This window comes from Labeo rohita, unplaced genomic scaffold (genome assembly GCF_022985175.1).
Source record: "Labeo rohita strain BAU-BD-2019 unplaced genomic scaffold, IGBB_LRoh.1.0 scaffold_110, whole genome shotgun sequence".
Lineage (NCBI taxonomy): Eukaryota > Metazoa > Chordata > Actinopteri > Cypriniformes > Cyprinidae > Labeo > Labeo rohita.
In genome coordinates this window covers 221,592-289,290 of record NW_026127230.1, presented here as the reverse complement: position 1 = coordinate 289,290, position 67,699 = coordinate 221,592, and the positions used below count along the sequence as shown (strand labels likewise).

Sequence of the window (67,699 nt, the reverse complement as noted above, 5' to 3'; positions counted from 1 at the left end):
AATCATTCATGATCCAGCTTCACTTACAGCAGAACCCAGCTAACATTGGTCCGACGGCAACGTCGTGTCCCTGGCCAAAAATAGTCGCGGTAGGACGGCATAAATCCGTACAAATATGTAACACAGAATACTTCCTAAAAATGCATTCAGATACGTTTGTACATATCTACAATTCTCTGTGGTTGCATGTATAATTGTTACTTTTAAGTTTTAGCTTCGTGTAGTTCAGTATATACACTGTTGTGAACCAGTTGTGAGAGGACGTCCACAAGGTGACGTCCTTTACACGTGCATTTATAGTCCATCATGACCCTGTATGAAATCAGTATGAAATATGCTAAAGAAATTGTGCTTACACCTTGATTATTACTGTAATAATTTATTTAAGTGGCCCAAGTAGTTTTAAGAGGCTGCGAATAGACTGTCTAGTCAAGCATTACCCATTAAAAATAAAAATTAAAAATTAAATGAGTAAGTAAGTAAATAAATAAAAACAGGAAATCGTAATGAAATACAAGTAATTTGTATTTACATCTTGTTTAATGAATATTCACAAAGTGCTGTGTGGTTAAGTGATTACAAAGCCACTGAATTTTAGTCATAATTCTGCCCGTTTTCCTTAAATTGCAATACGATTTTATTATTTTAAGTTTATGCATATACATATAAAACAAATATCTCCAGTCATCATTTGAAGTCTGAGTTGGGTGTAGATTGCGAAAACTGTGCTGCCAAGATGTTGTAACAAATCTCGCGATAGGATAGATCATCTCGCGATAGGATAGATTATCTCGCGATGGGATAGATTAGCTCGCAATACAATACATTATCTCGCGAGAAAACTTTAACACGTTGTTGTCGTTCCATAACCAGGAGGAGAGCGCGTCGTTGTGTTGCAAAGCTTTACGAATTATTAAAAATCTACTGGTGAGTAAGTACATTTTGTAGTTTTTTATTAATGTGGTCGAATTGTACTTGTTTGACACGAAGGAAAAGGAAGAAATAATGCGCACATTGTCAACTGAAACGTAGTTTGAGTTTGGCTAAAATTAGCTAGTGTGCTAAGTTTTTTTTTAAATAATGCTTGAACAACAAATACATAACTTAAGTGCCAAGGGTATGCACAAAATGTTTGTATAGAATAACACAATCAAATGAAAGGACTTCCTAATCCACAATAACTTAAATGTACCGAATAAATACATCGATTTTATAGCTTTTTTTGTTTGTAATCTCCTTTATGGTCCTCTTAGAAATATCAGAAAAAAAAAAAAAAAAAAGTTTTCTAATTGCTGAATTTTGCAACGATTAGTAAGTAAATAAGTAAATTAATCAAGTGATTGATAATGTAAGCCTCATTTTTCAACAGCTGAGCCACATATTACATGTTCGTATAGTAAAAGAAAGTTACACACCACTTTGTCATTTATAAATCCAGAAATCTATATTTTCAATAAATCTGTTTACAAATTATCAGGGTAAAATTTGTGCAGTATCTTAAATGAAACTTATTTTATTTTGTTTGTAATGAGATATTTGTTAGGTAATACCCAAACTTTACTCCAACTAATATTTCAGATAAACTTAGGAGATAACACATTGTTTACTAATTTCTTTTAATTTTCACAGTGTGGTAATGTGTATATAACTTTAAGGGATTAAGGGATCTTTATAAACATCTTCAAAATTCCATAAAGTGGTCCTTTATTTCTATTGCTTTTATTTTTTCCAACAGTGGATGCACAACATGACACCATCAACGTCAACAACACTCGTGGACCCGTGGAGACATGTTGAGGTGTAAGTGCTAATGTTTAAAAAAATTAAGGATCCGAATGTGTACAACCACAAAGTTGCTTTTTTGCCCTGTTACAGGGCAAGACAAACGCAGTCCTGTCAATTACAGAATAAATGTTAAAAGAACTCCATGTTGCCCTGAAATAACAGCTACAGCATCTAGAAAAATTTGAAGAATATGTTATGAATTTGAATGTCCAAGTGACACTTCTAAGATGTTGTAGTACTAATCAAATGATTACAGGTTAATGACACTTTATTGACACTCCAAGGGTGCAGTTCAGGTCACGATTCCGTTGTCATTGTAAGTAGTACATCAGACCTTAAGTAAACTTTCAGATGATCGTTCCCCTCGTCATTGTAGAGAAAACAAACACTGGGCAGTAGAAACAGTTTTGGTAGGCAGTTTGCTCTGACTCAGATTTGCTCTGTTAAAGTCTCTAACCACAATGTAAGATTAACATTAGAAGACATTTCAAAAGATTAACTTCTGTGAAATTTTTAAATGCATTTTTATGTCTTTTGTGCTTCATTAATTTACATTAGAGTGCGATTTGTCTTGCAGGGTCACATAACGAACAGCCATCTGTCAGGCCATGTGCCACAACTGAACAAGGTATTGCAATTTTTGTCGTGTCTTTCACATAAAGAGGATGTCCTTTTTAAAAAAAAAAAAAAAAAAAAAAAAAAAAAAAAATGTAAATGCATTCAAATTCTTACTTTTCACACTTTTCTTTTTAATGTCTATATAGTATTGTCTCCAGTCCCAAATGCTTCATTGCCATCCCAGTCCCAGAGGACCCCCAGTGTATGTGAGAACTTTGCTGTCGCATCTTATTTTATACACATTATACCTTAATACCAACACAGACTAATGTATAAATACATACATTTCTCTGAATCAGAATTCATACAGTTAAAAATATAGAGGCTACAATGTCTGTCATTGCTCAACAAGAGCTAAAGTACAGCCAGCTAATTTGACAGTAACTAATGCAGTAAAATTGCACAGCAGCCTTATTACTTTACCTTCACTTATAGCCAACCCTGGTCCTCGAGAGCCACTGCACTGCTTGTTTTCCAGCTGTCCCTGCCCTTCCAGCTTCTGATTGACAACACACCTGATCCATTACTAATCAGCAGTGAGTAAGGCATGGATAGTTGGAAAACAAGCAGGTCAGTGGCTCTCGTATTTTAACATTGCCATGATGCACACTACTGTTAATTTGTAATATTGACCATATGTTAAAATGTTCATGAAGTGAAGTAATACTGAATTATTTTTTTAGTATTTTTTTAGTATTTTTTTTTAGTCCTGTCAAATGCTTAAAGGCCAAATGCAGGTGGCCAACTTTCAAAGCTACAGCTTTGTACTATGTAATTTAAGGTAATTTTGGCCTTATGACATTAAAAAAAAAAATTTCATGTTCCTTGTCCGTTATTTATTTAAGGGCCACCTGTCTTTATCAGAAATGTCCTGTTCATGTTCACACAGTTACACATCTACTTTATTTCAAGAGCACCATAGAGATATTGAAGAGGCAGTGGACTAATGCTGTTTTTATGTACACTAGCACACATCTAATGCAGAAAATCTTTTATTGACATAAGATTATTCTAGACTAAAATAACATATACTTATTGTTTACTTGTTACTAATGCTTCTTTCATGAAACTGAAAAAGTCTTGTTCCATTGTATTTTAAATGTATTTGTATAACCTTAAAGGCATTTTCAAAATAAGTGCATGTCATTTAACTCAATTTTGCCATTTTGTTTCTTAAATATCTTAAAATATTCATGCTCTTTTCCCTCAGATGCGCTGAAGAGGTGGAGTCCAACTGCCACAGTCTCCGAAATTGATGCATTAATGGTGGAACACCTAAAGCACGCTCCAGGAAGAGCTGGGGGCGGTGGTTATAAGAAATAAGCTGTTTTGAGAGACATTTACATGCGTGTTTACATTAATCCAGTATTTTTGTTTTGTACTTGTTTGATTTATAGCTGTTTAAAATTAATGCAAAACTGTTTCAATTAAAAAAAATGAGTACTGCCACAATAATAATGCTTCTGGAAGAGCAGGTGCTTGTGGAGCAACAAAATGATAGTAAACATTTTGGAATAATGATAAATAAATAAAAGATTATAAATATACATATGTGTTCACTTTTATCCGTTACCTTGGTTATGTTCTTGTTTGAATAATGGCTACTTAAAATTAATGTAAAGCTTTGAGAAAATTGGTGCATGCTTAGAATTAACTACATTATACTATTTCTATTTTCATGTTTAAATAGTAGCTGTTTAACAAATGGAAGACCTTGACAAAAATGTAATATGCACAAAATATGTTGTAGTAAATTAGAACGGTCTAATTCTTGCTTAAGTCCACAAAATGTTTTATTGTCTGTAATGTACACGTGATTAAAACGTTTTGTAGACGTTCAGGTCTGACTGGACCGACTTTGGACCGTTTTTGAACTTGTAAGTTAAGGTGTCTAAACATCACGACATAACTGATTGCCTTTTCACGATGTTACAGAATGGGTGTGTGATTATTTTATATAGAGGCTTATATACTAAAATTATATTAACACATTAAATTAACACATAGTATAGAGATACAGAAGAAGACCCATTTAGACGTCCAGGGACGCACAGAAAAAGACGTGCAGTACACGTCGAGATAACGTCAAAGACGTCGGTTCAATTTTCATTTTGGAACTATTTTTCAACCATGACGGGACGTGTCGGAGGGACGTCTTTTCAACGGTCCTTACACGTCCAAATGTTTGCTGGGAAGTGAGTATAAGCTTTTTTTTATGAATCTTTGCTATCGCCTTTCCTTATAACGTGGTAGTTAGGAAGTTTAGCGGCTAAACGCGGCTAATGTAAACAAGACCGTCCTTCCACAGAGAGAAGAGAGGGACGGGGTGAGCAGAGCTCATTTGGATTTAAAGGAGCAACCCCTTAGAATGAGATGATTTTTGCAGAGATGATTTTTGCAAAAATGCAATTACAGAGCTCTCTAATTCAATTCGTACTAGTAAGAAATCCAGTTACAGAGCTCTACAATTGTATTCTTACTAGTAAAAACGCATATTCATTAGATGCAAAACAGATTCGCGATTACACCCATTTCCCTTTCTAAATCCTGCCTGCGGTGATGCACTTCAAAATAAAAGCCCCTTAATTAATAGCATTTTCATTGTATTAGAATGACCATAAAACTGATATGACAGCTTCGATATGTTTTGTTTTTGTAAAATAATATTTAATCACTAGATTAATTTACATATGTATAGTCTTGAAATACTTAAAAGCAAAGAAGACACACACATGTTCACTTTAAAAAAGCTAATGTCGGTCAAAATGTTTGGTAATTATGAAGTTTACCAGACAAAATTTCATATCATTTTGGTGTTTATTATGCACTGTAACATGCATGCAAAATTTAGCTATAGGCTAATTAATAGGCTAGTTGACACTATTGATAAAATGTGTTTAAAATTTCTTTATTTTTTCTTTCTTTATTTCTTTATTTTGTTTGTTTTGGTCAAACATTGGGAAAGAAATACATTTGCGATATTATGTTTAATCAATAAGCTTAATTAGGAGATATATTTTGCCGAGTATGCGATTGTCCTGGAATCATGGCTGGTTTTGTCCTGTCTAAAACCGCCAGTAGGTGGCAGCCCAACCCTATCGTAAATGAAAGATTCATTTAAAACACAGATTCATGCAAGTTCTTTTCCAGCATTTGTGTTGGTGAAACACAGCAAAAACGGACAATATTGTGTCCAAAATGTAATTCACCTATGCTACATTAATTTCTTGTTTGTTGAACTGTAAAAATAATAATAATAAAAAATAAATAAATAAATAAATAAATAAATAAATAGCCTACCACATTCACGATCAAGCTCATGAGCTGATATTTTGAAAACGGCACTATTGTTTGCGTGATAATGCTAAATGGGAGCGCACAAGCTGCCAATACTTCAGAGACAGACCGGCTTTTTATTTTAAAAAATGCAAGAATAGCATACAAGCAACACATCACATTGAAGAGCAATAAAATTGACGTTCAAGGTGTTTATTATGATAACAATATTATATTGTGCAAAAATAAAAACAAAAACAACAATAAAAACATTAAAAATGCAATTAAAACAGAGTATTCCCAGCAAACAGGGGACGTCCCCCGGACGTTGCAAACGTCCGTTTGGGTCCGCAGTACGTCCGTTTTGTAACGTTCGCTGGCGGACGTTTGGAGGACGTCCGGATTTGGTCCGCTTTATAACGTTCGCTGTCAAACGTTCTGATGACGTCCGGATTTGGTCCGCTTTGTAACGTTTTCTAACGGACGTTCTGAGGACGTTCACTTACGTCCGGATTTGGTTCTCTTTTTGACGTTCGCTGGCGGACATTCAGAGGACATTCACCCGAACCAGTTTGCGAACATCCCTGTTTCGTCCCTCATCTGCCATTTCCATAAGAACACTTGAAAATCCAGTCGCCCATGCTTGGACTTTACCTGACACCTTGCAACTCAGACTTCATTAAATTAAAGACAAATAAATAAAAATAAAAATAAACCCATACTGGATTTGAAAGAGTATTATTCCTTAAAACAAAATCTCTTTTTTAACTGTAATAATGGAATGAAAATTCCATTTTTATTATAATTATTTTATAGTATAAACTATATATTTTAATTAATTGTATAATAAATTACTTTCATTTATACAAAAGAAAAAGTAACTTCTGTAATTAAAGATGTCATCAAATCACGAGTCTGTTTCAGCATTTCGACATCAAAAACAAGATACACTTCAATAATGTAATTGAACCTAGGCTACAATTAGGCCCTATGTATTCCCCATACATAAATAAAATAAGGTTGAATCCCTGAAGAGTGATGAATGCAGCCAAGGAAAACATGAAGAATAGAAAGAATAGAAGAAAGTGGAAAATAACACAGGTAAGACAAATAAATCAGTTCTTACTTTTTAAATATTGCTGTTGGTAAGCTGACAAGAGAAGTTATTTAGGAAAAATATTATTTTTTTTTTTTAGTTATTGCATTTAAGACTGTTATGCAGCGCAAAAATAAAAGTGTAAAAGCCAATCAAATGAGCTTGTGATCGAATGACGTCACTTAGGGTGCGCGCATGTATCCATGGCAACGCTGAGCTGCTGAGTGACAGATAACGGTCTTACTGGTGATTTCCTCAGACATGGCCTTGAGTTTTCGCTTTTGTCCGGTCGAAAAGGTATTTATACTTTTATACTTGTAGACATTAGGTCCCGTAACCACTGCGTATCTCGTAATACTTACATTTTATGAAAAGTTTACCTTTTAAAACATTTGCTGAGTCTGTCAGTCGTGTAAGGCTGCTGGCCGTTAGCCTAAACACTTTCGAAGCTAACGTTAGCACCCATATAGAAATGTGATACATGGCCATATATGAACATTTATATAAAACGATAGTTAATATGTGTGAACCTATCTGTACATATTTGTAATAACACTGTTTGAATGAGCCATATATGATAAAGAACTTGTACAAACATGTGAATGACCTTTTATTTATTTATTTATTTATTTATTTATTTTACTTTTTACAGAGTTATGAAACTATTTGATCATATAGATAATATAAAATAATATAAAAAGTCGCTGTTTGGATTTTAATGAGCAGATACTTAAGAGTCTATGAATGGATCATTAGCAAAATCGCGGTGTTAAAATCCTGGCCTTAAGGACTTTTAGAATAAAGATTTGAAATTGTGGTGTTAGTCACATCCGGGACATTTGCTCGTGTGCGCGCCTCACGCATTTGGAATATTTTTCACAGAGGCCATTTTCTTCCCTCTCAATGCGGAGCATATGAGGACGGGAAACAACGAAATAAAGTGTTTAATCTTACGCACAAAATGTGTTTTGTAATATAATATCGTTTTATAACGATATTAATGTGCTGTATGCCGCTAAACCTTTCTCAAAGACATTTTTTTCTACTCGCGATGCGGAACAGACGAGAGCTGTGTACTCCTGAACGTCTTCCTAGAGAGATAACGTTAACGTTATTTCCTTTCACTCGCGATGCGGAGCAGACAGGGTATTTATCAAGAAAACACAGAAGTAAGTGTTTTACCTCAATTGCGATATGTGTTTTATAAGATAATATTACTTTATGACGATATTAACGTTACGCAGTGCGTGCCTAAGGGCGGCCGTACACGGTGCGAATTCGGACAGTCGAAAGACAGTATGGCCACGCACACGTCACGAGTGACTTTGTTTACGGACGCAGTGGTACACGGCACGATTTTAAAACCTGCCGATTTCCGAGGCAATCACATTCACGAAGTTCCGCGCCAAAAACATGGATTCCGAGGAAGAGATCCTTTTCTTTGTGGCAGCAATGGCTTGCGAAAAAACAAAAAAGAAAAGAAAACGAAGGTCATGGCAAAGAGTTTGGCTGAAGGGCAGAGAACAACATCTCGGACGACCCTGTCATGATAAATGCTGCTCGATATATCATACAGCCCTCGCTGTTCTTGCCAGTTCAGCGAGTTTGTCCTCTTTCTCGACAGCCCAAATTCTCCCTGGCGCTACCTTGTTCATCTTTCTTCTTCTGTGGATTTCTTTTCTTAGCTTCTGATTGGTCATTTCCAGTTTGCTCAACAAATCGGCTCGTTCAACAGCACACACGTCACGCTTTCAATCCGACAGCTCCCAAAGTTTTTTGACATGTTTAAAAATGATCGTGAGGTCGGGAAGTGCTCGTAAGGCACTCTGCTCGTCTCGCAATTTCTCACACACCATACGAGCCCCGACCATACGAGAAGAGACGATTTCCTCCCATAACCAAAAAAAATCGCATGCGAGCTCGTACGACCTCAAAAATCGCACCGTGTACGCCCGCCTTAAGACGCTTAAACGTTTCTCGCAGATTTGAATTGCTATGCAGTGTTGACGTGGAGGTCGCTTTTAACAGGGAAACGTAAGAAGTAAGTGTTTTGCCTCATTTAAAATATGTATTTTATAACTGTATGCTTCTAAACCAACATATAGTTTCTTACAGATCTCATTTGCTTTACAGTGCTAACGTAGATCATTTTTAACAGGGAAAATAAGTGTTTTATAACGTCATATTGATTTATAGCGAAATTTATGTATTTAAACTGTTTCTCAGAGCAATATTTTCTTTCACTCAGGATGCGGAGCAGACAGAGAAGTTGGTTTTATCAAAGAAAACACAGAAAGTAAGTGTTTTACTTCATTTACTTGTAATATTACTTCATGATGATATTAATATGCTGTGTGCACCTAAACATTTCTCATAGATCTGAATTGCTATGCAGTGCTGAGGTGGAGGTAATTTTTAACAGGGAAACACTAGGAGTAAGTGTTTTATCTTATTTAAAATATATATTTAAGTAGGTGTTTTACTTCATTTACATTATGTATTTTATAAGGTAATATTGCTTTATGATGACATTTATATGATGTGCACCCTAAACAATCCTAAATGTTTCTCACAGATATTAATTTCTATGCAGTGCTGACGTGAAGGTCGCTATAACAGTTTCTACAATATTTAAGGTTTGTTGCTAGTCGCAGGGGAAGCCATTATTTGTTATGAAGCTGAGGGGAAAAGTAAAACAATGTTACACAACCTTCATAACTTAATAAAAAAAGTCATGTTTAAAAAAAAAAAAAAAAAAAAAAAAAAATCATGAAATTGTATTATTTGTGTCCTAAGAAGATGGAAATAGCAATGAATTTATTTTCTGATTTCTTGCCCTTTTTAGGATTAATGTGGTTCTATCTGCATTTTTTTTAAGATGCTGTGATGATGATACATCCCGGAACCACTTCTGGCCAAATTGGTACAGCCTTGAACTGCAAAATGGCAGAGCTCACTATATTGCCACTTGATTGTTTTACTGTAACTTCAGCCAAAAATAAAAATGTTGTATTATTTAACTGCCATCAAGTTGATTCAAACCTGAATGAGCTTCTTTCTTCTGCTGAACACAAAAAGGTATTGTGAAGAATGTTTGTAAACAATTGCTGTCCACTTCCATGGTAGGAAAATACTAAGGAAGTAAGTGGAGCCCCAAAACTGTTTGGTTACAAACATTCTTCAGAATATCGTCCTTCGTCAGCAGAAGAAAGAAGCTCATACAGGGTTTGGACCAACATGATGGTAAGTAAATAATTACATAATTTTCATTTTTGGGGAACTATCCCTTTAAATACATTTTAAATAACTTTAAAAAAGTGTTAATATTTTTGTGTTTTGTAGCTGATCAGTTAATTAAAAGTTTTGTAAACATTACCCTTATTGTGTTTTTGCCATTTATATTTTGCCATTCAATTTTTAGTTCAGATATATGTAACTTATATTTAACATATATTTAATTTACATATACATTGTTGACCATATATGAACATGTACTATAAAGACATATATGTGTGTATTTAGGGAAATATATGTTACATATGTGAAAGCGGCTATTTTGTATATCTGTGTAATCCATACATGGACATATATTATATATGTGTTTTACATATATTGCCATATATCAGATTTTCATAAAGCTGAAACGATTAAACATATACAATGTTGACAGATATTCAACTTGAATATTAAACAAAGCGATATGCTGGCGCTGTTGTGTGAAGTGCATTTTTGATAAACGCACATAGAAAAGGAACAATGGCCTAAAAATCATAAGAGGTTGGCTATCAATCGGGAAATTCTACACGGGTGTCATTCGCACAGATAATGAGTAGTCAGTTGATTCAGTTTGATAGAATATTATGTCATTATACGAAAACGAAGTCAACGTTTAAAACCATTGCTAATTTTTGTTCATTTATATTGTTTTAGGTTTCCAACATAAGGGTGGAATCAGACCTGGATAACGCCCAACATCTGGAACAGACAGACAGACACACACACACACACAAAAGAAAAATATTTTAACAAATAAAAAAGTATTGTTAACGTACTATTGCTTGTGTGTTTATTCCTTGGGTAGATCAATTTTGTCTGTTTCGATTAATGACATGTTTACATATATTAAAATGACCTGTAGCGAACATTCGCTATAGGACCCCACAATGTTTTCTTGAACGTCCCTGTTACGTCCCGCGAACGTCCCTGTTTCGTCCTCCGGACGTTCCGCGAACGTCCCCAGTACGTCCCGCGAACGAACTCGCAACGTCCCCATGACGTCCAAAAAACCCTACACGATGACGTCCAGGGGACGTTCCCAGATGCCATTCAGGGGACGTTGTGGCGACCTTTTTTTGTTAGCTGGGTTTCTCCAGCAGTAACGTGCAGCCGCGGGCAGATTATCAGTTAAAAGAATCTAATTAACCTTAGACGATCCTCTACCATACCAGTATAATGCTATTCAATCACTGCGCTCAAATCTGGAGGAAATGTCACGTTTTAAAGCTGATCTGTCTTTGAAGTATTGTGCACACGCAGCTTGTGTGCTCCCATTTAAATCATGAAATGTGCGTCGGAATATCATGACAACATTTTTCCTTGTTTCGTCATACCCGATTAATGATCGGAAACTGTGTTTAATATGTTTTGATGAAACATCTATGATGAATTGTTCATTAAGAAATCACAACCATCCCGTGCTATGGGCATTACCATTCATACAGGCTACAGCGGAAGTTATTTTACACAACTATTCGACGCTTCCAGGTTCCGAACGCGGACCGTGAAAAGGCCCATTATGATATTAGTCCTAGCCTAAAAATTTTTCTGTACGTGAATTCACCTTTAAAAATAATACAGTAGGGTATATGGATTACCTAGGTTATATTTCAACTGTGTAAAGCATAATCATTTTATAATGATTTTAATCAATATAGGTCAATTTAATCAATAGGCTACATAATAGATCATTAGAGCATCAGGGTTGCGATTAAAAACTGACTGAGTCAACAACTCGGAGGTGTAGTCTCCCACTTTGTTGTTTTTAAGATTTATTTTTTGCCGTTTTTGCTTTTTCGATAGGACAGTATGAGTTTGGGGGAGGGGTGTGGGATTAGAAGGGTCCAGGAGTCCAAACGGAAACTCAGAACACCTGTAATGCAAGGCGTTATATATCAATGGACTGCCCAGGAGCCTATCAGGACAGGCTTTCGCCCATGTTATGAATATGCATGAGGCGCAATTATCATAATAAGGTCGTATTGAATAGAGAGCTCTACAATGCAATTCTTACTAGTAAGAATCGCTATTGTAGAGCTCTACAATTACATTTTTACTAGTAAGAATGCAATTACACAGCTCTACAACTGCATTCTTACTAGTAAGAAATACAGTTAGAGAGCTCTCTGATACAATTCTTACTAGTAACAATTGAATTAGAGAGCTCTGTAACTGAATTAGAGAGCTCTGCAACTGAATTATTACTAGTAACAACTGAATTAGAGAGCTCTGTAATTGAATTAGAGAGCTCTGCAACTGAATTCTTACTAGTACAAATTCAGTTGGAGAGCTCTCTAATTCAAATTTTACTAGTAAGAATTAAAGTTAGAGAGCTCTTTAATGCAATTTGTACTAGTAACAACTGAATTAGAGAGTTCTGCAATTGCATTCTTACTAGTGACAATTGAAATAGAGAGCTCTACAATTGAATTCTTACTAGTAATAATTACAATTAGAGAGCTCTTTAATGCAATTACTACTAGTAAAAACTGAATTAGAGAGCTCTTTAATTCAGTTAGAGAGCTCTCTAATTCAGGTTTTACTAGTAAGAGTTCCATTTAGAGAGCTCTCTAATTCAATTGTTACTAGTAAGAACTGTTTTAGAGAGCTCTTTAATTTAATTACAGAGCTCTGCAATTAAACATATCTTTAATGTGTTTTTTTACTAGTAAAAATTGAATTATAGATCTCTGTAATTGCATTTTTACTAGTAAAAATTGATTTAAAGAGCTTTCTAATTGGAATTGTTACTAGTAAAAATTGATTTAGAGAGCTCTCTAACTGGAATTGTTACTAGTAAGAATTCAATTGTAGAGCTCTCTAATTGTTATTCTTACTAGTAAAAATTCAGTTGTAGAGCTCTGTAATTAAAAATGAATGGAAGTCAATGGAGACATATGACTAGTAAAAATTAATTTGTAGAGCTCTCTAATTGGAATTGTTACTAGTAATAATTGAATTAGAGAGCTCTCTAACTGGCATTGTTACTAGTAATAATTGAATTAGAGAGCTCTCTAATTATAATTGTTACTAGTAAGAACTGAATTAGAGAGCTCTCTAATTGGCATTGTTACTAGTACAAATGTAATTATAGAGCTCTCTAATTCAATTATTACTAGTAAAAATGCAATTATGACGAGTAACACTTAGAATATTTTAAGCTAAAACGGCTTGCCATAGGGTGTTGTTTTACAAAACCATTGAGAATTTTTAATCAAAGTATATTAGAGACTTTTCATTAAGACTCTAAAGAATCATATTGTGGAAAATGGGCATCCGATGACCCCTTTAAAGCATATCAGCTGTGTAAAAGCAGACATGCAGTCACATCCGATGTTGCTGGTGAAAAGCAGAGGAGATGAGAGATGAGAGGGAATAAAGCTCAGTGTGAGAATGAATGGAGTCTCTCATGTGCTGTTGGTGTCCATGTGAGACATTAGTGAGAATCCAGAGGAGAGAGTGAGTGGATCTGCTCTGAACACTGATCTCTCCTCACTTCTCTTCACAGCTCACTGAGAGACTCATGAGAGAGTCAAGCTGCTTCTCCAGCTGTTCAGACCGTCCTTCTGCAGGACTCCAGCACTGCTGTCCTGAGACCTGATGCTCCTAAACACCTTCAGCTGCGGATCCAGTCCCAAGGGAAGCCCATGTTCGTCTCTCACATCACTGCTGGTGATCATTGTGGAATTATCTTCACTCTCACTGCAGGAGAAATTATGCCATTTATAGAGTTGTTTATTATCACAGAAAACAGTAATGAATAAAATAAATAAATAAATAAATAAATAAATAAATAAAACTTTTGAATAAAATGCATATGAATACAAGCTGAATGAGAATGGTTTTGGATACACTGATGTTTTAAAACAACAACAAACACTCATTATTGTCGGTTTGTTTTCTAAAGTTCATATTCATATTATCAGTATTGAAGCTTCTAATGTTTTTGTAGAATATGAACATGCATACAATAATTCATCTGCGGTCTGAGGCTGACAGCTGCCTGTTCTGTGTATGAAGATTATTTACATAGAGAGACACTTTGCATGAGAGTGTTTATAGTGCTGTGAGTTTAACACTTCATGACTGAGAGCAGAACAGAACAGAATCTTCATCATCACACAAGACAAAACAACACCAATGAACAACATCATCATCTTCATCTGGACACTCACACTGTTTGCTCAAGGTTTGTAGTAAAACTTTCAAAACAACAATTACAGTAATTGTTTTAAAATGTGAAATATACATCATTTTAATTCTTGTCTTTTTTCCCTTTCTTTCAGATTGTAGAGGACAGTACACTGTAACTCAGAGTCCATCATTAATAACAGCAGCTCAAGGACAAGAAGTCAGAATAAACTGTAAAACCAGCAGTAGAGTGGAAGATGGTTATTATTTAGCCTGGTACTCACAGAAACCTGGAGAAGCTCCTAAACTCCTCATATATGATGCAACAAGCCGTTACACTGGAACTCCATCTAGATTCAGTGGCAGTGGATCTGACAGTGATTTCACTCTGACCATCAGTGGAGTCCAGACTGAAGATACAGGAGATTATTACTGTCAGAGTGTACACTGTCCTAGTAGCTGTGTGTTCACACAGTGATAAAGAGTTGTACAAAAACCTCTGTCAGTCAGAGTCACAGTGACTGCACTGATACAGATGAGAGATACTGCAGCTGCTAATATGAGGATGAAAAAACACAAATATTATGTAAGGCAAAGTTTAGAGAGACTTTAATACAATTATTTATTTATTTATTTACCTATTTAATGGGTGTATTTTATATAGATCATCACTCATTCACTCTGTGATCATTGTGAAGTCCAGCCAGTATTTACAGTATTTGTCTTGTGTATCTAACTAAATCAAAGAAATCAACAAATGGAAAATGGAAAAGCTATCTAACATCACATACTGAGGCCTGATATATGATTCACATACAAGTTTGCACTTCAAAAAATAACTTTTTTTTCATAACTTTTCTCCAAGCAGTGCCATTTACATTGTCCTACAAAAAGTAATCTTTTTGAAGACACTCTTGCAAGTTAATAAATTTGAAAATGCTGTTTTCATGTTGTAGTGTGGACTGTGAAAACTGGAGTATTCAAAAACAATGAAGCATGTTTAATCATGTGACACATAATGTACACTTAGATATCCATTTATGCTCCTATTGTGCCTGTTGTGTCACTTTGTACACTCATCATATCACAGTACTGCAAAGATGACAGAAAATGAACCGCAAATGCTGTCTTGCATGACAGCCGTCTAAACATGAGGGCAGTTGCAGTTTAGAAAAATCATGGTTACTAAGTGACCTGGATGCATCAGTGAATGGTGAGATTTTAACGAATAAAATTATCACTCATGGTTGGATCACTACATTAGTGTTACTAGACCTCACTGCTGCCTTTGATTGTGTCGTTGTGATGAAGACAAGCCCACCAGCTCGCCTTCTTGGGGAAAATGTCCGTGAAGGATGTAAAAAAAAGATGGCTCACTCGCAAAGCACTTTCGTGGGAGGTGAAATTTATTTACAGTGTCAGAAAGTTCATCCACAGTGAAGAATGTATACAAATGCACACAAAAATGACAAAAAATTCAAAGTAAATAAACCAGAAAATAATCCAACAATGATATATATATATACACAGTAAAAATAGATGAGTTATTTTTTTAACCCAATAGATGGGTTACACATATTGGGTCACTGTGTTGGGTTATTTTCTAAAACGTTGGGTTATTTTTTTAAACATCGTTGGGTTGTTTTTAATAATAACCCAGCGTTGGGTTTAACTGGTTCCCGTGGCGACAGTTCAAATTTTAACGGTCGACAGTGACTGACGACAGAAGAAGCTGCTGCTGCATCAGTATGAGGTGAGTAATAGGGTTTTAATAACTCTTATAACATTACACTTATACGAAGAACGTGAAATGCACTTCAAAATTGAACTTTTGTTGTTGTATGTTTGTTTTTTTAATGAAGTTGTAGTTTCCTTTAGTCAGTGTATTGTAACGTTACTGCGGAGAATGAGCTCCATTGTAAACGAATAACTTCACGTTAACTTAGCTGTCCCAGTTAGGTCGCTAGCAGTAATAAATTAAATAAACATTAGCAGAAAGTTGTAAAACTGTTTAGAGATGTATTACAGTAACCTACAGTTAATAATGTATGGTGGAATGTATATAGGACTACTTATGTTACTGAAATCACCGTCTACCATTACTACAGGTTTAGTATTATTTTACAGCTGATGAAGGGTTCTAGACATACGGTTTCTGACTACAGTTTGTTTGGTCGCATTAATGGTTATCACATTTAACTTTATATGGGAAATGGCTAATGTTAATTGAGATATTGTTTATTTAAACCGCGCCGCACGAACCTTTCAACTTCGGTCCAGTATGTAACGTTAGGCTCAGCGGCCGCTCAGAGAGATGCGCTCAAATTCGGTTAATTCTCTGTTTAGAAAAGTCTAAAAATAATCACATTTCCCAAAAGAAAGACGTGATGGGAGAAACGAAGCTTTTCAAAGTTTCGAATCAATTAAACGAATCGCTTAATTCGCAAAATGATTCACTGCTTCCAATCGTTCGTGACACAACGGCGACGCCTGCTGGTCAAAACAGGGCAAGCGTCAGTTGTTTGGAAAGCGAGCACTAATTGGAATAACACTAAATGTGTTTTTATGGTTTATTTATATTGAATATTGTTATGCATATATTAGAATCGCCTCTAATTACAGCCATTTCTCTTATAAAGCTATGACAGATTTGCATGTTTTTTTAAATGTGTACTAAATGTTTATACTTATTTTTAGACATTGGGTTCTTTAGTGAAGGAAAAACTACAACAGTGGAATCTCATACATTAAACATCCACATGCCAATTAACTGAAATATTTCAAGGTAAGTAAACTATTTATATTAGTGATCCATATACATTACCAGTCAAAAGTTTTTGGACAGCAAGATTTTTAATGTTTTTAAAGAATTCCCTTCTGTCTAAGCCTACATTTATTTCATTCAAAATACAGCATTTAAAATAACCGCTTTCTATTTGAATATATTTAAAATGTAATTGTCCAGTCTTTTCAAAGCTTTTAAAATAGAAAGCAGTTATTTAAAATAGTAAAAATATTTCACAATATTACTGCTTTTACTGTATTTTGGATCAAATAAATACAGGCTTAGTGAGTAGAAAAGAATTCTTTAAAAAACTTTAAAAATCTTACTGTTCAAAAACTTCTGATTAGTAGTGTAGGTTTTCCAGCAATTATGAAAAAATGTTTACTAGTTTATCTGTAAAATGTTTCTTCTTCTGCTTCATCTTATCACAGAGGAAGGAGTCAATGAAGGAAGTTTTATGCGACACCAGCATTGCTGCACTAACTCCAAGAGAAGAAGTTTTTAGCATTTTCAACGGTGAAGCAGTGGAACAGAAGACCTTACTACAAGCAGTGGATCTGTGTTTCAGACATTTCTACATTTATGACATCAACTACCCAAAGCTCCTCTGCACCCATTTGCAGCACACAGTCTTTAATATTCCAGGAGTTCTTTCAACACATTACCTCTTCCTTAGAAACTTTGTATTTATTGATCCGTAAAAACTTTTTATGTTTCTGATTATCAGCAAGTCCAGCAGCCAGCAGATTTACTTTGTTTTATTATTATTATTATTATTATTATTACTTGTGTTTATGATTTTTTATTTTTGTTTTATTGATAAAAGTTTGTATGTTATGTTTGTTTTATTTGTGCACATTTGTGTATGTGTTGATATAAATAAATATGAATTGATACACATTTATGACCCTGGACAACAAAACCGGTCATAAGTATCATGGGTACATTTGTAGAAATAGCCAAAATTGCATTGTATGGGTCAAAATTATCAAATTTTCTTTCATGCCAAAAATCATTAGAATATTAAGTAAAGATCATGTTCCATTGAGATATTTTGTAAATCTCCTACCATAAGTATATTGAAACTGAATTTCAATATGTATTGCTAATAACTTCATTTGGACAACTTTAAAGGCAATTTTCTCAATATTTAGATTTTTTTGCACCCTCAGATTCCAGATTTTCAAATAGTTGTTCTATCCTATCAAACCACATATTTACATTTACATTTACATTTACATTTATTCATTTAGCAGACGCTTTTATCCAAAGCGACTTACAGGTGGGGAATACATCAAGCGATTTGTCCTAAAGAAGCAAAACGACCTACGAAGTGCTCAAAATACCATATAACAGGCATTGTTCAATTAAGTACAAGCTAGAAAGGGAAAAGAGTAGAAAAGGAATTTTTTTTTTTTTTTTTTTTAAGTCAAGTAGTGTCGAAAGAGATGGGTTTTCAGCAGTTGCTTGAAAGTTGTTAGGGAGTTGGCATTCCGGATAGCGGTGGGAAGATCATTCCACCAGCCAGGAACGGTGTAAGAGAATGTTCTGGAAAGTGATTTTGTGCCTCTTTGTGATGGTACAATGAGGCGTCGCTCACTGGCGGATCTCAGAGTTCTGGAGGGAGTGTAGATTGGTAGCAGTGAGTGGAGGTAGGCGGGCGCCGAGCCTGTGGTTGTTCTATAAGCAAGCATCAGTGTCTTGAACTTGATGCGAGCTGCAATTGGGAGCCAGTGCAGGGTGATGAAGAGAGGTGTGACATGGGCCCTTTTGGGCTCGTTGAAGACCAGTCGTGCTGCTGCATTCTGAATCATTTGTAAAGGTTTGATTGTGCATGAGGGAAGACCGGCTAGAAGAGCACTGCAGTAGTCCAGCCTGGAGATGACCAGGGCCTGGACAAGAAGTTGTGTGGCCTGCTCTGTTAGAAAGGGCCTGATCTTTCTGATGTTGTGTAGGGCAAACCTGCAAGATCGAGCAGTTTTAGCAATGTGGTCTTTGAAAGTCAGCTGGTCATCAAAGATAACACCAAGATTTCTGGCAGAACTTGATGGGGTAATTGTTAAAGTACCTAAGTTGATGGTAAAATCATGTTGTAGAGTTGGAGTGGCAGGGAAAATAAGGAGCTCAGTCTTTGCCAAGTTGAGCTGTAGATGATGTTCTTTCATCCACTCCGAGATGTCCGCCAAGCAGCCTGAGATCCGTGCAGCTACTTTTGGATCATCTGGTTGAAATGAAAGATAGAGCTGCGTGTCATCAGCATAGCAGTGGTAAGAGAAGCCATGTGCCTGTATGATGGGCCCCAGTGATGTAGTGTAAATGGAGAAGAGGAGGGGTCCAAGAACTGATCCCTGAGGAACCCCAGTGGCCAGATGATGTGCTTTGGATACCTCCCCTCCCCAGGCCACCCTGAAAGACCTACCTGTGAGATAGGATTCAAACCAGCGAAGTGGAATCCCTGTGATACCCAGTGATGAGAGGGTGGACAGGAGGATCTGATGATTCACTGTGTCAAAAGCAGCAGAAAGATCCAGCAAAATGAGTACCGATGATCTCGAATCAGCTTTTGCAATCCGCAAGGCTTCAGTGACTGACAGTAGTGCAGTTTCAGTTGAGTGGCCGCTCCTGAACCCTGACTGGTTAGCATCCAATGAACTGTTCTGTGCGAGAAACAGCGATACCTGGTTAAAAACGACTCGTTCAAGTGTTTTTGCTATGAATGGAAGGAGAGAGATTGGTCTATAGTTATCTATAAGTGAAGTGTTTAATGTAGGTTTTTTGAGCAGTGGGGTTACCTGAGCCTGCTTGAATGCAGTGGGGAAAGTGCCTGTGAGGAGAGATGTGTTGATGATGTGTGTAAGTGCTGGTAAGAGTGTAGGAGAGATTGCTTGGAGAAGGTGAGAGGGGACAGGATCTAGTGGGCATGTTGTAGGATGGCTGGAGAGGAGAAGTTTGGATACTTCTGCCTCAGAGAGGGGACAGAAGGAGAAGAGTGGGGTGTTAGCTGTGGATGTTGACGGTATTAGTTCCTGTACGTGTGGAGCCAAGAACTGGCTGCTGATAGTTGTAGTTTTGTTAGTAAAGAATGTGGCGAAATCGTCGGCTGTTATGGAAGTGGTGGGAGGTGGTGGGGGAGGGCAGAGGAGCAATTTGAATGTTTTGAAGAGGTTACGTGTGTCTGGAGCATTGTTGATCTTGATGTGGAAGTATGAGGATTTGGCAGCATGGACTTGAGCAGAGAAGGATGAAAGCAAAGACTGATACATACTCAAGTCAGAAGGATCTTTAGATTTGCGCCATTTTCTCTCTGCTGCCCTAAGTTTGGAGCGATGTTCGCGGAGAACATCGGATAGCCAGGGGTTAGGAGGGGTTAGGAGGGGTGGCCCGTGCTGGCCTGGAAGAGAGAGGACATATAGCGTCTAGGCAAGAGGTTAAAGTAGAGCATAAGGTGTTAGTGGCTGTATTAACGTCTAGAGATGAGAAAAGGGTTGTAGAGGGAAGAGAGGAGGACACTACAGAGGAAAGATGGGAGGATGAAAGGGAGCGTAGGTTTCGTCTGAAAGTAACAGGTAGAGGGGTTGGAGGTGTACTGGCAGTAATATGTAAGTTACAAGTAATGAAGAAATGGTCAGAGATGTGTAGGGGTTTACCCAAAGTGTTGTCTGCAACGCAATTGCGTGTGTAAATTAGGTCTAGGTGGTTGCCCGATTTGTGAGTGCTTGTAGTAATAAGACGTTTGAAATCAAATGAAGCTAGGAGTGAGTGAAAGTCAGCAGCATAAGGCTTGTCCAGATGAATGTTAAAATCACCAAAGACTAGAAGTGGAGTGCCATCCTCTTGGAATGAGGATAGCAGCCCATCTAGCTTATCTAGGAATGTGCCCAGTTGACCAGGAGGGCGGTAAATGACCACAATGTGGAATTTAATTGGAGCTGTTACTGTGATCGCATGAGATTCGAAAGAGTTAAAGTTGCATAGCAGAGAGTGGTTAAAGAATTTCCATTTATTAGAAATAAGTATTCCAGTACCCCCACCCCTTCCAGTGTGACGAGGGGTGTGAGAGAATGAGAAATTATTGGACAGAGCAGCGGGGGTTGCTGAGTCTTCTGGACGAATCCAGGTCTCAGTCAAACCTAGGATACTAAGTGTCGAATGTGTGGAAAAAGCGGTAATGAAATCTGCTTTGTTAACAGCTGACTGGCATAATAATAGAAAGCTTATTTATTGAGCTTTCAGATGATGTTTATATTTAAATACAAAAAACTTGACCCTTATGACGGGTTTTGTGGACCAGAATCACATTTGTTGGTTTTGAATTCAGTGTACATCTTGAAAATATGTCAGTTGTGTGTGCATATTTGTGTTTTGAATGTATTATATTTTCACATTCTTGTACACTTATTTTGTAAACATTTGCAGTGTGACTGTTTTACATTTAAAAATATATTTGTAAAAAAAAAAAATATTTGCATATTTAAATTAAATATTTATTTGAAAACAAAGTAGTGTTATAGTGTTTTTTTTATAATAAATAAATAAATAAATAAATAAAAACTGATATAAATGAATCTAAATAATTAACTCAACTGTTGGGTTACTTTTAACCCAACTGGATTTTAACCCAATTCATTGGGTTAAAATAACCCATAGATGGGAAGGTGCTATACCAACCCATAGTTGGGTTACTAGTTGGGTTATTTTTAACCCAACATTTTTTAGTGAGTATATATATATATATATATATATATATGCAACAAACAGGTATCCACAGTATACAAAGGGGGTTTGGGTTTGCTCGAGGCACCGCAGTAGCACTCTTGGTAAACAACCCAGCCGGCATTTCAACGTTGATTCACCGTTGAAACAACGTTGGGTACCATGGTTGAATCAACGGTGGATTATGTTTTGATTTCGTTGATATTGTGACGTCATTTCACCTTGAAATTACGAAGTTGTTTCACCGTCTTACCGTCAACGTGGGTAAATTAAGGTCGTTCTGTAGATGTTTGATTAACGTTGAATTAGGTGTTGATTTTGCAAATTCAATCAAAGCTGAAAACGCGATATTGTTTCACTGTCTTACCTTTCAACAACAGTGAATACACAACTGTGCGTTCAATTAGAACCAGTTTGCATTTAGATCAACACTGGATACACATAAAAGTTAAAAATCAAATGACTAGCAGCAATGGATTTACTATAATACAATAAACTAACACATGATCAATATTGTAGAACAAGTTTTGTTTAAAATGTATATAACAGTTTTGTATAAAACTGTATAAATAAACTGTATGAATTAAATACTGTATAAAATAATCTCAAACTTCAGCTTGCAGTGTTTATGCTCGGATGTATTTTTAAAACCTGTAGAAGAAGAACCCAAGTATAATACAAATACATTAATGCTGCTCATATTATTGTAGCCCAGCTTGTGATCTAAACATTTGGAGGACTCAAAGGCATATGCGCGCCTTCTTTTTATTGATTTTAGCTCAGCTTTTAATACTGTGCAACCATATTTATTATTGGAGAAATTGAAATACATGAATGTGAATCCTTATATTATAAAGTGGATTTTTTTCTTTCTTAAGAGGTAGAACTCAATAGGTTAAAGTTAATAAGATGATCTCTGACTCTCATTATATTAGTACAGGAATACTCCCCAGTTCTCTTCACATTGTACACAGATGGCTGTGTGAGCAAAAGTAATAGCAATTACATTGTGAAATTAAGCGATGACACTGCCATACTTAGTCTATTGTATAAAGATCAAGACATCTCGTCCTACCACTCTGGAATTAATCAGTTTCTAGAGTGGTGTGATGCCCACCATCTAATTGTGAACGTGAAGAAAACTGAGGAGATGATATGCGATCCGAAGTCAATTGGTGATCATAGCCTTGCATATATTCACAATGTTCCAATCACACAAGTGTCTTCATATAAATACCTTGGTGTTTATCTTGATTGTTCTTTTACATGGCATGTTCATGTTGACAGTTTGTGTACTAGGTTACAACAAAGACTGCATTTTCTGAGAAGGCTTAGATTTTATGGGGTCAGTAGTGAAATTATGATTCTGTTTTAGAAAGTGTGATTAGATATGGAATACACTGAATCCACAAGTTATTGAATAATATTAGGTAGTGTTATACGTTTTTTTGTTTTGTTTTGTTTTGTTTTGTTTTTTGTTGTATATTATTATTTTGCGCTATTTTGTAACTATGTGTTGTTATGCGATGTGGTATCTGTCTTTTGGAGCCTAAGACAAATTTCCCTAAAAAGGGACAATAAAGTATACCTTGAACCTTGAATAATAATAATAAATGTTTCTTGAACAACTATTTAGCATATTACAATGATTTCTGAAGGATCATGCGACACTGCATGACTGGAATAATGTTGCTGAAATTTTTGCTTTGATCACAGAAATAAATTACAGTTTAAAATATATTCAAATATAAAGAAGTTATTTTAAATAGTACAGATATTTCACAATATTACTGCTTTTGCTGTATTTTGGATCAAATAAATGTAGGCTTGGTGAGCAGAAAAAAAAAAAAATCTCAAAAACTTACTGTTTAAAAACTTTTGACTGGTAGTGTATGTTTTTCAGATACTGAAAAAAAAAACACAAATGTCAGAATATGTCAAAACTTCTCGAAATCCCCTTAGACCCCAGAGGATTAAAGACTCTTGTAAGTTGTGCAATAAGATGCATTTAATATTTTAAGTAGAAATGTTTCTTCAAATTCTGATAAAACATTAGAACCAACAGCCTTGTGCATATAGGGGAGCGAAACTCGACCCGGCGTTGAACAATCACAGTTGAGGATAACAGAGAATCCACAGGGAGCGAAACTCAACCCAGCGTTGAACAATCACAGTTGAGGATAACAGAGAATCCACGGGGAGCGAAACTCAACCTGGCGTTGAACAATCACAGTTGAGGATAACAGAGAATCCACGGGGAGTGAAACTCGACCCGGCGTTGAACAATCACAGTTGAGGATGAAACGACACCAAATGCAGGGCAGCAAACCATCAAGCCGGCGAAACGGAATGCCAGCGGGTACAATGGGCAAAGAGCAAAATAATAACAGCCAAAACAGCAGCGATAAATAGCAGAGAATTAACAGGACAAGACAAGACTTGGCAAGAGGTCAAAACGGACTGACCCAGGACAGACGGGGACGAGAGTTTAAATAGAGAGGAAGAAATTAGCAGAGAATGGAAACAGGTGTAAATGTGAAAATGGGAAATGAGAAACAGCTGGAGGGAGACTCAGGTGGAGGCGGAACAGAGGGGAGGGATGGTGGGCCAGGCCCGTGGAGTGAAGGAGGGCCTGGAGACTGTGGCCGTATAAGCGACCAGGGTGGGGCTAGAGGACAAGGCTGGTAGAATGGGTTAAGCCAGGGAGGATCGGAAGGCCCAAGAACCCTGGCTAATGACCAGAGAGGGATGGGAGGGACAGACCATGGGGGTTCCGGCTGCTCGGGAGTCCTGGCAGAAGGCCAGGGTGGGACTGGAGGGACAGACCAGGGAGGCTCCAGCAGTACGAGAGTCCTGGCTAAAGGCCAGGATGCAGCCGGCCAGGCAGGCCGTAAGGGCAAAGCCTGCATCCAGAATGGAACCGGCAGGGCAAGGATACAGGGCAGAGCTGACATTAAGGCCAGAGGGCAAAGCAGGAAGCTTGGGTGGAGCCGGCAGGGTGAGGAGCTTGGGCGGAGCCGGCAGGGCAAGGAGCCTGGAAGGCGCCGGCAGGGCAAGGAGCCTGGGAGTCGCCGGCAGGGCAAGGAGCCTGGGAGGCGTCGGCAGGGCAAGGAGCCTGGAAGGCGCCGGCAGGGCAAGGAGCTTGGGCGGCGCCGGCAGGGCAAGGAGCTTGGGCAGGGCTAGAATGGCCCCTCGGTCGGCAGTGAGCTCTGGGACAACCTCAGAGTCTTGCAGGCTGGAGGAAGTCTTCTTTCTCCTCCTCCTCTTCCGTTTCTGAGAGTGGGGCGCTGCAGCATTGTCGGCCGCCTCTAGGGGTGCTGCAGCCTCTACGGCCACCACTGGGGAAGCTGCAGTCTCTACGGCCACAACCGGGGGTGCTGGAGCCTCTTCGGCCAGCACTTCTGGAGGCATTGCGGCCACATCAGCCGCCACTGCAGCCTCTTTAACTGGGGAACGTGCCAGGAAATCCACAAATTCCCCAAACATCAGGTGGTCCAGCTCCCTCATCCTCCACCAGTAGAGGGGCTCATCAAGGACACTATTGAAAAGGTCCTTGAGGGCTTCATCATTATACCCCAACCCCTCTGCTGCACCACTGAACTCTAGGGCAAACCTCCTCAGGTCAGTCCCCCGCTGACGGAGGAAGCTTAGAGGCCTGAATTGAAGGATACGTTGGTAGAAGGGACAGGAGAGAGTGGTGGCTGGTGGAGGGCACAAGCCCTTCTTCCGCTGAGTCTGTCCTGGGTCAGTCCGTTCTGTCATGACTGACACGGGAGACTCAAATGCGGGGCAAAAATAAGTTTATTGAGAACAAGAAAATCACACAATGTACAAGAAAAAAGTCCTCCCAGCGCTCCTCCCTGGAGACAATCTGGGGAAAGCAGAAAGGGGAAAAAAAGGCAAAACAAAAAACACGGGGAGAGAAACTCAACCCGTCCAGCAAAACTAACAGCGGATGAAGGAGCCCGGGGAGCGAATCTCGACCCGGCGTTGAGTAGTCACAGCAAGAAACAGAGAATCTTCGGGGAGCGATCTCGACCCGGCACGAGGAAAACCCGCAGAGGATGACAATGCACGGGGAGCGAAACTCGACCCGGCGTTGAACAATCACAGCTGAGGATCACGGAGAATCCACGGGGAGCGAAACTCGACCCGACGTTGAACAATCACAGCTGAGGATCACGGAGAATCCACGGGGAGCGAAACTCGACCCGGCGTTGAATAATCACAGTTAAGGACAACAGAGAATCAACGGGGAGCGAAACTCGACCCGGCATTGAACAATCACAGTTGAGGATAACAGAGAATCCACGGGGAGCTAAACTCGACCCGGCGTTGAACAATCACAGTTGAGGATAACAGAGAATCCACGGGGAGTGAAACTCGACCTGGCGTTGAACAATCACAGTTGAGGATAACAGAGAATCCACGGGGAGTGAAACTCAACCCGGCATTGAACAATCACAGTTGAGGATAACAGAGAATCCACGGGGAGTGAAACTCAACCCGGCATTGAACAATCACAGTTGAGGATAACAGAGAATCCACGGGGAGTGAAACTCGACCCGGTGTTGAACAATCACAGTTGAGGATGAAACGACACCAAATGCAGAGCAGCAAACCATCAAGCCGGCGAAACGGAAAGCCAGCGGGTACAATGGGGAAAGAGCAAAATAATAACAGCCAAAACAGCAGCGATAAATAGCAGAGAATTAACAGGACAAGACAAGACTTGGCAAGAGATCAAAACGGACTGACCCAGGACAGACGGGGACGAGAGTTTAAATAGAGAGGAAGAAATTAGCAGAGAATGAAAACAGGTGTGAATGTGAAAATGGAAACAGAAACAGCTGGAGGGAGACCCAGGTGGAATCACTGAAACAATAATGAGGTAACAAATGGGTGGGGTCAAACAATAAGCAGGAGAAACACATGGCACCAAACAAACACAACACAAGCCATGTGCTTCCACAAACAGTGTCCTCTGGTGGCCATCCTGGGCACACCAGCTGATGACTGTGACAAAACAGGTCTTATATCATCATAGCAGATCATATAACATTAAACATTTCATTATTATTGTATTACTATTATGATTATGATTATTATTATTATTATTATTTTATTATTATTTAAGTTAAACACTTGTTTTTGAAGGTATACAAGCTCATTTCAGCATTCATTTATAAGGGATTTTTAAACCTATTTCAACCATTTTACATTTTAAGGTATTGTTTCACTAAAACATCAACTTATGTTACTTCAACCATATATTAATGTTGAATTTCGGTTTTGTGTTGACTGGGCTTCAACCGTTTAGCATTCAACGTAATATCAACGTTGTTTCAACGGTGAAACAACAACTGACCTTACTTCAACCATATTTCAATGTTGAATTTCGGTCATAAGTTGACTGGGCTTCAACCGTTTAGCATTCAACGTAATATCAACATTGTTTCAACGTTGAAACAACAACTTACCTTATTTCAACCAAATTTCAACACTGAAGGTCGGTCATGTGCCGGCTGGGACGTGGTAGGTGTGTTCGACTTAACGCAGCGCAGCTCGATCAAATTCTGACTTGAAGAAGTGCATGCCGGTTAGAAATTTTGTCCAACTTGAGGCGGCACCGACGTCTTCGTGACTGTCACGTGTGGCATCAAAGTACTGCGATAGAGATTCGAGAGCAGCCGACTGACTCAGCCGGCGCAGTTTCTTCAGAGTAGCTGCAGGAGCTTTGATAACCACATGGCTGTTTCACGATTGACCAGATTCACCGCATGACAACGATCACGTGTTCTTTGGGTTTATTCTAACATCCTCAAGTCCAAAAATGCTGACAAATCTGTGTTTTTAGAACAATAAAAGTGTTTTTACTGTAGTTGCAATGCTATATTGAGTCAGATCTATCATAACACACTGGTAAAAGCATATATAACCCCACTTTATTAGTATTTAAATAGTATATGTTTATATTGATCATTATTCTTGTTCAGATGGCGCTGTATTAAGCAGTATATGAAACATGTTTCTGTTGCTCATGAAAACGCTTTTGAAAAGTCTGTGTATTTGATAAATATTGCATTTAATTCACTTCTTCTGTGATAGAGCATGCAAACACAGCAAGAGCTTCACTAACGAGAGTAAAAAGTGTATGTCTTGACATCTCCGTCTTCAGCTCCGCCCCCGACTGCTCTCGGCTACTCTCGTTGATCGGCGTCTGTAGCCGTAGATGAAGTCGAACACACCTAATGTCTTTGGGTTTGGCCCCGGCTTATATAGGCCAAACCCTGCCCCTTTCTGGATCATACCCTTCACAGGTAAGTATAACATTTAACACACACACACACAAGTACCACATCTACTTGACATCTGTTATAATTAATCAATAATAATGCATTTTAGCTTTCTCTATATAATAATAAACACACAATCCATTAACACATAATACTTTTAACACATAATTTCCACACTTTATCACAGTCATCCAAAACATATTCTTGAATAGGCTTGAAAATGATGTTGTCATTAGTGGAATTGCAATGGCTTGGTTCAGATGGTACTTTTCTGACTATTAATATGTAGCAATAAAGAGATATCATATCAGTCACAAATTTTGTATGGAGTACTGAATGCCTCAGTACTAGGACCTGTTCATGCTACCCATGCTAAAAAAAAAAAAAACAAACAAAAAAAAAAAAAAAACCATGAAGTTAGTTTTCACTGTTATGCATCCAAAACTCAGCCCTGCATTTCTTTGAGGCTTCTTTGAGGAAAAATGTGTGGTGCTTGTTCATGCAAAACCTGCCACCACAATGTTAACAATGTTTCAAGATTTCCCTCATCTCAGAACAAAAATCAGAACAAAAATAAACAACAACAGGAAAAAAAAAACACCAGAGTGGTTCAGTAACAGCTGCGAGTGACACAGATACTGAAGGACACACATAACAGAATACACAGAAAACTCAACTGACTCATTTCAGAGAAATCAGTCAAACTCATATTTGAGTGAATTTTGTTCCTCTCAGAAAAGAGCAGCTCCTAATTTGACTCAAGCACAATGTGAACAAACACAGCAACCTACAGAACGGTCACAAAAATCCCTTTATGATTCAGAAGTACAGCACTTATCAACATGGACAAGGACATCCAAACATGCATTTATAATGGAAATCAAAATTCTTTCCCAAATCCCAATTTGTCTCTTACTTTTAGGATGAAATCTTACATCATTTTGTCAAAAAGACAAAAATAAGTCAAAGACATTGACAAAATATTATTGTATTTGCTAACTGGATTTTTATTAAATAAAAATGAGTTATTGTTTAACATCATTTATTAAAAATTGTAATCTATTTAAAAAAAACATTTTACCCATCTGTAATTTATTTTGACTTCTTCAAATATTAAGCAGAGCAATAATAATCTAATAAATCCCCCACAAACAAAACCAGCATCATTAAACACTTCAAAATCTGAACAATTACAGTAAATCTCAAAATCACAACCGAATACTGAATGATTGACAGCCAAACATTAACACAGTAAATTTACAAGATGGAATTGCACACAAAATAATGTGTTATAAACGATAAATTGGAATATCACCTCAGTTTTCAGTCTAGTTTATATGTATAAATCTGTATGATTTTACAAACCAGATGCTCTAATGTTTTGCAGAACATGAACATGCATGAAGAAATTAATAAGCTGTCTGAGACTGACAGCCGCCTGTTCTGTGTATGAAGATCATTTACATAGAGAGACACTTTGCATGAGAGTGTTTATAGTGCTGTGAGTTTAACACTTCATGACTGAGAGCAGAACAGAACAGAATCTTCATCATCACACAAGACAAAACAACAACAATGAACAACATCATCATCCTCATCTGGACTCTCTGTATTTGTATTCAAGGTAAAGTTTTTTTTTTTTTTTTTATGAAAACATTAAAGTCAAATATTATATTATCAGCAATGAATGTTACACATAGTCCTGCTCTTTCTAACTCTTTTTTTTTTTTTTTTTTTTTTTTTTTAACTATGTTTCTAGGTTTCAGTGGGCAGGTGACTGTGACTCAGACTCCCTCTGTTAAAACAGTTCAGATTGGTGAATCAGTCACTATAAACTGCAAAACAAACACAGTAGTGAGCAATGCTTGTGTAGGTTCATATACCTGTATGGCCTGGTACCAGCAGAAACCTGGAGAAGCTCCTAAAAACGCTTGATTCATTCAGCAAACCAAAAAGAGTCAAACACACCATCTAGATTCAGTGGCAGTGGATCCAGAACTGATTTCACTCTGACCATCAGTGGAGTCCAGACTGAAGATACAGGAGATTATTACTGTCTGAGTTACCATTACATTGACAGTAAATATGTGTTCACACAGTGATAAAGAGTCGTACAAAAACCTCCATCAGTCAGAGTCACAGTGACTGCACTGATACAGATGAGAGAAACTGCAGCTGCTCTACAACACAATCACACACAACACTGATCAACACAAACACTAATGACACAATTTTATTACAGTCATTATCAGTCTTATATTTCTGAAAAGAATGAGTCAGTGTTTTAATATGATCATCATGTTTTATGTGTAATATTTTATTCCTGTCAGTCAAACTGAACGGACTGTATTCAGTCACTTTTACTGTATGCATGTGATGCTTTACATTTGACCCACAGAAAGTTTTACATTCCTACAGAATGGGCCTTTTCACGGTCCGCGGAAGCGTTGAATAGTTGTGTAAAATAACTTCCGCTGTAGCCTGATTGAATGGCAATGCCCAAAGGATGGGATTGTTGTGATTTGTTAATAAACAATTCATCATAGATGTTCATCAAAACATATTAAACACAGTTTTCAATCATTAATCGGATATGACAAAACAAGGAAAAATGTTGTCATGATATTCCGATGCACATTTCATGATTTAAATGGGAGCGCACAAGCTGCGTATGCACAATACTTCAGAGACAGACCAGATTTTTATTTAAAAAAATGCAAGAATAGCATACAAACAACACATCACATTAAAGAGCAATAAAACTGACGTTCAACAGGTGTTTATTATGATAACAATATTATTTTGTGCAATAATGAAAACAATAACATTAAAAATAAAATTAAAACAGTGTATATTCCGAGTTTTTTTTCCAGCAGTAACGTGCAGCCGCGGGCAGATTATCAGTTAAAAGAATCTATTTAACCTTAGATGATCCCCTACCATATGTGTAATCTTCCATTTTAACATGAAGCATGTAAGTGAGCCGTTGTTTTGTCAGTGTTGTGACATTCATGAGATAACTGATGACATCTGTCTGTGGCTGGACACATTACTGCTGGAGAAATGTGTGTGTTTGATATGTTTTGATGAAACATCTATGATGAATTTTTCATTAATTAATCACAACCATCCCCTGCTATGGGCATTGCCATTCATACAGGCTACAGCGGAAGTTATTTTATACAACTATTCTACGCTTCCGGTTTCCGAACGCAGACTGTGAAAAAGGCCCATTAGTGTCAGAACGACTGACTCTTGATTTGTGATAATGGATTTTTATGATTTTAATGAGATTTTCACATATACATTACCTCTTTGAAATGTGAAGAATTTGTCTGAGTGCTGCTTGACTACAGCAGAAGTGAAACTGGTCTGTTTCAGTCCAGATCATGTAACCAATCAAACAGTGACACTGGGAGTGTGGGCTGAAAATCCCATTTGCATTGACAGGGTGGAGTGATTCTGATCCTCTCAGAATAGAGCAGCTCTGTCTCCAGAGACCATGTTCAAACCACAAGAGCTTTATTTGACTACATTTACTGCTACTGATCAAGCATCTCAAAAACACCTGAACAAATACTACACACATCTTCATCTGTTAGTTGAATGATGTTGTCAGACACAAATGGAGTTTGTTGAGAAGCTTTATTGAATGTTACAGCAAACACAGCAGATTGAAAGATCAGCCAGTGCTTTGACACTAGAGCTCTCTTTCAGTATTGAGTTGTAAATGACTACAGCTGCAGCACTAGACTCATGTGAATCCTGCCTGACACAGGACACTCAGATACATCTCATCTTCAGGAGAGAAACATCAGCACTCAGAGCGACTAACAGCTACTCTTTAGGAACGAGACCTCTTGAGGAGCTCCATTATGTGTTACTCTGCAGACGTACAGCTCTCCTTTTTCCCAGCGTGCTTTGCTGAGGGTCAGGACGCTACTGCGGCTGTAGCGCCCGCCCTGCTCGCTCTCTGCGCTGGTCTGAACCCCATCGGTGACCTCTGAGCCGTCCAGTGTCCAGCTCACCTGCGCCCCCTGTGGAGAGTAAGAGCTGAGCAGGCAGAGCAGTGCGGCTGAGTCTCCAGAGATCTGCAGAGAAGAGGGCGGCAGCAGAGACACTGAGGGCTTCACTGTGGGACCAGCTGCAGGAGACAAACACAACACATTCACAAACACTAAGAAAACACACTGCAGCTCCAGCACTCTTTTGCCCTGCATCATTCACAGCATTTTAACATGACTTTTAGGAGCAGACATGTGGAAAGCAGTAAAAATCACAACAATCTCATCATTCATCTTATTCAACATCACTACAGCTGATATATATTTATACAATATACGAACACAATCACTATATACATTTAAATCAAACCTCATAAAATAAAACTAAACTTACTAAGACACTGATTTAATTTAACACAACATTTTGTTTATGTGAGATTGTTTATGTGATATTTTTTTTATACTTTTCAAACAATTTCAAATACATAATATTTGACTACAAGCTACAATATTTTACTGTTCAGAATTAGAAAATAACTGAATCAAATGAGTTTAAAAATGTACACATTTTTTTTAAAACCACTGAATTACAAGAACAGCATGAGCAAAAGAGATTCAAAATTATTGACTGAACTACAGAAAGTTGCTACATTTACATTTTAACACCAAATCTCTCTTTTTTGTGTATGACACCTACAATAAAAACATTAGCTATACATAAACACAACATAGAAATGAACAATGTTGGGGGTAACGCATTACAAGTAACACAAGTAATATTATTACTTTTTCCAAGTAACTAGTAAAGTAACGCATTACTTTTTTATTAGTTATTTCTTTCAACGCCTGTTACTTTTCCCCCCATATATTGATTAAAAGCTCTCCTGTCCCCATGTTGAGAGAAATCGGGAGTAAGATGTTAGTTCTAGAATAAATGTGAACATGCATTAATTCATCTCACTCACAGATGAACAGATTCAGTATTCCTCAAAATTAATAAAAACAGTGAAATTCAACTCAGAATACATGTTAAATAATACAAATATCCTTTATGCATTTAATCCCATTTTATTAACCGATGTCTTTGCTGCCGACCTTCGATGATCCAATTCAACCATTCTAATAAGCAAAAACTACTCAAAATAATCTAACATTTGTTTTCCTTTTTTTTTTTTTTTTTTTGCTGAAGAGTTGACATTTTTTTCATCTGTGATCTACTGTACAGACGTAAATTTACTTTTCTCAAAGCTAGGAGGCTTTTGGTGTGAAAAGGCTTTTACATTTGCCAAAAATATATTTTTTTTATATTAAAAACAAACAAGCAAGCCCTGCCCAGATTTAAAAAGTAAAGTAATGCATTACTTTCCATAAAAAGCAACTAAGTAACGCAATTAGTTACTTTTTTAGGGAGTAACTCAATAGTGTAATGCATTACTCATTTCCAACACTGTGATAAACTGATAAAATGCTTAGTGAAACACATTATGAAAAAGTATTTAGACAGGAATTGTTTGTTCAAAGTGAATAATTTAGTTTTTCTAAAAATCTAAACATGTTTTTGAACAGCAAATATTTTACATTAAATGTGTATTGTAAATATTCATTGTTGCAAAAGTAATAGTTTTGTTGTTTCAACTTTTTAAATGTTTTTAATAGGCAATTAAAAAGACTTACCGAGCACCAGTTTAGTTCCTCCACCGAATGTGTACCACAGTGATACAATCTAATGAAACGGTCGTACAAAAACCTCTATTCCACTCGAGTGAACACAAACTCCAGCAGAGACAGAGAAAACAACACTTCAGCACACTGATAGTAGAAACACCTCAGCTGTTGACAACACTCAATCATTTAGTTTTAGTTAAATGATTTTTTAAATAATGTATAACAACACACTCACACAAAATCCTTTTGAAGTGTTTGTCATTGTTTGAAGAACAATGTACTTTTTTCATAACCAGATAAAGAGTTTAGTCCTCTCATTTTCAATACACATAATTCAGTTTGACTGTATATCCTGTGTTTCTCATTCATTATCTTGTCATGTTCTGATATAACACTTTTTTTAAGGAAATATGTTTAATGATCTGTGACCTCTGACCTCTTCTGTTCTTCATATGCAGCTCAGTCATCATGGATCACAAAAACAACTACAACAACTACAAAAAAGCAAATTAATCAAACATTTTGAGTGCACACTAATTAATCTTCAGTAAAATTGTTTTTAATTAAACTGGTTGAACAGTTATCAACAATAATACAAAGTAGCTCAGAATGTGTTTTTACAGCATGGTGGTCCCTGGTTTAAGTCATAGCCAGAAAATGAAATATTTCAAAAAGATTTTACTAATTTAGGTTACACATGCAGTGAAGGCATGTCAGCTTGTACTGTTGGTGAGTGCACTAAGTATAAAAGATTTCATCACGCATTCTATGCATTAAAATGAAACTGGTAATCACATATTCAAATGTACAAATATGGGTTTGGTAGCAGCTCAGGCTGTTGTAAATCCTGCCCACTTCTTTGCATTGTCAGCACATGCTTCAGTGCTCTGAGAGTGTTTATAGTGCTGTGAGTTTAACACTTCATGACTGAGAGCAGAACAGAACAGAATCTTCATCATCACACAAGACAAAACAACAACAATGAACAACATCATCATCCTCATCTGGACTCTGACTCTCTGCAATCAGGGTAAATATTTTGAACTAAATAACATTATACACATCTTATGTACAGACCAAGAACCACTAAATCCCTAAAATGTCTTATTTCAGAGATCTGGGGACAAGTGACAGTCACTCAGAATCCAGAAATAAAATCCATCAAACAAGGAGAAACTGTTACAATCAGCTGTAAAACCAGTCAGCCGATTTCTGGCTGTAATGACTGTGTGTCTTGGTATCAGCAGAAACCTGGAGAAACTCCTAAACTCCTCATTTATTACATAAGAAGCCTTTATTCTGGAACTCCATCTAGATTCAGTGGCAGTGGATCTGACTATGGAAGTGATTTTACTCTGACCATCAGTGGAGTCCAGACTGAAGATACAGGAGATTATTACTGTCTGAGTTTACACCAGATCAGTGGTAACTGGGTGTTCACACAGTGATAAAGAGTCGTACAAAAAGTCACAGTGACTGCACTGATACAGATGAGAGATACTGCAGCTGCTGATAGAGAGGATGACACAAAGAATGCAATGACAATAATGTGTAACAAATTTTCTAATGACTAAATATTAATTTATTTACTAAATATACCAAATATATAGCTGTTGTATGTGCTGTAGCTTATTTTATTTTAAATAACAGTTAGTGCTCAGTCAATTCAGTCTTTTTTTCACTCCTCTTGTTTTTCAGATCAGAGTATGAGAATGGAGCGGAAACTGAGGCAGAAATTTGTAATTATGATTTTTGATATGCAGAACATTCTCATAATTAAATGAGAATGATTAAATCTCATAATTAAATCTCTCTCATAATTTTCACTAATTACTCAGAGTGGCTTCTTTCGCCAGTGAGTGTGGAAAAGAAATGCAAATTGATCTAACAGCAAGACACCTTTACATTTTTAAAGGGAACTTTAGCATGGACGTGTTTAATTCACACACACACACACACACACACACACACACACACACATGTTGGGTTTACATGTTTTATGGGGACATTCCATAGGCGTAATGGTTTTTATACTGTACAAACCGTATTTTCTATCGCCCTACACCTACCCTACACCTAAACCTAGCCCTCACAGGAGACTGTGCACACTTTTACTTTCTCAAAAAAACTCATTCTGCATGATTTATAAGCCTGTTTCCTCATGGGGACCTCACAAATGTCCCCACAAGGTCAAAATTTACTGGTATTACTATCCTTGTGGGGACATTTGGTCCCCATAACGTGATGAATACCAGGTGCACACATACACACACACACACACACACACAAACACAATTAACATAATAAGCAACAGTAAAGATGAATGATAAATGCATATATAAATGCATCATACATATTTATTTTAAAAAATAAATAAAATAATTATTACTGATTTTACATATTTTTGGCTGGACACACTGTTATAATTTTCTCCACTTGCAGGTCTTTTCATGGTTCATTTTGACAAGAAGAATCAAAGCCATAAAGATGACTGGATGAACTTAATGTGTGAAAATGTGCAGTACACAACAGATCACACTCTGTAAAATACCGTATTTCTGTATGCAGTTTACTTGATTTTCTATCTCCAAAGTGACAAATATACTTGCAGTAATTTTAACTGCAACTTCAAACATCTCTTTCTATTTTCATTTTGTAAACAGACTGACAAAAATTAAGAAATTTTAAGCTAAGAAACAAATTTGATTTACAAAAAAAACTATAACGACAAATCTATTCACCCAAACTGCCTTGAGTCAGCAGGCCAGGCTGCTGCAGGTAATGTAATGTTGTGAGGACTGTTTCCTTGACTCACTTTGGGCCTGATAACACCAGTCAATCACCACTGAATCAAAACTTCTGTATTATTCGTGAACGTGTCTCTCCTCACGATTTCTGACCTGTCTGCCAATGACAAGAGCACTAAAACAATAAAACATCATTAATGGGAAGTTGAGAGTTTGACACCTGCTACAAACCAACAAAAGAAAATTAGTAAATCGCCGCTTTGGAATTATAAGGTTCTTTCTACATTCTGAGTGGTTTTGAGATACTGAGCTTCAAAGCTTTTGCATTCAATATAGCAAAAATGATATGGGGAACAAGTCTCTTTCATACATGAAAATGACAGAGACCCTAAATGTATTCTAAAAGCACAATATCAAAATCCTCTTAAATTAGTAAATGGGGATTTGGGGAACAGGTCAAATGCAGAAAGAACGTTCTAATTATATAAAAAAAAGAAAATTCCTGATTGGAATTATAAGGTTATATGTTGCAAAACAATAATTTTTCAAGAAATACAAACAGTTGACGTATAATTTGTTTTAGAACATAAATTTAGTGTTGTAACAATGTGTCAACATGTATGAGAAATTTAATGCTTCCTATTTTTTTTATATTTTAGGACTTTTTTTTTTTTCTTGAAGTTAAGCATAAAAGTTAAGCATAAAAGGCAGTGCTAAATATTTTGTCCAATGCAGATGTTAATTTTAGGTGGGAATATGGTGGGTAATCAAACACATTATTGCAGGACCTGTTTAAGTAGCTACTGTAATACATCTGATTCTGACCAGGACTTTATTCCACAGAAAGTGGTCCAGGTAAAACTGCTTTCTCTCTGGAGATCAGTATGTCTGAGATAACCTCCTAAATTTTATTGTTGTATTTAAGACCCCATCAATTAGATTGTTGACTATTTGGCTTTAAGGCTTAATATTGTAAAATGTAAGACATTTTAAGACTTTAAACTGCAAGAAAACAGACAATGCTTAAGTTGTTTAACAAAGATTAACACTTAAATGCATGAATGTTTTGCCAATCATTACATAACAAGGCTATATCTAACATGGATGGATGTCTATCTGCTGCAAGAGCGTAAGGCTTATATATTTAAACTTGGAAGGGTTCAGTTTGAGCAGATGATTTTACTATCGCTGTCATCTTCCCAGTACATTCGGCATCTGGCTCATATTCGCGATCTCATCCATATTCTCAAAACTATCCTTTTCAATGACTTCAAAAACATTTTGATTGCTATTCATGACATCCACTATTACATGACAGTGACACTTACACTACCGTTCAAAAGTTTGGGGTCAGTAAGACTTGTAATAGTCTTTAAAGAAGTCTCTTATGCTCATCAAGGCTGCATTTATTTGATTAAAAATATAGAAAAAAAAACAGTAATATTGCAAAACGTTTTTACAATATAAAATAATGTTTTTTATTTTAACATACTTTAAAATAGAATTTATTCCTGTGATGAAAAGCTGAATTTTTATCAGCTGTTACTCCAGTCTTAAGTATCACATGATCCTTCAGAAATCATTCTAATATGCGGATTTATTATTAGAATGATCAATGTTGGATAATAGTTGTGCTGCCAAATATTTTTTGGAACCTGTGATTTTTTTTTTTTTTCAGGATTCTTTCATGAATAACAAGTTTAAAAAGTACAGTGTTTATTCAAAATATAAATATTTTATAACAATGTAAATTATTTATTATTAACTTTTAATAAACTTTTAATTATTAACTTAATACATCCATGGTGAATAAAAGTATTAATTTCTTAAAAAAAAAAAAAAGAAAGAAAAAAAAGAAACAATAAAAATGTACTGACCCCAAACTTTTGAACGGTAGTGTATATTTCACTGCGTACAGTAATTGCTCTACAGTAAAGTCATTCAAGCCAGTTACATTTCTGCAGATTATATTATTTGTTTTATGCCTGCGATAATTACGAGTGAAAAACATGTAATTGTTGTGTATCAAATTTTAAGGAAAATAACATATATTCATACATATATATATATATATATATAGTTATAGTGTTTATAATGAATAGACTGAAGAATATTAACCCTCTGGGGTCTGAGGGTGTTCTGGGGCCCTTAAGAAGTTTTGACATGCCCTGACATTTGTGCTTTTTCCAGTATCTTAAAAACAAATAAATGGCTAAAGTCTGATTGTATTGTAATCAGTGCAAACTGGGCTACAAAAATATGTAAGCAACATGAATGTACGAATGTACGAATGTAACTTTTATGCGTGGTTCGTGAAAAATTAAATTTAAGTCACTGAAATAACGCCATGAAACACATTCAGAACATTTGTTCACAAGACTTTCGAGAACTGGATGTGGTAGGCTAGAATTTTTTCTGCATGATGATGTGAAAATCACCTCGTTCACTCGTTCAGAGAAAACAATATATTGATGTAAATTTTCTAAGACATGTTTTGTGATCAAAAGGGAATATGCAAAGGAGTGGCAATGGCCCATGAATATTTAGCAATTCACACCTGAGAGACAAAGAGACCTCCCTAATGGCCCATCAATGAGACTGTGACTGTCAGCTAAGAAACAATGAGAGATTCAAAGAATGGAGTTTTAGATTATTTGTATTTTATTTACAACACAGTATAATCAAAATATACATAATGAAGGTCAAATACACATTATTGAGCACACTGATCTAACCACAGAGATGTGAACAGACTTTGTGTAGTTTCTGAAAACTGTTTTCTGGATTTTGTTCAACAAGTAAAAAAAGTAAATCATACCTGATATTTAAGTGCTTGCAAAACTCATCATCAGTAGTCAAGGAACTTGTTTTACACAAGAATATCAGTGTAGTTGAACATCCGATGTTGGTACAACAGTCTCAGAGGAAAACAGTTTGAAAGAAAGCAGGATTCATCTGTTGTGCAGGCATCTATTCGAGAACAGAGTATTAATAAACATGCACTCAGTGTAAACACTCATATTACATCCTATTGTTATACGATAAATAAATAACTAAATAATATGATCTTTAAGTCATAAACATAAGCATGCTTTGCATGTATTATACAATGCAAAAACATATTATATTGGGGGAAACTATATTATTATTGTTAAGCATAAGTGTAAACACTATTACCTTTATATCGCATCATTTTCTATTGTATAGAACGTTACAAAACATCCTGGCGTCAAGACACATTTTGATGCAATGAAATGAATCGTACTTCATAATGTTTCACTTGCTGTAGCCATGAATTATAGTTTGAAAAAAAGGCTAACTAGTAAAATGTGTACAAGTTCTGTTACAGTAGCACAGTAACAACTAATGCAAGCAGGCTAATAAAAGAAAAACTTACTCACGTAATTATCTCCTCTAATGGATGGCGCCGTGTGTCATGTCGTGTTCTTCCTCTGAATTCTTATTCCTCACACCACATCTTTTTCCAGAAAGGACAAGTAGCCCAGATGAACTTGGAAGAGAAGTCTTGGTGCTTTGTTTACGGCATTTACGTTTGGCACACGTCCTCACCTGGCGATTATAATATGAAAAACGAGGGCAGCTTGTGGGCGTGATCTAATTAAAAATAATGAAGCAGACGGGAGAGACTGGACATCGTGTTGGTTTCATATGGATTACTTCATCAGAGAATATTTGTTTTTGGCAAGAGGGGCTTCCTCTAAAAGTAAAAATATCAAGCTTTCTATAGATATTTGCTGAGTTTTAGTTCATTTTAATGACACATTTCAAAAAGATACGTGTGGAGACTGAGACTGCTGAATGCGCACCCTGTTTATTTTCTTTGTTTTGGAAAAAAAGCATAATGTTTTGTTGATATGACAACTATGTTCTATGACAACTTATTTACATTATGTGATTTTTTTTTTTTTTTTTGCACAAAACAAAAAGTTTCTATCTTTAAAGTCGAACTCTAACTTGGTTCTGTAAGCCAATCAGCACTTGCACACAAGAAGACCAATCAGGATCAGCTTTTTTTTTTTTTTTTTTTGTTTCTCTGTGACAGCAGGAAAGATTAAACAGAAAATATTTTATTTATACAATTATTTTAATATATAGTCAGTGAAAAAATGTTTCAATATTTATGAAAGGTCCTCTGACCACCACATAATCTAAAACTCCTTCAGTCAGTATTCACTATAAAACACTTCTGCTTTTAAGCCAAATACACACTGAACATAATAATGTACCGGCATCTGGACGCAAGTCACTCTGTATTAGCACTATTTTGAATTTTCGGTTTGAACGCTTTCACTTACTGAACCCTTGGACTTTCCAGGAGTTTTTCCGGTTTAAAATTATGTGATCGCAAAAACCAGCTTCTTTGCATTTTAAGATATTGTTTTCGTTATAATGCATGATTCAAGAACCCGGTCTCATGAAAATGCGTATAAATAGCACGATGTTGTGTTTCTATTTGGCATGGTATTCATACGCTGAAATTGACTTTGGCATGCATATTATATGCATGTGTTTGTCATGCATATAATACGCAGTTTTCGTGTGCATATTCACATCAACCCCACACACTTTCATGAGATCGGGTGACAAACCCTGAGGCAGACCAACTCTGCTTGCATCCATTCATGTGAATTGTCGAGATTAGATGACTCCACTTGGTAGTGTGATTTATATAGTGCCATTTCTAATCGCTTTGACTCTCAGTACCGGCAACATATCAGAAGTGCCGGTACGCACAAAAAAGTGCCAGTACGCAAAAGGCTGAAATATAGAAGTGCCGTGTGTACTGGCCCACTTCTAGCACTGGTGGCGTGGACATATTATTCCCCATAGCGTTTTGACGCGGGTACGTCTCAGGTTATGCCTGTAACCATGGTTCCCTGAAGGGAACGAGACGCTGCGTCTCGGGCCATACTTCCGGCATCCCTGCGAGCGCTTGCTTCTGCCTTGAAGCTGAATGCCAGTTCCGGTGCACGTGCTTTTAAGCTTCCTGGTCTATGACGTCACCTGCTCGTGACGTCTTGCCTCTCCATTAGACTGATTACACATACAGCGTGAAGGCTGAAGGTGTTCCCCATAGCGTTTGACGTAGCGTCTCGTTCCCTTCGGAGAACCATGGTACAGACGTAACCTGAGACGTTCGTTCTGGTTCTCAAATCTGATTGGTTCAGAACCGGGAGATATTGTACTGGTATCACTACAGGAACGCCCTTTCACAATTTTGTATCACTTCACTTGTTCTAGCCGGGTCTGTTTTTTTTTTTTTTTTGTTTTGTTTTTTGTTTTTCTCTTACAGTGGCTATCAGGGCGGATGCCCAAATCCTGTATCATTTTATAAATATTACTGTTTTTGTGTCACGGAATGTAGCTTTGAGAGGTTTTCAGGAGAAAATGTATTTGTTTATAGTTCAAATATGCAGTTTGTAAATAAAGATAACGTCTATTTGAAAATTTGCTTTGGCATCATCAGCGGCTGTTCTACACTAGTGAATCCGCCCGAGAGCGTCTCACCTCAGCCAGATCTTCTGGAATTTACTGCTGGCTCTGATGTCTCTTAAGTGGTTACACATGAGATATAATTCATTAAGGGTAAATTATCTGTGTATCCTTCGTCCATTCATTTTTTTATTTAATATTGAAATAAGAAACCTTTTTCTTTTTTCCAGTTTTTTTTTTTTTCCAGAAAAACAAAAAACAAGAATTCAGCTTGATTTTTTGTTTTTCGTTTAGAGGTGGAAAAATGAATAAACAGCTTGAATATTCTCTACATGTAGCCAGGAACTAAACACCCCTTTCTGTTGACTAACAACACACTCACACAAAATCCTTTTGAAATGTTTGTCATTGCTTGAAGAACGATGTACTTTTTTCATAACCCGATAAAGAGTTTAGTCCTCTCATTATCACTACACATAATTCAGTTTGACTTTATATCTTGTATTTCTCATTCATTATCTTGTCATGTTCTGATATAACACTTATTAAGGAAATATATTTAATGATCTGTGACCTCTGACCTCTTCTGTTCTTCATATGCAGCTCAAACATCATGGATCATAACAACAACAACAACTACAAAAAAGCAAATGAATTAAACATTTTGAATTCACACTAATTAACCTTCAGTAATATTGTTTTTAATTAAATTTGTTGAACAGTTATCAACAATAATACAAAGTAGCTTAGTATGTTTCTTTACAGCATGATGGTCCCTGGTTTAAGTCATAGCCAGAAAATGAAATATTTCAAAAAGATTTGAACAATAGTTACTAAAAGGAACTGCAGTGAAGAGCATGGTCCTTTAAGTCTAATTCTTATGTTTTTTTCTGTTACTATTGGCTTTTGCGCTCATGCTGAATGACACACAAAATTACATACAAACTGTGTGTTTATGCAGATTGTACTGTTGGTGAGTGCAGTGTGTGACTACATTGTTTAAGACGTTCAGTAAACTCCATGGAAAATATCTTCTATTCATGGCTCATTCTGCCCATGTTTCCCCATAAGCATTAAAATGAAGCCAACTGCACTGACGACATCACATTAGTCAGAATGTAAAGTCAAATATACAATAATATGGGTTTGTTAGCAGCTCAAGCTGTTGTAAATCCTACCCACTTCTTTGCATTGTCAGCACATGCTTCAGTGCTCTGAGAGTGTTTATAGTGCTGTGAGTTTAACACTTCATGACTGACACTGTTTATCATAGACACAATGACTACAATGACAATCATCCTCTTGATTTTTATCTTAGGGATGTATTTTCAAGGTAATATTTTTAATTCCATTAGCTCATTTCATGTCTTTTAATTGTTCTTCAGGTTCCGCAGGACAGGTGACTGTAATTCAGACTCCAACAGAGAAACAAGTTCAGAACGGACAAACAGTCACTCTGACCTGTAAAATCAGCAGCGCCATTGGAGACCCTTCAGATGGTTGGTGTAAGCAATGTTTCTCCTGGTACTTACAGAAACCTGGAGAAACTCCTAAACTTTTAATTCACAGCATCACATCCCTTCATACTGGAACTCCATCAAGATTTAGTGGAAATGGAGCCGATCATGGAACTGATTTCACTCTGACCATCAGTGGAGTCCAGACTGAAGATACAGGAGATTATTACTGTCTGAGTGTACACTATATCAACAGTCAAGGAGTTTTCACACAGTGATAAAGAGTCATACAAAAACCTCCGTCAGTCAGAGTCACAGTGACTGCACTGATACAGATGAGAAACTGCAGCTGCTGATGGGAGGATGACAAAACAATACAGTGGCACACTGTATTAAACATTTCAGAGACAATTTATTTATATGATGTTCTAAGAAAATATAATATGATATAATATAATATCACTTACTACATTTGACATTGTCTGAAGAAAATATATAAAAATATAATAGAAATATGAAATAACAGAAAGTATTCTGTTAAAGGGTAAAGGGATAGAAAATAGAGTTTGTACAGCATTAAAACCATTACATCTATGGAATGTCCCTACAAAAAATGGAAACCACTTATATATAAATATATATATATATATATATATATAATACATGTATATCTTTTACTTGCACTTTTGTAAAGATCACTTTATTTGTTAATTTATTTAAGTCAATTTGCAACTGCATGTCAACTAATCATTAGAGTATTAGTAGACTGTCTGCTTAATATCTTCTAACACTCTTCTAAACTTTGCAAGTATATGTCAACTTATTCTACTAACCCTAAACCTAATCTAACATTTTGCTCTGAGAGTTAGTAGACATGTAGTTGCAAATTAATGATAATTAGTTGACATGTAGTTGCAAAGATCCTTATATGTAGTAGAATTTCTAAAGTGGACTATCACAATAAAGTTTAACCTCTCATGGTTACAAATTCCCAAATCTGATTTTAGTCAGAGGATGCAGGGTTAACTTAGTCCTTTAAGTTTAGCAGCCTCATGCATGCTCATAACAAAAAGTGTAGTTTGCTTTGTCATGTTCATACAACTTGTTCACATTCATACAGTGATAGACAGAAATCATGAGCTCACAGAAGACGTGTTTCTGCTCCATTCATTCATGGTCTTCAGTTTGACCTATTGTATCCTGGACACAGATTTGCATCAACACCAGAATCCATTTTAATCTACTGTATATAATCATTTCAGAAGGATACAGAAAAAATCAAATATAACATTTCATTTGTCAGGTAAGAATGCCCAGTACACAATTGAATGTGATGATAAATGATTGTAAGGATCCATTTGCTGGCCCAAAGGTGGAATCCAGCGACTTAGTTAAAGGTTTAATGCATGTTCGGTCTTTTAACAGCGCTTCTGCAAAATCCATTTAATTTATCAGGATTTAGTTTAAATTTTAATCGAACTCCATGTTTAATCTGACTCCAATTCCATGTGATCATAAATTTAGGCGGTTTCTCTAATCTAAACTGATCACAAATACAGATTATGTGTCAATTTAGATATTTGATTATTCTGGAAATCCCATACTTTTAATTATTGGTTTATTAAGGACCTAATATTGCTTCGCAATTCACTTGGCCAACAGTGAACGCACGACACAAGCTCGCCAGTTCTGGACTTACTTAGGGGTGGTTAAAATACATTTTATGCACACTGCACCCTGCAGTTCTTACCGTAACCTGTATTTTTTCTATATTCACGAGAACTACAACGTGTTAAGCCAGTGACAGTCAGTAATCGGAAGCTCTTAATGGTGTTCCCCATTGTCCAACCATTGGTACTTCGGTATGATCCATCCTGGACACAAACTTTATGGAAAATATCAGACTACACTTTAATCTACTGGAAATTATTTCAGAAGAGATCAGACTGAATGTAACTATTTATTTTTCAGGTAAAATGTATCATGCCAATTACACAATTAAACAATGAAAATCCAATTCAGAATTAAATTTATTTCCAATTCAGATAAATACCTCACATCAGTTGCTCAAAGATTAAGAGTAAGAGATGCATACCTGACTAAAGGGAGACACACAGCAGCATGTGAGTTCTAGTGCAGAGCTCCAGAGATTCACATACATTGAGAGAGGCAGAGAAGGCAGAGGGGAGAAGGTAGTTGTAAATGAGCAAGGGGGGGTGGTGTTGTTTGTCCTCTTTGAAGATCTCTTTTCCAGATGAGTTTTATTGTTTTGTTGCATGGCATCTGTTTTTGTTAGAGTTCCTGGACTATAAATTAATGAGGAAATAATTGCACATCTTACATGATAAATACATAGCATCATTTGCTCAAAGATGAATTTAAGAGTGAGAGATGCAAACCTGACAGCAGAGACACAAACAGCAGAAAGTGTTCAGGACTCATCAACAAGTTTGTTTAAGGTGGGGATCAAATCCAGATCTTGTACGTTCAAAGTCAAAGAGTTTACTGATAGTAATTATTAGTGAATGAGACCAAATATTCTTCTGCAAGACGCATGCAAAATTTTAACCACTAGAGGGCTGAAAGTTGGCCACTTTGGAGTGAGAACAATCATGGCCACCATATTACAGGGTCGTTCCAAAACGAAGTGCTCAAAACTAGAAACTTCAAAGGGCCCTTCAGAATGAAGGATTTTGAAGGGTACAACTGATGGACACTTCGGGCCCCCATGATCCTTTGCGCTAATTCTTTCCATGTTGACGGCGCCTCTGTGTGGTCACAGGATGATGACGCAGAAGGGCACTTCAAGAAACAGTTGTTTGGTCCCCTACACCCTTCAACCCTTCGAAGCTCTCACTCCGGAGGGTAAACCCTTTGAAGGCATTAGGGCACAGGGATGAGCCCTTCTGAATGGAACGCAGGGACAGTTTAAATAGGTCAGTCTAATTAGGGTGATGAGAAACACCTAAAAAAAATGTGGTGCTTGTTTATGCAAAACTTGCCACCGCAACATCAGAACAAAAATCAGAATCAGAACATATTTGAGTGATTCGGTTCCTCTCAGAATAAAGCAGCTCCATCAGCAGATGTTCAGATCCTCACTGGAGATTCATGACACAGTAAAACACACAGAGAGAACCAATAGTGAATTTAGGAAATGTTTCATTGTTTGAAGTTAATAATTTAACTTCTGCAAATATTAAGCAGATTAATATTAATCTAATAAATCCCCCACAAACAAAACCACCATCATTAAACACTTCAAAGTCTGAACATTTAAAATTCAAAATCACAACAGAATATTGAATGATTGACAGCCAAACACTAATACCACAATAAATTCACAAGATGGAATTGCACATAAAATAATTTATTATAAAAGATAAATAGGAATATCACCTTAGTTTTAAGTCCAGTGTCAAACTGGTTTATATATTTGAAATTATGATTTTATCAGATTCTCCTTAATATTATTAAGTTTATTATCAACTCTAAAATAATCAAACATTTTTTGTAGAGTGTTTGTCTGATTTCTATAGCTCATATTCATCACTAAATATTAAAACTTCTAATGTTTTGCAGAACATTAACATGCATGAAGAAATTCATCCGAGGTCTGAGACTGACAGCTGCCTGTTCTGTGTATGAAGATTATTTACATAGAAAGACACTTTGCATGAGAGTGTTTATAGTGCTGTGAGTTTAACACTTCATGACTGAGAGCAGAACAGAACAGAATCTTCATCATCACACAAGACAAAACAACAACAATGAACAACATCATCATCTTCATCTGGACTCTCACACTGTTTGCTCAAGGTTTGCGTAGTAAAGTTTTAACAAAGATATTCATTCTTTGACATGTAAATTATTAATCATTTATAGTTGTTTCTTAATTTTGTTCTTTTTCTTTTATTCAGAGTGTAGAGGACAGTACACTGTAACTCAGAGTCCATCAATAACAACAGCTCTAGGACAAGAAGTCAGAATAAACTGTAAAACCAGCAGTAGAGTGAATAGTGGTAATGACTTAGCCTGGTACTTACAGAAACCTGGAGAAGCTCCTAAACTCCTCATATTTTTGGCAACAAGCCGTTACACTGGAACTCCATCTAGATTCAGCGGCAGTGGATCTGACACTGAATTCACTCTGAAAATCAGTGGAGTCCAAACTGAAGATACAGGAGATTATTACTGTCAGAGTTACCACAGTGGTGGAGTGTTCACATAGTGATAAAGAGTCGTACAAAAACCTCCATCAGTCAGAGTCACAGTGACTGCACTGATACAGATGAGAGATACTGCAGCTACTGATGAGAGAATGATAAACAAGACAGTGGCACACTGTATTAAACATTTCATTTGCCACCTGAACACACACAAAATTTGATTCGATTAAACAAAGTTAAGTAGTTGAAGAAAAAATAAAAATTCAGAGCTTTTTTATATATATATATATAATTTGTCCAATAAAAATCAATAAATTCAATACAATGCAGATCATTCGTACACACATAAATGAAGGGGTGGGCCTACACAACATTCTCAATGTGGCAAACAGTCACACTTGCATTCACACACAAACACACAAACCCATATACAAAGCACTGAATGAGCCTATAACAGCAGGTTTTTTATTTTTATTTCTGTCAAATAAAAACAGTCACTAAGACATACAAAACCAGATAATTGAATGGGACAGTGACTGAGCCTTTTTATTTTATTTTTTGCCACTCAGCCACTGTGCGTGCACACACACACACACAAACAAACACACACATACAGACTTCAAAGTCAGATCAAATTCCTTTCAGATCCAAATTCCTGTGGTTTATAGATTTCAGTCTATATGTAGCCATTGAGTACTACAGCCATATAGTGGCTATTGATATGTTTGATACTTTGATATCTGAACTTACTGGGAATTATTATTATTAGTAGTAGTAGTAGTAGTAGTAGTAGTAGTATTTGTTTTACCGAAGTATAAGAAATATTAGGTATAATATAAAAACAAACATTACATTTTACATGATAAATTGTACTTTTAGTAATTACATGAAAAATCAAAAATCAAAAATCAAAAAAAAAAAAAAAGCATAAATTGATAGTTTTATAATTGTGGTGATTAAGTACACAGATCACAAAATCAAACTGGCCAGTCTCAAACATTTAAATAGAACATTTTCATTAAAGTGGGGACAATGAAAGTGAAAACAAAATGTTTAAATGTTTGAATCTGAATCAAACAATGCCTGTTTTATGTATGAAGATCATTTACATAGAGAGACACTTTGCATGAGAGTGTTTATAGTGCTGTGAGTTTAACACTTCATGACTAAGAGGAGAACAGAACAGAATCTTCATCATCACACAAGACAAAACAACAACAATGAACAACATCATCATCCTCATCTTGACACTCACACTGTTTGTTCAAGGTTTATAGCAAAACTTTCATAAAGACAATTAATTATTTTAAAATATGAAATATACATCATTTTTAATTCTTATCCTATTCTTTCAGAGTGTAGAGGACAGTACACTGTCCACCATCTAGATTCAGTGGCAGTGGATCTAACAGTGATTTCACTCTGACCATCAGTGGAGTCCAGACTGAAGATACAGGAGATTATTACTGTCAGAGTGTACACTGGATCAACAGTAAATATGTGTTCACACAGTGATAAAGAGTTGTACAAAAACCTCCGTCAGTCAGAGTCACAGTGACTGCACTGATACAGATGAGAGAAACTGCAGCTGCTGATGGGTGTGAATCAACTCAATCACTCTTGTCTGTAGATCACTATATTACAATGCAGAACACTATCTAATAATAAATTCAGTCTGTACTGGTTAGGTTAATCACTAGGATGAATGAACAAAAAAGGCTTGACACAAGCATTGCAGTCAAAATAAATAAATACAATTAAATTAGCTTGCATGTTACTATCATATTGGCTGTTCATTGGTATCAATAATGCACATATAAATGCCTTTTTCTGCATGACCATATTTTAGATCCCTTTATCCTACTACATAACTATTAATAAGCAGTAAATTATGAGTTTATTCAGCCAACTGTTGTAGTTAATAGTGTGTTAACTGTGAGAATTGGGCCTTAAAATAAAGTTTTATCTGTCTTGTACAACGTGTAGTGGTTAGTTTAACCACTATAGATTGTCAGGATTATAGTCTTGTTTGTTCTGTTTTCCTTGTGTTTTTCCCCTTGTGTTTCTAGTACATTTGGTTTGTTCCGTTTGCTCCCCCTTTTGGTTTAGTATATTTGGTTTAGTCTTGCCCTTATTTGTACTTCCCCTCGTTATCTCGTTTGTAACCACTCCCCTGTTTCCGTGTATATAATGTTCTTTGTGCCTCACTTCCATTGTCGGTGATTATGTTGTCATATATTGTCTTCAGTGTTCTTCCATTCGTTGTGGTTGCTGTTTCCCTGAGTTTCCCTGAGTTTGTGTTCATGTTGGATTATTTAATAAAGCCGCATTTGTTGGATCTCCGCTCTCCTCCTGCGTTATTCCCCGCACACGACGACACACCCATGACAGAATCACCGACCACAAAAAGCAGAAGATGAGTCGGGCTGAGACAGCATTGAGGGGACTGCGGCAGGGCGGTCGTGGGTTGGAACGGTATGTGGAAGAATTCATCGAGCTCTCCCACCAGGTAGGCTGGCACGAAGCTTCTCTCGGCGCTGTGTTTGTTTTGGGGCTGGATGATGAGACGATACGCTGCGATCTTCCCGCTTGTAGTTTCCCCTTGATCGAGCTAATCAATCTGATTCTCTATTTAAACGGATCTAATTTTGAAGTAGAAGAAGTTCAGAGTCCGATTAGGTCTCATCTTCCGGCCCCCTCCCAGACACAGCGCAACGCGCTTGCCTGCCCTAAGCCGAGAACCTCCACATACCGTGTCAACGGCTCGAACCGCCAGCCCAGTCCCAAATCCCCAGTCATCCTCCAGAGCTCCACCGCTGTCCTCAGCCCGATGCGGCCGGCCTCATTCCCGCGCTCTAATCCGCCGGCCACCGCCCAGAGCCCAGTCCCTCAGGCCGCCAAGTCTGAGTCTGCACGCAAGATGGCCGCCGCCACGCCAGAGTCTGCACGCAAGATGGCTGCCGCCACGCCAGTGTTTGCTCACAAGATGGCCGCCACACCAGAGCCTGCACGCAAGATGGCCGCCACGCCAGAGTCTGCACGCAAGATGGCCGCCACGCCAGAGTCTGCACGCAAGATGGCCGCCACGCCAGAGTCTGCACGCAAGAGGGCCGCCACGCCAGAGTCTGCACGCAAGATGGCCGCCACGCCAGAGTCTGCACGCAAGATGGCCGCCACGCCAGAGTCTGCACATAAGATGGCCACCACGCCTGAATCCCCGGCCAAGATGGCCTCCGTTCCTGAGTTCCCGGCCAAGATGGCCGTCAAGCCTGAGCCCCCGGCCAAGATGGCCGCAGTTCCTGAGTCCTCGGCCAAGATGGCCGCCAAGCCTGAACCCCTGGACAAGATGGCGGTCTCGCCAGAGCGCCCTCAAGTGACCACGCCGCCAGAGCGCCCTCAAGTTACCGCGCCGCCAGAGTGCCCTCAATTGCCCGCGCCGCCAGAGTGCCCTCAAGTGACTGCGCCACCAGAACGCCCTCAAGCGACCGCTCGCACAGAGCCTGCTCATCCAGTGTCTCCGCTGGAGACGCCCAGCCCTCCAGAGTCTCCGCTGGGGTCGTCCAGCCGTCCAGAGCCCGCTCGCCCCGAGCACCGTCCAGGGCTCGCTCCACAAGAGCTTCCTTCAGTGCCCATGTCTCCTTCGGCACTTCCTGAGCCAAGTCAAGACACAGCTTCACTTCCTGAGCCAAGTCAAGACACAGCTTCACTTCCTGAGTCCAGTCAAGCAGCTGAGTTAAGTCAAGCCACGGCTGTAGTTCCTGAATCAAGTCAAGCCACGGCTGTAGTTCCTGAGTCAAGTCAAACCACGGCTGTAGTTCCTGAGTCAAGTCAAGCCAAAGCTGTCGTTCCTGAACCAAGTAAAGTCACAGCGGTTCCCCATGAGTCAAGCCAAGTTGTTGCAGGCGTTCCTGAGTCAAGTCTCATTACCGCTGTGGTTCCTGAGTCAAGTCACGTCACGGCTACATCTCCTGAGTCAAGTCAAGTTCCTGGTGCATCTCCTGAGACAAGACCAGTTCCTGAGCCCGAACAGCCTCCAGCGCGCACCCCAGAACCTGAGCTGTCTCCAGCGCACCCTCCTGAGGCGGTACTCTCGTCTGGTCTCAAGTCCACTCCCGAAACCTCGTTCGCCGGAGAAGCTGCGCCAATGCCTCCTGAGGTGTCAGCCCAGGCTGTAGAGCCTCATAGGGAGGCGGCGTTAATTTCTGTACTCTCTGCTTCTCCCCTTTCTCTGTCCACCTCCTCTATCCCTGCTCTCTCCAGGTCCCCGTCCTTGACGCGGTTGCCGGAGCTCTGTCCAGCTAGCCCTCCTGAGTCGGCTCCTCCTTCAGCGCGCCCTCCTGCGCGCCCTCCTGAGTCGGCTCCTTCAGCGCGCCCTCCTGAGCCGGCGCTTCATCCAACGCTCACCAGGGCTGGCAGAACCCTAAATTCCCCCAAGAAAATTTTTGGCGGGGGGCTACTCCCCTGTTCAGCCATGGCCCAATGGACTGTGTGCTAGGCCATGGCTCCCTGAACTCCCCGATCCGCCATGGCCCAATGGACTGTGTGCTAGGCCATGGCTCCCTGAACTCCCCGATCCGCCATGGCCTCCCGAGCTCACTGAACCGCCATGGCCTTCTGGACTGTCTGCCCGGCCATGGCCTCCTGAGCCCCCAGACCCGCCATGGCCTCCTGAACTGTGTGATCCGCCCTGGAGGCCGTCCCTGTATCCTGTGTCTCCTGTGTCCCTGCCTACCGGCCTCCAGGGCGCCCACCCTCCCTCCCCCTTTAGTTTGTATACGGCGCGAGACGCGCTTTTTCGGAGGGGGCCGTTAATGTCAGGATTATAGTCTTGTTTGTTCTGTTTTCCTTGTGTTTTTCCCCTTGTGTTTCTAGTACATTTGGTTTGTTCCGTTTGCTCCCCCTTTTGGTTTAGTATATTTGGTAGAGTCTTGCCCTTATATGTACTTCCCCTTGTTATCTCGTTTGTAACCACTCCCCTGTTTCCATGTATATAATGTTCTTTGTGCCTAACTTCCCTTGTCGGTGATTATATTGTCTTCAGTGTTCTTCCGTTCGTCGTGGTTGCTGTTTCCCTGAGTTTCCCTGAGTTTGTGTTCATGTTGGATTATTTAATAAAGCCGCATTTGTTGGATCTCCGCTCTCCTCCTGCGTTATTCCCCGCACACGACGACACACCCGTGACATAGATGCTGAACAGAATAAAGGTTTGATATTTGACATCACAAAATATCATCCATTGTCCACAGCATTACAGTCAAAAACTGAATTAATATTTATTATATTTAAAATGTTAATATAAAGGATCAAAACACACTGTATATGTTCCCTGTGCAGCAGCATGGAGTCAGGCTATGAGACCAAAAACACATTTGATGTGTCACATTTGTGAAAAAAAAGAAAGAGAAAGAAAGAAACTGGATGTTCCTGCTAATATGTTTAGCAACAATTAAACACTTCAGTTCATAAGAAGAACCTCACAGCAGCAGTCAAACACAGTTGTTAGTCTGATGGTTTGAGGATGTTTTGTTTCATCAGGATCTGCACTTTGCCAACATTAAAATTTTGCTTTTTGTGCCTTACATTTAAAACACAACTCTATGACTACATGAATCACTACTGCTCACATTACACAAGTCTTGTCATTTTTGTGTTGTATCAATGCAGGACCAGAGTAGAACTGGAAGAATAACTGTATCTAACATTGTAATGGAGACCTGCATAAAATCATGAAAGAAAAGGTTCTGAAGTCTCGTCCAGTATTTCACTAACACCAGCAGTGTGATTTTGTGGGGCTGAGGTAAAGAGAGGAAGTTTTTCATGAAAGGGAGCTGGGAAAGATGGAGTTTGTAGATCATGAACAGCGACCACATCACAGTCACTGCTTGAGACGCCACCGGGCTTCAATACGACCACCAAAAACCTGTTCACTGCACACAGACAGTACTTGTGTTATATTTCTTTGTGTGCCAAATGATAACTGGCTTATTAATAACAAAAAGAGACATTTTGTAACATTTAATTCAAACAATTTCTGAACATTGCACAGTTCTGCAAAACACTGTAAGGAAATTATACAAATAATAAAGGATAACAAATCAGATGTGTCTACATTTTATCAGCTCTATTTACATTTACATTTATTCACTTAGCAGACGCTTTTATCCAAAGCGACTTACAGGTGGGGAATACATCAAGCAATTTGTCCTAAAGAGGCTAAACGATGCTCATAATACCATAAAACAGGCATTGTTCAGATAAGTACAAGTACAAAAGGATTTTTTTTCAAGTCAAATAGTGTCGAAAGAGATGAGTTTTCAGCAGACGCTTGAAAGTTGTTAGGGAGTTGGCATTCCGGATAGCGGTGGGAAGATCATTTCACCAGCCAGGAACGGTGTAGGAGAATGTTCTGGAAAGTGATTTTGTGCCTCTTTGTGATGGTTCAATGAGGGGTCGCTCACTGGTGGATCTCAGAGTTCTGGAGGGAGTGTAGATTGGTAGCAGTGAGTGGAGGTAGGCGGGTGTTAAGCCTGTGGCTGTTCTGTAAGCAAGCATCAGTGTCTTGAATTTGATGCGGGCTGCAACCGGGAGCCAGTGAAGGGTGATAAAGAGAGGTGTGACATGGGCCCTTTTGGGCACGTTGAAGACCAGTCGTGCTGCTGCATTCTGAATCATTTGTAGAGGTTTGATTGCGCATGAAGGAAGACCGGCTAGAAGAGCATTGCAGTAGTCCAGCCTAGAGATGACCAGGGCCTGGACAAGAAGTTGTGTGGCCTGCTCTGTTAGACAGGGCCTTTCTAATGTTGTGCAGGGCAAACCTGCAAGATCAAGCAGTCTTAGCTATATGGTCTTTGAAAGTCAGCTGGTCATCAAAGATTACACCAAGATTTCTGGCAGAACTTGATGGGGTAATTGTTGATTAACCTAAATGGATGGTGAAATCATGCTGTAGAGTCGGAGTGGCAGGGAAAACAAGGAGCTCAGCCTTTGCCAGGTTGAGCTGTAGGTGATTATTTCATCCACTCCGAGATGTCCGCCAAGCAACATGAGATCCGTGCAGCTACCGTTGGATCATCTGGTTAATATGAAAGAAAGAGCTGTGTGTCATCAGCATAGCAGTGGTAAGAGAAGCCATGTGCCTGTATGATGGGCCCCAATGATGTAGTGTATATGGAGAAGAGGAGGGTCCAAGAACTGATCCCTGAGGAACCCCAGTGACCAGATGATGTGCTTTGGATACCTCCCCTCCCCAGGCCACACTGAAGGACCTACCTGTGAGATAGGATTCAAACCAGCGAAGTGGAATCCCTGTGATGCCCAGTGATGAGAGGGTGGACAGGAGGATCTGATGATTCACTGTGTCAAAAGCAGCAGAAAGATCCAGCAAAATGAGTACTGATGATCTGGAATCAGCTTTTGCAATCCGCAAGGCTTCAGTGACTACAGTAGTGCAGTTTCAGTTGAGTGGCCACTCCTGAAACCTGACTGGTTAGCATCCAATGAACTGTTCTGCGTGAGAAATAGTGATACCTGGTTAAAAACGACTCATTCAAGCGTTTTTGCTATGAATGGAAGGAGAGAGATCGGTCTATAGTTATCTATAAGTGAACTGTTTAATGTAGGTTTTTTGAGCAGTGGGGTTACCCGAGCCTGCTTGAATGCAGTGGGGAAAGTGCCTGTGAGGAGAGACGTGTTGATGATGTGTGTAAGTGCTAGTAAGAGTGTAGGAGAGATATTTCTCATATGTGGTGATGAGTATTCATAAGTCAGTTTATTCTGTTTAATTACCTAAACAGTCATTTTTCTCTCATATGTAGCTTTGGAAAATTTGCTTCATTCCAGAAAATCTGTTTGTCCTAAACAGTCCAATGTGTAACTAAAGTCTTATTCTTTTCAGTGAATTGTTTTGTTCAGATATTACTGCTTTTCAAAAGATTTGCAATTAAAAAAAAAACAAAAAACAAACAAACAAAAAAAAAGGCTTTAAAAGGAGCCACAGAGTACAAATCCATCCTATTTCACCAAGGTTCATCTACTTGGAGATTTCTGGCCTCACCGCTGATCTGAGGTGACCTTTGACCTTTTTTATCATGGAGTTTTCTACAGTATAATGATATTTCATATGCAGCTCAGTCATTCTGAGTCACAGAAATACCTGCAGCTTCAACCTAAACTTATCTGAAATAATTTTGTTGATCTTTATGCAGTGATAATAAAAAAAAGACCAAATGAAAAGATTTCCCAGATAGCAACATGTCATTGTTTCAGTGTAGGAATTAACATTGAATCACTGAATCTATATATTTATCTTGTCTGTTAATTATAACATAACTATTTTGATGTTGTTGTGGCTGCTGTTGATGATGTTATAATATTGAAATTTTTTATTTATAATATTTTATAATAAATAAATGTTTTTTTTAATATATTACAATTACTATATATATCTATATATATATATATATACAGTACTGTGCAAAAGTCTTAGGCCACTAGTATTTTCATCAGCTAAAAAATGGTTTAAAGTCAGTTAAAGTTGGTCTTTTGCTGTAGTGTATCAGTAGGAAATATCAGTTTACATTTCTAAACATTCATTTTGCCATTAATTGTAATAATCCAGTGAGATTTTTGTGTGGAGCACAGGCTGTTGTCAGACTCCTTGTGCAAACAGAGATCTGATCTCTCCATCATTCAATCCAGTCTGTCTTAAGAAACAGAAAAAACTGAGACAGACTAAATCCAGAAGAACTGTGGCAACATCTCCAAGATGCTTTAAGAGACCTACACCTACAAAGCTACAGTACTGTTAAATTTTTTAGGCAGTTAGGCACATAACGTTGCCACAGTTCTTCTGGATCAGTTTTAATCAGCACTGAAGCATGTGCTGACAACACAAAGTTGTCAGCACATACTTCAGTGCTCTGAGTGTAATGAGGAATATAGCCTACTGTTTTTGTCCATACTGAGTCAAGCTGTTTTTATGATCATTTATCAAGTGTTTTGTCCAGTGGTGGAGATTTTTTGACTTCATGAAACTTGTGACTTGTGTCTTATTATACTTTGAAATAAATTTAAATTGTAACATGTTAATAACTATTACATATGAATTTAATGCTGTTCCTCATAAATCTGTCAGTTTAATTTAGCTATAAACTGTAACATGACGACACATTTAGTCACATGCAGTGTCTCAGCAGGGATGTAATGGTTTGGGGTAAAAAACCAAACCGTAGGTGAACGTGGGTGTAGAGGTATAAACTCAAACAGTATATTTTTTATTTTTATTATTATTTGTTATCATTTATTAAGTATACAGGTGCTTTAAGATAAACTAAAGTTTTGTATAGTGTGTAATGATGCCTACTTAACAGTGATGCCAGTAACGCGTTACTTAGTAGCGCGTTACTCTAATATGACCACTTTTTCCAGTAACGACTAATCTAAAGGCGTTACTATTTCCATACCAGTAATCAAATTAAAGTTACTTGTCCAAGCCACTGTGCGTTACTATTTCTTAAATTTTTTTTTAAGCAAAACCTATTTGGTTTCTTCTTGCGTCTCGGGGAGTGACGTCACGTATGCGACAGGTCATATTTTCAGGACAACTCACCTACCAAGCGCCGCGGCTAGCGACACACGAACAACAATGGAGGGAGGAGAGAGATATGCGTTTTCTAGCTGGAAATATAGTCACTATTTTGAGTTTGTATCAGCCAAAGATGATAATATTAAGGTTCGTTGTACACTCTGTGCTGGCGACAAAGTGTTATCTAGCTTTAAAAACACTACGTCAAACTTGAAGAAACATTTGGAGTCGCAGCACGCCACAGTGAAACTTTCAGAGAGAGTCCCACCTGGTGGTGCGAAGCAGAGAGCTGTGACCGCTGCAGAAGGTCTTCCACCACCCAAACAACAAAAACTGGACTTCAGTACAAAACCAGTAAGTGGTGGAGAGTTAAAGAAGTTGGTGGGGCAGTATGTTGTAGAGGAAATGCTGCCCTTAAACACTGTTGACTCGCCCTCGTTTCGTGCCATAATAAAAAAGATCCCTACTACTGTTAACGCCGAGCTGCCTCACCGAACATCTTTTTCTTCTTACCTGGAGGAGGAGTATGCAGAGATGGAGAGAAATCTGAAGGCTGCACTGAATGAGATTGACTTTGTTTCAACTACCGCGGATATTTGGACCGCTAACAACAGAAGCTATATGGGTGTAACGCTTCACTGGATCAGTAGATCCACATTACAGCGCCACAAGGCTGCATTAGCATGTAGGAGAATTTGCGGTCGACACACGTATGATGTCATTGGTGCAGAAATCGAAAACATTCACTCTTCTTATGGATTACTTAACAAAGTAGTTGCAACAGTGACTGATAATGGATCAAACTTTGTCAAGGCGTTTCAAGTTTATCAGCCTGTCACAGAGTCCGATGATGAGACAGGGGAGGAAGAGTCCACCCCTACAGACGATGATGTCACTTTTTTAGATCTGTCAGAAATCCTTTCGGCTGAGAATGATGGTCAGTTGTCTCTTCCCCCGCACCACAGGTGTGCTTCGCACACCATAAACTTAATTTGCACAAGTGATGTAGATAAATATTTAACTAACAATGCAGAGAGCAAGGCTGTGTATAGGAGCAGCACAGCAAAATGCACAGCTCTTTGGACCAAATCGAGTAGATCTACACTTGCATCAGAAACAGTGGAAGAAGTCAGCAAAAGAAAGCTCCTGGTACCAACTTCCACAAGGTGGAATTCCTTTTTTTGATGCTGTAAAGAGAATTGCTGAAATCCCCATGAGTGAGCTGAATACTCTGTGCACCAAGTTAGGACTTAAGTGCTTCAAAGACAAAGAGTACCAGTTCCTGCAGGAGTACTGCACGGCCATGAAGCCTCTGACTGCAGCATTGGACATTTTACAAGGTGACTGTCCTTATGGAACTTTACTACCTACACTAGAAGTTCTGATGCAGAAGACCCTGGCTGTGAAAGATCCCCTCTCCAGGATGACTGCAGGCCTTCCAGATGCTATTGTGCAGGTATGCTCCATCTTCAAGCTAGTTAATTTTTTTGCTTCATACATTTTATGAACATGGAACAGAATATTTATTATCATTGCAAAATAATTTTAAAACCATCCAAATGTTTGTAAGTAACCTAAAACAAAATTAAATCCACAATATTGATTCCACATTAGGCATGGTTTGCAAGTAATTCAGTGACATAATAAAGGCATAAACATATCAATTATTTTTCAGGCTATCCAGACTCATTTTGCCAGTGTGCTGGACGACAAAGATGCCCTTCTCGCAGCTGCCAGTTGTCCAAAATTCAAACTCAGATGGCTGAGAGATTCAGCAAGGAGGGAGAGAGTAAAAGAGCTTCTGACAGCAGAGTGTAGCACCACTGCTCCTGTTGCAAAAAGCCCTGCCAGTGTGCCCAGCGCCACAACATCAGCCAGTCAAGATGAGATGGACTTTTTCACTTTTGAAGCAGAGCCAGAGGAGGACACCTACACTGTTAAAAATTGCTGTAAAAAAACGGCCAAATTTTGACAGTAACATGCTGTTTTCCATTAAAACAGTGCATTCTGGGTATTATTTGTCATTTTCGAAAAAGTAGCCTGCTGCTATGTATCGTGAATTAACAGCGTTCAAAATCGACACTCAGAGACTGTTTAAAATCAAACTCTACACCCTCATTCACTATTCCCTACATGAGTTTACTAATATAGTCCACCTTACAGAGAGAATGAAAACTAATGAGTGACTTCAGACACTGACGAACAGCTGCTGTTAATGAGCAGAATCACTGATTGAAAGAGAAACAAGACAAAAAACACAAGAACTATATAACTGACTTCAGCCACAGCCTTAGATGAAATCAACTGAACATTTAAACAACTCAACACACAGCTTTACCAACTTCACACATTTCTAACCAGACTGATTTTATTTCTGTCAGATGTCTATAGAAGATCTTATTGAGAATGAAGAGATGTTTAGATGATGATGTTTCATTGTTTTGTTTGACGATACCATTGTGGAGATCAGTGTTTCCTTTAATTGGGCTCCTGACTCTACATACATATATTTGCTGTAACTGGGTTTTTATGATGCATTAGTTACAGCAATGCTGGTTAGTTGATGTCAGCTATGTCTAGTTGGGCATGAATGTCATCTACTGAGCTGGTTCTGAATCTTGTGAGATTCATTAAGAGTCTGTTTTTGGGTGTGTGTTTATTTGCTGTTGTTTTTTTTTCCACCAAGTGTGTTACAACATGAGATCTTTTGGTAATGTGGCAACCAGAAAAGAAGGATTTAATAGTAAAAATTTAAAACTACTGTAGCATTTATATCGAATAGAGACATGAAGAATCAGCATATGAATCTCAACAATGGTGACAATCGAAAGCTTCATGCTGCAATGCATGCTGGGTATCAGCACACTACAAAACCTCACCTATGACTTGTTCTCACCATTGTTGAGATTCATACGATGATTCTTGATGTGTGTATCTAAATTACGCTGAAGTTTTTTTTTTTTTTTTAATTTCACATAAATATTCAATAAAAGAAAAGACACTGGATAAAAGCCGTGTTATTACCAAACCATAAACAATTTTAGATTTCTTTGTAGTCATTAATATTTATTTATTTGCTATTATTATTTTTCTTTTTTGTAATAAAAAGCATGTTGTAAACATACACAATTACAACAATAAAACTAACTTTAAAATGTCACGGTTCAACAGCCCAACTAAAGTAAACACTGATCTCCACCGTGGTAGTAAAAGGAAGAAAAAAAAAAAAAAAAAAAAAAAAAAAACCTAAACCTCTGCAACTCTCTTCTGTAGACGTCTGACAGAAATAAAGTCAGTGTGGTAATAATTGAAGCTGGTAATGCTGTTTTAGGAGTTTAATCAGATCTTGAGAGATTGAATGTCTCTTTTATTTCAGTTGATGTCATCTAAGGCTGTGGCTGAAGTCAGTTGTTCTTGTGTTATTCTTTCATTCAGCAATTTTGTTTGTTAACAGCTGGTGTTCATCACTAATGCTCAATCAGAACGTGATCAATCATATAATTATCTCATTAACTTCAGCACTAATTCAGTATTACTCAAACACTCTGTAGTGTTGACACATTATAAGTGTTCATTTAAAACTGAGGATTTTGCTGTGGGTTTTAAAGGGTTAAAGATGTACGATGGAAAAAAACACAGCATAAAATGTAATTTAACAGTAATAAACTGTAATTAATTTACGGCAACAGACTGTAGAAAAACAGTAACATGCTGGCAACCGAGCTGCCAGTAGATTACTGTTAATTCAAGAAAAAACAGTAATATACTGTAAAACATAACAGTCAGATTTACCAAGCAAATCAAGTTATTTTCACTAAAATATTAGTGAATGTTCATAGAAAAACAATTATGCAAAGTCATTAACTGGTAGGGAGAGTAAATATTTGATTGTGCCTAACTGATGTGTTTTTGTACAAGAGAGATCTGTCAGTTTAATTTAGTTTTGTGGGTCACCATTGTGCTGGAGAGTAGAGCTTGTGCTTCAGGCAATGATGAGCCACAAAAGCTAATGTTTTGCTGCTTTATTTAAAGACAGTAATTATGGAATTGCTGATATAGTGACAATCTCTTTACTAAGCACTTTATTACACAAATCTGTGCTATTGTTTGTTAATGACAATCTATAAAGATTTGAGTAAAAGTCGATTGCTTCTTTATTACACTTTAAGTGTTTGCGGGTTTATATTAAGAAATATTTCTTCTTAGTGGACTCAAATTAAATAAGTTCACTGTACTAACACCATATAAACAATAGTTTTTTTTTAAACTCAAATTGTTTGAAGCAATCGGTTTCCAAAATAAAATGAGTTACCACATGGTATAATAACAGTAACATACTGTAAAAATGAAGAGCTGTAAATTAACGGTAGAGAGCTATAAAATAACAGTATAATGCTGGCAACCACAGCTGCCAGTAAATTACTGTTATTTTACAGTGCAATTTTTTACAGTGTACTCTGCAGAAAAGGAAGTCATGGACTACCTGAGGTCAGGCTATGATCTTCAGATTCTGCTCAAATTTTCAAACATAAAGAACATTTTTTTAAAGTATAACACTCCAACCCCATCAAGTGCTCCTGTGGAGCGACTTTTCAGTCTGGGAGGTTTGGTGCTCACGCCTAGAAGAAATCGACTTTCTGACAAGAGGTTTGAGAAGCTTCTGTTACTGAGGTACAACCACTGGTTTACTCGCCCCACTCCACTGTTTCCCTCATAAACATGCGATGACAACATAAGATGTTATATGTGGATGGTATAAAAAAGTATTTATGTTAAGTCAAGAAAGACTTATTTTTTCTAAGAAGTATTCATGTTAAATGAAGTCAAGAAAGAAAAAAAGAGACTTGTTTTTCTAAAAAGTATTTATGTTAAGTGAAGTCAAGAAAGACTCTTATTTTTTTCTAAAGTATTTATGTTAAATGAAGTCAAGAAAGACTTATTTTTTCTAAAAAGTATTTATGTTCAATGAAGTCAAGAAAGAAAAAAAAAGACTTGTTTCTCTAAAAAGTATTTATGTTATATGAAGTCAAGAAAGACTTATTTTTCTAAAAAGTATTTATGTTAAATGAAGTCAAGTAAGCATTGGAATAACCGGTTGTCGTTTTTATGTTGGGGGGGGTTATTGGCAGCTGCTGAAAGTAACTAATAAAGTAACTTGTAATCTAACTTAGTTACTTTTAAAATAAAGTAATCAGTAAAGTAACTAAGTTACTTTTGAAAGGAGTAATCAGTAATCAGTAATTCGATTACTATTTCAAAGTAACTGTGGCAACACTGCTACTTAATCACTTAGACCTGTATATACTGGCGAGTGACGCTAGGGGAGCAACTGTGAGGCGCAGGGAGTTTCATTCATTAATGAAGTCGTCACACTGCCAGTCATGTCAAAACACAATGAAATCCTGTTTAATTTTTTGTTGTGTTTATTCATTTTGCAGGTAAGATGAGTGATGTGGCATCGCAGTTTATGTTCATCAAATGTTTATTTGTGTATTTCATGTGTTTGTTTGATGCACGCGTGTTTTATATTGATAAAATTAACCGCATCAGCGCACACACGGCTGGAATGCGGCCAACTCGGCCGCGCGGGATGTTTCAACATGACAGAATAATTGATGTAGTTAGAGATTACAATGCGCTCAATATTATTTGTAGAGCGAGCGGAGTAATATTTGATTACGTCATTTGTGTCCTGTGATATTCTGTCATTGTTTGATAAATAGTAGTATGATGCTGGTGAAGAAAATGCATAGTTTTATAAGAAAGTTTATAGTTTTATAAGAGAGTTATATAAAGTAAACTTAATGTGTTTTTACACAGTTTGTGTATGTTAGCACAACATTATAGTTTGATCACTGTAATGATAATGTAAGTGAATTACAGTCTTTATTTGATGCAATACATTGTAATCACTTCTAAATGTTGTGTATATCAGGAAACTGTATACTGTGAGTTTATTGAACAAGAGTTTCATTCATTAATGAAGAAGTCACACTGCCAGTCAAAACACAATGAAATCCTGTCTAATTTCTTGTTGTGTTTATTCATTTTGCAGAGTGTGACTAATAAAAAACCAATAAGCGCCACCAGAAAACTCCGCCTCTTCTGTGTGTGCAACACGGGCACAACCTAACACTTTTTTGAACTTCTCAGTTTGTGTAAATCCACGTGGCTTTCAGAGTAAGTTCTTATCCACGTTAATTTCACACTTGTCTAGTACAAATATGTCACTTAGTTTCATAATTACAGTGTATACGTGTTGCATATTTACCTCAAAAGAAAGGAAGAGAAAAGTGACAACATGCCCCGTAGGTGGGGTACTGTATCAGTACACTGGATCAGTGCATTCTCCTAAAATGACAGCACTTTCTTTATATTAATCATACAGCAGTAAGGAAATCACTCACTGCTCTTGACTGAATAGTTTTTGTAACTTTAAAGATGAATCTTTAATTTATACAGTAAAATTTGCAATTTTACATTTGATTACTTTATTCAATTTTAGTACCTAAAAACGATGATTGACCTACCTAAAAAACTGAAAATCAGTGTTTATTTTATTTGTATCTTTACTCTTTTGTATTTATTTGTGCTGTTGCTTGATAAAATATTCTTATTTTCTTTTTTTATTTGACATTATAGTTTTTCCCTGAACATAGCACATACCGAACCGTACCGACACCATGACTCTAAAACCATGATACAAACCAAACTGTGAGTAAGTTGAGCCATTCCACCCCTAGTAAAGACTAGATCAAACAATATGGTGTAAGAAATTATCTTTTATATGTCTATGAGATTGAGCTGCAGTTTTCAGGTAAATTATTTAAATAGCAAGATTCACTTTGCATTGTCAGCACATGCTTCAGTGCTCTTAAAGTGTTTATAGTGCTGTGAGTTTAACACTTCATGACTGAGAGCAGAACAGAACAGAATCTTCATCATCACACAAGACAAAACAACAACAATGAACAACATCATCATCCTCATCTGGACCACTGCAGCTTTTATTCAAGGTGGAATGTTTATTTTGTTTTATATTGATTATATGTTATTATTGTTTTTATCATTTAAATATTTTGCTTTAAGAAGTTTTGCAAACAAATTTATTTTATTTTCTCTTCTTCAGAATCCAGAGGAGTCACTGTGACTCAGTCTAAAGTTAAAACTGTCCAACAGGGTCAACGAGTTACAATAGAGTGTAGTATGGATGTAGGACTACACTCAAAAAAATATTTCAGCCCTTAACTTAATTCAATTACGTACAAAATTTCCATGCATTTAGATTACGTAGTTTTAATTTAAACAAATCAATTAAACTTAATGTGATTCAAATGCATCAGTCTTACGTAAATGAAACAGGTAAAGTTGATGTAATATTTCCCAGTGTTAAACAAACCCTGCTCAGTGTTCATGTGTTTCCACACTACAGAGTGTTCAAGTAGCATTGACACAGTGTTGGAGTTAAGGAGATCATTATGTCACGATTGACCAATAATGATGAACACCTGCTGTTTACAAGCAGAATCAACGAAGGAAAGAGAAACACAAGAATCAGCCACAGCCAAAGATAAAATTAACTTAAATAAATGAGGACATTAAATCTCTGATTAAACAACTCCACAAACAACATTACAGATTGACTTGATTTCTGTCGTATATCTATAAATATTATTTGAGAACGTCTAAACAGAGGTTTAGATGTTTAATTTTTTTATTTTTTTTTAAAGTTTCAATTGACCTCACCATCATGGCGAACAGGGTTTAGTTTAGTTTGACTCTTGACTTCTGATTTTTTTAATGTTAGTTTTTTTGGCTGTTGTAATTATGTGTATGAAGAACATTTATTACAACAAAATAAAAAAGCCAAAAAGAAGTCTGATTAGGTGTTTTTGGTTAATTTTTATTGTTTGTTAAATCATTATCATCCAGTGGCATGATGCACTGATCTCATGCAGTGGTTAGTCTATTATTTTCATAATGTTTACAACAGGTGTATGAATGATTATGGATGTTTGTCTTATACACTAAATCTTGAAATCTACAGCATCAGTTTGACACACACAGACATCAAGAATCAGCATTTGAATCTCAACAATGGTGACATTCAACAGCTGCATGCTGGGTAACAGCAGATTATAAAACTCACCCATGACTCCCAGCATGCAGCTGTTGAATGTCACCATTGTTGAGATTCATATGCTGATTCTTGATGTCTGTGTGTGTCTAAGTAACACTGGAGATCTTAAAGTAGTAATAGTAACAGTTCATACAACTACTGTAAATATAATGAAACTAAGAGGTAAACCACTGAACAATATCAGCAAATCAGACCACTTGAGAATGATTACAACATCAATAATAATTAACCAAGAACACTTAATAAGGACCCCTTTTTTTTGCGCTATACAAATGTGCTCTACGAACACAATTACAGCAACCAAAGAACAAAAAAAGACTATACTAAGAAAGTCAAGGGTCAAGAGCCCAACTAAAGTAAACCCTGTTCGCCATGATGGTGAGGTCAAATGAAACATTTTTTAAAATAAAACATCTAAACCTCTGTTTAGACGTTCTCAAATAATATTTATAGATATATGACAGAAATCAAGTCAATCTGTAATGTTGTTTGTGGAGTTGTTTAATCAGAGATTTAATGTCCTCATTTATTTAAGTTAATTTTATCTTTGGCTGTGGCTGATTCTTGTGTTTCTCTTTCCTTCGTTGATTCTGCTTGTAAACAGCAGGTGTTCATCATTATTGGTCAATCGTGACATAATGATCTCCTTAACTCCAACACTGTGTCAATGCTACTTGAACACTCTGTAGTGTGGAAACACATGAACACTGAGCAGGGTTTGTTTAACACTGGGAAATATTACATCAACTTTACCTGTTTCATTTACGTAAGACTGATGCATTTGAATCACATTAAGTTTAATTGATTTGTTTAAATTAAAACTACGTAATCTAAATGCATGGAAATTTTGTACGTAATTGAATTAAGTTAAGGGCTGAAATATTTTTTTGAGTGTATACTATGACGACTTAGCCTGGTATCAGCAGAAACCTGGAGAAACTTCTGATTCATGACATAAATAGCCTTTATTCAGGAAGTCCATCTAGATTCAGTGGCAGTGGATCAAACTATGAAAAAGATTTCACTCTGACCATCAGTGGAGTCCAGACTGAAGATACAGGAGATTATTACTGTCAGAGTGAACACTACATCAACAGTGAATATGTGTTCACACAGTGATAAAGAGTCGTACAAAAACCTCCATCAGTCAGAGTCACAGTGACTGCACTGATACAGCTGAGAGAAACTGCAGCTGTGTATGGGATAATACAATACATAAAACGTGGCGTAGCAAAGTTAAAGAGACTTTAATTTTCTACATTTTAGTATTTTAATATAAATTTAAAAAATAAACTATACTATTAAAATGATATTAAGGATTTGTACATTACTTATACAATAATGTTAATTGTCACAGAGGTCCAGGGCCATAGCCATCATTTCAGAAGTGAAGGGGCACCCCCTTTGTGCTCTTTGTGCTCTTATATTAATATACTGCTGGACAATTACCAATTATTTGCATTATTGTAATATTTTTTTCCTCTATTTCCCTAATGGCAGTTTTATGGTTTGCTTACATACTACACTTTATTTCAATTACTATTTTTTATTACTTCAATTCAAGTTTGAAATCCATGCAGAAATTGTGTCACACAAGTTTGCGGACATGAAGGAAGCGGTTGTCGTCAGACACTAGGACAGGTGGGATAAGCAGCCGTGACTTGTCTTTAGAACAGATTACTACACCAGTCAATCTTGAAGTGCAACGCTTCTTCTTTTTTTCTTTTTGTATCCACAACATGCTTTTTTGAAGTGCATTAAAAATATATTGAATTGCTTTTTCATGTATATTTCTAAAAAAAAAAAAAGTATGCTAATAAATATACGTATGCTTAGTTGAGCTTTTAAGTCACATGCTTAACACAAGCATATTTTAAGTTTTAGTGTATTTACAGAAAACATACTTTTAGGCTGGCCACAATAAAAGGCCACTCTAAAATGTGCAGTTTTATCACACAGCACAATGCCACAGATGTCGCAAGTTTTGTGGGGGCATGCAATTGGCATGCTGACTGCAGGAATGTCCACCAGAGCTGTTGCCCGTGAATTGAATGTTCATTTCTACCATAAGCCGTCTCCAAAGGTGTTTCAGAGAATTTGGCTTTACATCCAACTGGCTTTACAACCACAGTCCACTTGTAACCACAGCAGCCCAGGACCTCCACATCCAGCATCTTCACCTCCAACATTGTCTGAGACCAGCCACCCAGACAGCTGCTGCAACAATTGGTTTGCATAACCATAGAATTTTGCACAAACTGTCTGAAACTTCTTAGGGAAGCTCATCTGCATGCTCGTCGTCCTCATCGGGGTCTCGACCTGACTGCAGTTCGTCATCATAACCAACTTGAGTGGGCAAATGCTTACATTTGATGGCGTCTGGAACTTTGAAGAGGTGTTCTCTTCATGGATGAATCCCGGTTTTCACTGTACAGGGCAGATGGCAGATAGTGTGTATGGCGTTGTGTGGGTGAGTGGTTTGCTGATGTCAACATTGTGGATCG

At 37.4% G+C, this 67,699-nt stretch overlaps 3 long non-coding RNA genes, 1 pseudogene and 4 gene segments (V, D, J or C); 7 read left to right on the top strand and 1 right to left on the bottom strand.

Moving 5' to 3' along the window:
• Positions 1–486: 486 nt before the first annotated feature.
• LOC127157526 (uncharacterized) lies at positions 487–4,250 on the top strand. Of its 2 annotated transcripts, none has more exons than XR_007825929.1 (5): positions 487–931; positions 1,736–1,800; positions 2,363–2,413; positions 2,550–2,973; positions 3,614–4,250. It is a non-coding gene; the product is annotated as an uncharacterized LOC127157526 (long non-coding RNA). The 2 variants fall into 2 exon arrangements; XR_007825928.1 differs by having other exon boundaries at positions 712–927.
• A 4,706-nt stretch (positions 4,251–8,956) lies between these two features.
• Positions 8,957–10,800, top strand: LOC127157527 (uncharacterized). Its single transcript, XR_007825930.1, has 4 exons — positions 8,957–9,210; positions 9,351–9,411; positions 9,654–9,698; positions 10,706–10,800. It is a non-coding gene; the product is annotated as an uncharacterized LOC127157527 (long non-coding RNA).
• A 3,298-nt stretch (positions 10,801–14,098) lies between these two features.
• Positions 14,099–14,660, top strand: LOC127157513 (immunoglobulin kappa variable 3-11-like). The segment is given in 2 exon segments: positions 14,099–14,240; positions 14,338–14,660. Coding segments are annotated over 2 exon segments (372 nt in total).
• Positions 14,661–29,431: 14,771 nt separating this feature from the next.
• Positions 29,432–30,078, top strand: LOC127157532 (immunoglobulin kappa variable 1-16-like; annotated as a pseudogene).
• A 1,524-nt stretch (positions 30,079–31,602) lies between these two features.
• On the bottom strand, positions 31,603–34,051 carry LOC127157525 (uncharacterized). The gene is made up of 2 exons (XR_007825927.1): positions 33,655–34,051; positions 31,603–32,120 (listed from the first exon to the last, which is right to left on the bottom strand). It is a non-coding gene; the product is annotated as an uncharacterized LOC127157525 (long non-coding RNA).
• A 531-nt stretch (positions 34,052–34,582) lies between these two features.
• Positions 34,583–35,093, top strand: LOC127157521 (Ig kappa chain V region K29-213-like). The segment is given in 2 exon segments: positions 34,583–34,675; positions 34,759–35,093. Coding segments are annotated over 2 exon segments (384 nt in total).
• Positions 35,094–43,084: 7,991 nt separating this feature from the next.
• LOC127157531 (immunoglobulin kappa variable 1D-12-like) lies at positions 43,085–43,581 on the top strand. The segment is given in 2 exon segments: positions 43,085–43,179; positions 43,232–43,581. Coding segments are annotated over 2 exon segments (405 nt in total).
• A 3,424-nt stretch (positions 43,582–47,005) lies between these two features.
• On the top strand, positions 47,006–47,534 carry LOC127157517 (immunoglobulin kappa variable 3-15-like). The segment is given in 2 exon segments: positions 47,006–47,122; positions 47,224–47,534. Coding segments are annotated over 2 exon segments (360 nt in total).
• Positions 47,535–67,699: the final 20,165 nt, after the last annotated feature.